We start from the raw sequence: 72,089 nt of genomic DNA, 5'->3' as shown, positions 1-72,089 counted from the left end.
ATGAACTACAATTTATATATGAACACATACGTTTTGCGTTTTCTAATGAACTACCTTTGTTTTAGTCATGTTTATGACATCTTTACACTAAATCCATTGGATGTTGGATGTGTACGGATTGATAATTTAGTCTTAGATGCATGATTTTTTTATTAGTTGTTAGTGGCTTTGAACTAGCTGTCAGATAACTGCGAGTACTCTCAGATCTGTTCCTAGTGTCTTTTTGTTGTTGGGATGTACAAGTACCCAGCCACGTCCACTTTTTTATTGCTGACTGTGCGGTTTGGACTTTGCTCATTGTTGAAGACTGTACGCTGACTTATAGTTGTTTATTTCTGTGTCATTTTGGTCTCATGTGGACAGTTGTCTAATTGGCAATCATACCACATCTTCTTTTTAATATATACCTTTAACTATTATACTTGAAATATATGCAACTGGTACTTTGTAGTTTAAAAAATATGTCCTAGGTCAGGAAGAAACTTGTCCTTTCGGTACAATTATGTACCTACAAGTTAATACCTTTGTCCAATACGCTACAACTTGTGTCGTGGTACAAATATATACCCTGAAAGTATACACACTTGTCCAATACGGCACAACTTGTCATCTCTAACTTGTACAAGTTAGTGTTCCCAACAGGCAGCAATCTGTTCTTTATTTCACTTACTGAAATAGTGTCTTAGTTGTTAGAGACAACGATCTCAAATATCGACGTACCTAAATTTCAGGTCTTCGTCTTCTTAAACTAATGACTATCGACATTGAGCAAGGAATCGCTCCTGTTTATTTATTCCAACCGTAGTAGTATTATTTTTGAAGGAGGGGAGTTCTTCCAAAGTGCCTTATAACTTGAATTATAGTTTCCTTTGGGACACTTTTTTGGGGCTTCTGCCGAACTGTCACTAAGGTAAACTATTGAATCTCTGATACAAAATTATCCCATAAAATTACATGCATCCCGCATGACTAAAATAAAATTAACTAGATATTTAAGCACTATACAACTACTTTAATACATACACATAAAATCGAAAAGACCTCCTTTAACTCAGTTATCTTTATTTGTTTTGAGCCTTCACGGTTAATTGTCTTGGTGTAGAATAAAGGGTCTGTTTATACACCAAACGAAACAGAAGACTTTCGCTTTAAGCAAGAAGGACGTGTTGCCTTTGGAATTCCAAAACTTCCACAATTTTATTGATTTCCAAAGACTCAATTTTATTGGTACAAGAATCTGCTCTTCCTTCTAGAACCAAAGTTATTATATCCACAGTTTCATTGGAAACTTTTATAAAAATAGGTTTAATCTTTCATTTCGCAGCCTCGGTACGTTTTCCAGGTAGCCTTGTTACGGTAAAGTCTTTTGTCGTATGGTTCTGCCTATTTGAACTGTTGTACCAGCTGAAGTGCAATCATTACGGCAAATAACTTTCCCGATGTTATCATTTCCTCTTTTTTTATGTTGCTTTGGTCGAGTCATAAGAAATAGTTTTCTTACTTTCTGAGCTTTCTTTCCATGGAGTAACTTTGGTGTCATCTTTTTCAGTCTTTCTTTGTTCATATTCTTTTGAATCTGTCCCCGAAGCTGTTTTGATAACGTCACCTGGGTCCTGTCTTTCCCATTCTTCCGACTCATTATTATCAGAAGTGTCGACTAACTCTTTACTTTTGTCTTCTTTCTGTTTTGTATCTACATGTTTGTTTTTTGCATGTCTCTGGAGATTTGTTTCCTTTATCAGTATTGTAGAAACAACCTTCATATTTATAAAATAGCCTTGACCCTGCACACATAGCTAAATGGTTATCTCTATGTTCTTTTTTAATGAATGAAGATCTACAGAAAACCCATTGCTATGACATCAGCGGTGTTGGTTTGGTATCTCCTAGTTTCTACACCTATTGTCTTATCGTTTGTAGTTGGAAATCTTATTTTTTTTTTCTGTTGTATTCGTGTGTTACGGTAAAGATAATTAAAATCACACAGTTCAATTATTAGATTTTAGTTTGGGTCAACTAAATTTATACAATGCATTTGGTTTACAGTTTCATTTAAAAGAAATACCGATAAAGCTAGATAATACAAATAATTATCTAATTAGTATCACAATTTTATATTAATAAGTAGGTCTATTGTAATTTTCATTGTTATTAATAAATGTTATACCTAATCCTGAATTCTGTCCTAATTTTGGAAATTTTTAGAAATTCTAATGTGACGTCACTTTGTGCGTTGATCTCTTCGGCTAACTCGGCTGTGATTTTTTATGTGCTGGTTTAAATTGTTTTATGTATACATTTATATTCTGTAGTTAGTCACCACTTCGGTGTTATCATGTATATCTACTAGTATTACATATTCATTTTTATAAATTTACTGTTTGCAAAAGTATGAATTATTCTAAATACTAAGGATGTTTTTATCCCAGGCAGATAACCATAGCCGTAGAAGGCACAATTTTGGAACTTTTGGCCTCAATGCTCTTCAACTTTAAACTTGTTTTGGCTTTCGAACTTTTTTTATCTGAGCAGCGCGTCTGGCGTATTAAATTATAAACCTAGTACCATCTTAAAACCTATTATTTATGTGTTTCTCTGTCCTTTATGTTCTCCCATTTATTTACATTGTAGTCCTGTCATGTTAATGTTGTCATTTCAATTATATTTAACATAACCATAAAAGCGGGAGATTTGGCTAGCCACAAAACCAGGTTCAACCCACCATTTTTTTCTTAAAATGTCCTGTACCAAGTCAGGAAAATGTCCATTGTTATATCATAGTTCGTTTCTGTGTGTGTTACCTTTTAGTGTTGTGTTTCTGTTGTGTCGTAGTTCTCTTATATTTGATGTGTTTCCCTCAGTTTTTGTTTGAAACCCGGATTTGTATTTTTCTCAATCGATTTATGAATTTCGAATAGCGTTATACTACTGTTGCCTTTATATATCTACAAAACAATAGAAATATTGTCATTTATAAAATGTACAATACCTTTTCAACAACATAATCATCCATCCAAACTGGTTTTTGCCTTGTTCGGCACCATTCAGGACTCCTTTTTTGTGTTTCTTCATCAGACAACTTTGACTACTTTTAAAATAGTTATGTCTTACAAATAAGGAGTCTTTATAGGGCCATTTTAAACACTATTGTTTCAGTGTGCAAGGGACTAAATTATTATTTGATTCTGTATTTAATGCCCGTTGGTTCTTTTTCTGAAGTCTATCGACAGGTACAACTTGTGGTTTCCCTCTTTGTCCACAGCAGTCAACTTAATATGTGAGGTCACCATATATGGCAAGGATTTTTATAGGACATTTTCAGAAATTAATCAGTTTTGAAGACACTCCAGGTTTCTTTACTGGGAACTAAACGTACACCTCGTCATCTTTTTGAAATTTTGGTATGATCATTTGACGTCGTGATAGTGTTTTTGTCTCTATATCTTCCCTTTAATTTGACCTCTGACAAAACTGTGAGAGTTTTCTCCGTAAGCTCCCAAGCCCACTTTTTTATGCAGGAATGTTCTTTAACGGATGGTGGCATTTCATACATGATATCTAAAATAGTTGATAGTTCTCTACCTAACATAAGACTATTCGGCGGTTGTCCAGTTGTTTCGTGTTCTGATGTCCTATATGCCATCATGACAAAAGGAATGTAGTCATCCAAGTTCCTTTGCTTCTGTTCCACAAATGAACTTAACATTATTGCAAGAGTCTTATTAAACTTTCCAACATACCCCAAGATTTCGAATGATTTGGAGTTTTACGTATTTTCTTAGTATTCAGAATACGCAAAATCTCTTGAAATAACAAAATTTCAAATTGTCTGCCTTGATCTGAGTGTATCCAATGAGAAACACTAAATCTTACAATGACTTATGTAACTATAAGCTTAGCCACAGTTCTAGCTTCTATATTTGAAATGGCAAAAGATTCTGTATACTTCGATAAAAGTCAGAAACTACCAATAAATATTTGTTGCCTACTTCTGTTTTTGGCAAATAACCAGGATACCTGCTTTCCTTTCCATTTGCCTATTAGCTTCTCCTAAAGCCATTGTAGCCTTTTGGGGCTTTTGTAGACTTTTACCCTTTGCACAGTCCATATTTGACACATCCGCTTATATAAGTCCTGACGTCGTTTTGTAACTCAGGCCAATAATAAGATTGTTTAATTTTTGCCAAAGTTTGAAAATAGGGCTTCGGCCGAACTGTCACTAAGGTGAACTGTTGAACCTATGATACAAAATCACCACAGCAGTATTTCGAAAGACCTTTTTTTTGCTATGGCCAGAATTTATGTCAATCTGAAAGAGGGACGAAAGATACCAGAGGGACAGTCAAACTCATAAATCGAAAATAAACTGACAACTCCATGGTTAAAAATGAAAAAGACAAACAGACAAACAATAGTACACATGACAAAACATAGAAATCTAAAGAATAAGCAACACGAACCCCACCAAAAACTCGGGGTAATCTCAGGTGCTACGGAAGGGTAAGCAGATCCTGCTCCACATGGGTCACCCGTCATGTTGCTTAGTAATAACAAATCCGGTAAATAGTCTAATTCGGTAGGTCACATTCATGAAAGGGAAGGGGATTGTAGTTACGACGAATAGAACATATCCGATATCATTTGTGAAACGGTTATTCCATAACGGTCAACCAACTCGTAATGGCGTCCGTAAAATTTACGAAGGGATGATTTCAACTTCACCAATTGGAACTCTTGGTTTAATAGCTTCCTTGTAAGCAGCAACCCCCTATCAAGAAAATCATGATAGGAAATGAAAGCACGGGAATATCGTATCAATTGGGAGATATAAACCCCGTATGCAGGTGCTGCTGGAATGTTGCTACTTAGAAAGGGAAAGTTCACAATTGGAAAGCTGAAATCATCTCTTTTGTCGTAAAGTTTTGTTTTCAACCGACCCTCATTGTCAATTTCTAGATGTAAGTCAAGATATGAGGCCGACTTAATTGCATCTGTATCTAATGGACAATTCCTTTAGACATGTAGATGAGCTGGCAACGTACCGATCTTTGCGTGGAATTTTGTGAAGCTTAAATATCCAATACAAACAAGGTTAGTCCTTACATTTGCAGTAATGAAATGTTCATTAAAGCCACGAAGAACTATGATGAGCCAAAATCTCATCTTTGTCAAATAATATGATTTTGTAAGGGATTACATGAGTGCTCCGTTATTCGTTTACAAGACACTCATGGTAGTACAATTTGTATACAAACACAGTATTATTTGAAGCTTTGTCCGCAGGAACAACAGCATATTTTTGTGGACCTGATTGTTTTGACCCATTCTGTCAATGTTTCCATTTCAAATTGTTCTCGATTAGCCCATGATTTGACCAATTCCTCAAAAGAATCCATAATGATATTGAAGTAATGATTCTAAATGAAGTGTTGATGTTCCCTTAACTTATGACCATAAGATACCTTTCGTGAATAAATACTTTAGGTGCAATGGTTTGGTGTTACTGTATATTACAATTGGAACATACTGATTTTGAAAATATATTGTAATTTAAGGTGTTACTGTATATTACAATTGGAACATACTGATTTTGAAAATATATTGTAATTTAAGATGTTACTTCATTATGACGAAGAATGTCCTGATGTTGAAGGCATCAATTTCTTTATCAGTAAACGCAGTAGGAAGGATTTCCCCTTTTTCATCATGTAAAGGTTCCGATCTTATTGGTTTAAAATGACGAAAAAGAGTTACATCACAAATGGTACTAATCAGTCTGTATTTTGCAGAAAATGCATTTATGCATTCCTTGTGAAGTGTATAATCTCCACAACATTTTAGAAAATTTGCAGGCAGGAAAAAAATCGGTCTCAAGTAAAAGCGAATTTGTGAAAGAAGATCATAATGCTCCCAGAGGGCGATCAAGATTTTGATGACTTTTTTAAGGTGCAGATGGTAATGTTTTTGCATACGTTTACGCTGGTATCGTGTTGTACGGTACTATCAAATAAACTCCTTTTATACATCACTGCATGCTGAACTTGCAGTACCTAGTTCCCTTATTCAGAGATTTTTCTTTATCTTTTCGAAAAGGAGTACTTAGTATAGGGCTACTTGTGAGGTGATAAATTTTCTCGATGATGCGTACTTTCATAGATATAGAACCCGTAATTGTGGAACCATTTTATCAGAACGGTGTCATCAATATATCTGAATGTGAAATTATATGATTTCGCTTCTTAAAGTCATATGAAACCTCAAATTAAAAAAAAATATGCATCTGTTTTTTATACCTGAATGGATAGTTTTCATTATAAAACTTTTGTACATATACTTTTTCTGAGGAAAATTCTTTAATTTGTCCACATTTAGAAGAAGTTTACTTATTTTTAATTGCTTGCTTCCAGGAAGCAATTCGCCGACATATTTTCCGTATGCATAGTGACCTGAGCGTAACCCTCCTCGTAAAAATCCGGTGATCGCAATACGCATGAATCTGTCATTAAAATAAACAATTATCTGATTGTACATGTTAAGCACGTGCTCAATACCCATGCTTTTTGTTATTTATTTACTATAAGGTGACAATCGGTAAACTTCGGCTTCAAAACACGGCATTTAATGAGCAACCATATGTGTTAAATCATAACAGACAGAGAGAAAATATATATATATATGACTTTAAATAATGTTGTCTTTGACAAGTGTCTGAATGAACACCAACTGATGAAAAAAAAAAGAACACGACAAGGATGTGCGCACAGTTAAGTTTGAATGTATGTCTGCTATCGGTTTGGTTCGGTTCGGCAAGTGTCTGCCTTTTCTAACGCATGTTTCCCGAGTAATCGAGTTTAACACAATCTTCAACAAAAGACGGATATTTTTTCAATATGTAAAGCAATAAACTGTACGGAATGTAAAGCCATCAACCCCAACTCTTTAACAGTAAGTTGAAGGAACTCTTCAGGATCGAAAAGATAAAAAAAATAACAGTGTAGCGTGTGTCTGTTTTCCTGAAATCAGAATGATACATTGTAGAGCTTTGCAATGCGATTTTTTTACAGGTAATACTTTTTGATACACATTACTTTCTCATTAAATAAGTCACGCTTTACGTCAATGCATTATTCTTTCATTTTTCACCTTAACAATTACATAAAAGAAAATTTTTATTGATGGCAACTTCCTGTAAATTCTATGATAATAACAGCATTAAACAGTGCCAATTTTAAATAAAACCTCTAAATATGAACCTACTAATTGATATAAAAATCCAATCACAATTTGTAACAGTTACGTGATGAATATTAAGCATAGTAAGAATTTAACAACCATTGTCGCATAGAATTAACCGCGAAGAATTAATAGCCCATTTCCAATTCCATGATTCACGTAAAGCAGAATACAGTCAATAGATTCAGTCTGATAATAGGAAGATGTGGCATGATTTCATATGAGAAAAATTCTAAAACTCAAACACAGAACAAGGACACAAAAAAATACAGACAGGCATATGGTATTCAACAATGAGCAAATATCGTATGCCATCAAAAGTCTGGCAACAAAATGATTAAGATAAAACAGAAAATAATATAACGACCAGATAAACGCTGGGAATTTAAGCACGTACTTTTCTTTTTTGGTATTATAGATAACAAAAACTTAAAATAGTCAATAAATTATACCGTGATGAAGGTACAAAAAATGCCATCAGTTACTGGAAGTAAGCTCAAAACCTTACTGATATGAAACCTCACTCCTAAAGTTGTACGTGTTTGAATATTTAAATTGCCTCATTATAAAATAGATTGTCACAAAATATCGTTTGTACACTTCTAAAAAAGACTTTCAAGCATTTGTGTAAATAATGTGTCAACCTAAACTTTCCCTAAAAATAATTTCAATAAATAAAAAAAATGACAACAAATGAAAAAGAGAAAGAAATAGAAGCAGAAAAAAAAACAAAAATGCTAAATAGACAATAAAACACACCCGTAAATATATATATTAGATACTTATACCACTATGTAAGTATGGAAAATTAAATAAAGATACAGACAAGAATAAAGTTCCTATTCGTTTGCACATGCATAAATTCTGTAGTTACTTGTGTAAAATACCTAAGTAGTAGTTGAAATACTAACAAAAAAAAACAATATTGCTATATATAAAGATTTTTGTGTTGATGGCATATCTCTGGTAGTCTATTAATTTGTTCACAACTTGTCAAGACATGAAGGTTACTAGCTTGTCTTTTGTTGAGAACTTTATTTTATCATCTTGCTGTGTTTCAATACTTTGTTGTGTGAAATCTTTAGTTGCAATCAAATTGATATATATCTCAGGTACCCCTTCATACATATATAAATGAGAATCTTAAACAAATGTTCTACACCAGTACGAGATAAAACCAATATTTAAATTAACCATTCGAGAAGTAGTAATATCACCAATGTCAAACCAATTATAAGGGTACAGGGATGGGAAAACAGGTATTTTCAAATGTAGAACATGGTGGATTGAACCTTATTTTTATAGCGCTAAACCTCTCACTTGTATGAACTTACAGGATATGCTAAGGAGGAATGAATAAACTCTTGATTTATAGATTGACGTATTGTATCGACATTTATATAAATTGTTGAAGGCCATAAGAAAACCACAAGATATCAATGGTTTTGTTTGTTTGTATGTTTTTTTTTCTTCTTCTGTTTTGTCATCAAAAATCGTCACTGGGCTTTATTTATTCCAAAAAAAAACACTGTTGTGTTTTTGATTCAGCATAAATGGCTTGAGATAACTTGCATTACCGCTTGGATTACTACCCGGCATCAATAATGGGTTCATGTGATTCTTATTGATTGTTTTTTTTTACAATGATTTATACTTATCTTTTGTTATAGATAAAGCACCTTTGCCTCTAATTTTAAGTTTCACAAGTTTTTTGTAGACTACTGATGTTACTATATTTTGTATTTATTTCCCACTTATATTAATCATATATAGGAATTAAACCAGACATACATACATGCAGGTCATTTAGAAAATACTTACTTATAAACGATGTAGGTATCAAATTACAAATACATGCTCACAGAGTCATTTGTTATACTGATCAATCATGAAGACTGTATCAAATTTCAGATAATGTTTGTTTAATAAGACCTTGTCTAGAATATTGAAACAGTTGCACAATAAAACAATGTACATATTTTGTGACTGAGGGTTTTAATATATCTCAGATGGGTCTTAATAAAAAGGAATAGTTTGCAGTATTATTCTTTTATGTAGAAACAAAAACAAAACAATTGAAAACGTCATGACAAAAAACTTCTATTAGTGGTAAACTAGATTTTGATGAGCTCAAAGTGGTAATAAGAATTCTTAAATGCATACTAATTTGTATATTAGGTTATTGTGCTGTTCAGACAAGGTAATTGTGAAAATTTAATAATACAATAGAAGTAAAACATATATAACCCAAACAGTATTATTTTTATTTTGCAAAAAAAAAAAAGAAAACAAAAAGAAAACTAGTTTCACTTAATATATTAAGTTTAACTACATACTACTTTTGCTAAGCGTAATATTTTTTTCCATTATTTTTTTGTTTTTGCAAACATTGACAATTTTGTTTTAAATTTGTTGATGACACCACACAAAACTCCGAAATAAACAAATAAAATTCAAAAAAAACACACACACAAACACACACACACTCACAAAACTAACAAAGATTATAGGTTTCTGACTTGGAAATGGTACAAAATGCTGCGGGGATAAACACGGTTAGGTTCAACCTTCCCACTTATAATCAAATCTGGAATAATAAAAAAACCCATTAAAACCCAGTTTGAAAAAGTCAGACTCCGATGTTAAATCAGGTTACAGAACAACAACAAAAAAATGGCAATGATGAACATCAATTAAAAAAGGACATCTATAGCAGTTACTGTCATACCAGCTCAAGGACTCGATTAGAACAAAACTTTTCTAAAGATGATGTCTTCATCATATGAAAATCATTCATAATCCAATTAGTTGTCAGATATAAATAAAGGCAATAGTAGTATACCGCTATTCAATAGTCAAAAATCGATTAAGCGAAAACAAATCCGGATTACAAACTAAAACTGAGGTAAACACATCAACTACAAGAGGAAAACAACGAAACAGCAGAAACACTTAAGTGCAACAAAAAACCAAACGACAATGCAACATACATAGAAACGAACTATTAGATAACAACGGCCATATTCCTGACTTGTACAGGACATTTTAAGAAAAAAAAATGGTGGGTTGAAACTAGTTTTGTGGCTAGCCAAACCTCGCGCTTAATGACAACGTTAAATATACCGCCAAAATTACAACATAACATGGTCGACAGCAATACAGTACAACTAAATACAAAAACACTTAAGAGAGAGAAATGGATAACAACAAAAATTAAAAAAAATAATATAATAGTACATTTCGACATGATAACCACAGAATAACAACAAATTTCTAAAATGATTTAGGACAGTACACACAAACAGCATTATAGAATTACGAAATATGTGTCACACAAAAGTATCAACGCCAAAAAAAGTGACGTCACATGTAATTTTTAAAATTTGGATATGAATCGAGATTAGGTTTGTAATTATGTTATCAGATGTGTTTTATGACAATTACTAGAATATTAGACTTATGTTAGTAATTTTGTAATTAATAGTATTATCTAAATATGTCGGTATTTCTACTAAATCATTATTGGAGTTGCAGTGTTTAGATTCACGTGGATACTACAGTATTCAAAAGATCTTTTAGAGTATATAACATCTAAGACTCTTTTATCTTGCAATAGTATAAAACATTTTACTTTTCTACACTTTCACGAGTAAACTAAAACTGAAAGACAAATTGAAGGAGTTGGTATTGCATTGTTATATATAAAAGATTGGCCAACGAAGATACAAGTATCTTGTCTTCTTGAGGGATGAATCCTTCTTTGTAAAACATCACTCCCATTCAAGCAAAAGAATCTCTGAAACTGACATTATCAAGATACTTGACTTCTTAATTGACAACGTTTTTGTTACGTTTGGAGGTCATGTTTCTCAACAAACTATCGCCATTCCCATGGGAAACAATTTTACCCCTTTTCTTGCCGACTTGTTCCTATATTTTTATGAGGCTGACTTCATACAGGAACTTCTAAGGAAGAAAGAAAAGAAGTAGGCATGCAATATCCTTTAACTTTACCTTCCTCTATATAGATGATGTTCTCTCACGAAATCATTTCAGCTCCTTAGTCATTCACAAATGTTTTTGACAAGGTAGCACCAATTTCCGTGTATTTATTTCCTCAGAAAAGTCTTTTTCAAAATTCTCTTGATTTTTGCATGTGATGTCGTCTACATGTGTTTCCGGTATGAGGTTGTAACAATTATATCATTTTTAGATTTGAATACAAATTTATTAAAAACATACAAACTCCAAATCAAAACCAAAATTCATCAAAATAAAGTTTTTAAAGTGTGTCATTAGTAAATTTAAGGAAAACTGTTTTAATGTATGATTGCCATTTTACTTTCTCCGAATGTTTTACTTTTTGGTATTACTTTTGTAATAACAATATACTTTTGTTTGATTTTTCACACGGTTAACATTTTACAAAAAAGAAAAACAAACATATTTAAAATCGGGCAAACATATTTTTAGCATACTTGACTGTTGATTTTCACATATATTCAATAATGTTTGTGCCTATGAATTCTTCGTTGACCTTATTGTCAATGTCATACTCTTTTTTTCGATTTTGAACCAAATGATAAAGTCAGTGTCAATATATAATCGTGGTAAAATTTAAAGAAAAAGTGGACCTTTAAACCATGCTGTCATCGTGGAATTACGTGAATCATTGAAAAATTACTATTCAAACAAAATAAGGATCAACATATCAAATCATCATATCAATTATATATATTTTGGCTATGTTCCTATCTCAAAATTTCGTTTTTAAGACGGTGTATTTCCTGATCAATATCACGACTCTTTAACTCCAATACTTATCACATAACAGGTGAAAGGATTTCTATGGTTCACACAGCAAACTATCAATCTTAGATAGATTGTATAGTGATACGGCTTTCAAGAAAATTACTTAATTGCCGAATTTTAATTGTAAAGGAATTCATTGTCATTTAGAGCAAGTAATTAGCTTAAAATTGTTTTTAACCGTGTCTGGTAGTGTTTAGATTAAGAGTTTAAATACAAAAAATCAAGTGCATGGTATTGAGAACATATTATGACCCGTTATGTCATCATTACATAATATCTTTCAATTTTAACGCCTTTATTTTATTTTAATATAAAAATAAGGAGGTGTTGTACGCTTGCCATTGAAACAACTACCCACTACAGTTGTAATAACGTCGATCTTAGCAACTGAATACGAATAAGGAGGAGGGATTTGGATTTCCAACGAAACAAAACACGATAAAAAAAAAAACCCTCACAACATACATACACACGTCACCAAAAATTGAAACACGCCTTAAACACATATCCAGGGTTAACTTTCTTTTCAAAGTTTGAGCATTCTCTTGATATCAAGTATCCATTAATTAAAAACAAAATGTTTTCTTTTTCGTTAGAGTCATAAATTGCATGCGTCCAAAGCGCATTTCTGAAAAAACCTTGATCAGCAACGATAAAAGCCGAATATTTGAAAGCTAAGTATAGCAATAGGACCTAGAGATATAACCTAATGTATCAAAGGTCTGCATCGCCTGAGATTTTTGAAACTATATTTTCTTTATAAATTCAAAATTTATGAACGGACAATTTCAAAAGGTTTATTATAAATCATGGCAGTACTGAAAGACGGACTTTCTGGGACTGATACTCCATTATCAGAGGTATCGATCCAGTGCTGTAAAAAATGAATATAACACTTAAAAATGTCATACGTCCAAAGCGTTTGTTTTTATATGGGAACACTCAAGTAAGAACCGAAGCAGAAAGTAAAGTAACAAAAATACCGAGAAAATTTAAAATGGAAAGTTCGAAATCAAATGGTAAAATCAAATACCCAATCACAATAAACGAATAAATAACAACTGTCATATTCTTGCGCAAGTTTACGTCGACATCCTTATATTGTTAAAGACGTATTTGTATCATTTGGGCCGCTGTCTTGTTGAAATTTATCCCCATCATTATTTTCATACAAATGAAACAGTCTGCTACTTATTTTAGAACAACAAAAAGAGACGTACAAGATCGTGTAAATACTGTTGTATTTCTAACTTATTTGTTTTTTTGAAGATATAATTACAGTATCTGACGTACATTTGAGAGATCACTCAACATGAACTATTTAGAAATTTTGTAAACAGTAATTCCTAATTACGTTATGAAGAATAATCAACAAATGGTATTCGATATATGTATATTAAACTTAAAGAATGTGCTGTTGCCAACCCCTTAAACCTGAAGACATATTCTAGAAATCCTTTTCGAACGAAGACTATATAACTGCAATATCGAGAGAAAAATAAACCTACTTCCATTTACCTAACCGGAAAATCCCAAAACAACTAATATACTATTCAAAGCGGAATAACTTAAACTTTTATCGATATTTTTTGGTCAATAAATTAAAGAAACCGTGAGAGACATGAGAAGATTTGTTTCATCACTTAGTACACTTAGTGTTGATATAACAATATATAAGATATATAAGGGTTAATGCGGGGTTCACACATTGCCGATTATTACTCCCGTTTGAGATCAGACAGCTATAAGACACGAAAAGTGAAAAAAGTCGGATTACTATCCTCAATTATCTGGAATGTCATAACATTGTCTGAACGCAGTCGTTTAAGTTCGTAACAGATTCCTACGGGTCGGGAATAGTCCAGATAGTTCGGCGAAGCCCCTGATAGTTAGGTGCGTCCCGTAACATTCGGGGAAATTCAGTCGATTTTGTCTAGTCTTTTTCGTGACAGATTTTGCTGTATCGAATCAAAATCCTAACGATGTTCTGTGTTTTCTGGACGGTGTCCTGTGGAACGGGAATGATCTTGAGAAATTTTTCATTGCTGTTTTTCTGCCGTTTGAGTCCAGATTGCATCCAGATCTTGTCGATTGCGAACCGTCTTTGCCGAAACCGTTCCTGAACAGTCCCGTTATTAATACGAAATTCGTAATTGATACCCACGTCAGAGTCCCGACAATTACAGAATACAATACGACTGAGACCAGACAAAGCCGTTTGCAATGCGATAGAGCGGACCGTGATAGGATGACGTTCCGACATTACCTGCTCATTCCGATTATGCCGACAGTTTTCGAACGGATAACTTCCGTCAGCGTCGGTTCACTGTCTGGTCACTGTCTGATCTCTGTCGAATTACATTCGGTAGAATCGGGACGCAGTCGTGACAGACTCGGTCGAATTTTACCATGCAAAAGATACAAATCGGATCAAAGGCGGATAGAGAACGAGATTATCGGGACAAATTCGATTGGAAACAGTTGAATATCGACGCTTCCTGAAAATATCTAATTGTTGTCGTGATTAGATTATTTTTTTTACAAATTTTAATTAAAGTTTCAATTTCCATCCACGATTCACAGGATCTTGATCAGATTTTTGACAAATTTTAATCGGGAATGGTCCTTTCAAGAACGGCAGTAAAAATCGTGAATGTGTGACCCCAGCTTAACATGTTGTCTTCGTTGATAAAAAATCGTTGATACCATTCTGTCTGTTATATGTTAATAAGCTTCGAAAAATACAATCACAAAAAAATGCATTTCATATAGAATAAAATCGGTAAAAACACCAACAACAAATAAGTACGTTAACATGATTCCAAGATTAAGTAAATACTCTTTTGTTTACTGGTAACTCGATCATTTGAATAAAACAAACGTACAGATAAACGCCAATACAAGTTCGATCCTATCTCGTCTAATTTTAGGAACATCACCATGGCCAGTAGGTGTTTAATGTTCACAATGTCTTAATACTTTTGTCAATTTTATCTTCGTTGATTTTCTTTGGTGGCATATCTCTACTACTTGTCAAGAATGTGGCGAGTTATTATAGCTTGACTTGCAGTGATGACGTCTATAATAATTGTCGAACATATGTGTATAATTCATAACTTCAGACCTTCTGGTTGGTTTGTATACTTTTAGTTGTTCTACCTCTCCTTCCGTTTATATGCAAAATGAAAACCACGACGTAAGTTTTTGTCAATAATATCGACATTACAGACAACAAAAAGCCACTGTTACAAGTAAAACAATACAATACAATACCAAAGAAAGTACAATGCATTACAAAGGGTACAAGTACTTGATTTGGTGATAGTCAGCTAGTTCCCATACACTTGTCATATTGACTGCATACTTCAAGTAAAGTTCATTCAGCTATTAAATGAAATATGCATTAAACACGATATTGTAAAATGCATAAAGTAAATTATTGTATCGAATTGCAAAAGATCAAATAGAAACAAGGCAGACAAAGCGAACTGTCAATAAGGTAATCAATAATAACCCCATTAACATTATATTATTCATCTCCAAAAACATTTATTCAAATAAATATTTACTTTAAACAAAAGTAAATTGACCTAAGTACAATCGAAACACTACGACATGCGTCATAAAGAACATAAATCTTTGTTCTTTCTTTTCCAATTCGGGGTCCTTTTCACCAACAACTGTTTAACTTAGTAATATTTTGTCTGGAGTTGTGGTAGGACTATATCGTTGGCTGATCTATAATGGTAAATGGTTAGCGACATAAGACATTATAAGAATAAATGTAACTCATTGTATGGTATACGATGTTTTAAAAATAGTGTAAGATACCAAAAAGACAATACAAACTCGCAAGTTTAGTAAAACAACATGATGGTAAAAAAAACCTACAAATTAAAACATTGCACTAATAAGATGTACAATAAAAATTCATATTGCAGAATTACACAATGATATTCATAAGCTAGTTTTATCCGAATTGAGGACCCTCCATGCCTTTTCAATGTTCATTAAATTATCAACTTAGGATTTTATATTACAAAATGGTCAAAAAGATTTGAGTTGAAATCAAAGGGCATATATTTCAGGAAATGAATCGTTTTTGGACTGAGCTTGACCCTTGCATATACAAATAAAACGTTGAAAACCTGTATTTGTAATAGTAAACTTATCTTTCCTAACCATGAACTATTGTTGCATGGTCGATCGATAAAGACAGAAAGTATCCAGCAATCTCTTCATTTGTGAAATCTAATATTTGTTTAAAACATTTCACTAAATAACAATGAATAAACGATCTTAGCTGCACCTAGGGGACATTAAACAAAGTAAAATTAACCTGTCAATTTAGTGATATTAAATAAGGTACAGATTGAAATTTGCTTTTATAAAATTAAGGAAAACGTTTGAAATTAAGGAATGTGTCTCTATTCTTTTGCTACCTAATTGTTGGATGCAACTGCTGGTATAATGTTAGCCAGTAAGTATCAATAGCACGATAGCTTAGTATTTCGTTGCTATTGTAAATAAACTCATCATAGGTATCAGGGTTAAATTATTGTTTGCCAGACGAGTATTTCTTATTCAAAAGACTAATCAGTGACGCGCGTTTTGATGTGATAAAACTTAGGAACTGTTTGAAAATGAGAAGTATATATCCATTATATGTCTACAATGCATTTGCAGGCGGGTGTCCTGTATCCAAAGACATCAACAGCATGACAGCTCAGTACTTCAGTGCTGGAATGAATATACGGATATTTTATTATTTGTATTTGCTATTATAAAATAATGCATAGTTTTCCGATGTTGAATTTTATGAATTTCGAACAGCGGTATACTACTGTTGTCTTTATTTACCTCATATTTCGAAGATAATACATGGTAACAAAAACAAAACAGGGTCATTGTATGTTCTCCAAAAAAGCAAGAGTGTTGGTGCATCAAAACGATACCCTATTTCTCCTATTCGTGCATTACCCACACTGTAAAAATAATCGGGGAAAAATACAGATTTAACGACTATTTTCGTAATTAAAAATCTAGGCTGATAAAACATGTCGCTACTGAGATACAGTCGTATATTTTCGTTTAACCAATGCGTCTTGGTGACAGTAAATGTTTGCAGTGTTGATTTCAACCATTCTTTCTGATAACTATGCTATATTTTTTTGTATAATGAGCACTCCCCTACTTGTGATCATGTACAAGCGTGACGTAGCATTTAAAATATATAAAGTCTTATCACGTGTGTCATAGAAGCTGGTGTCTATCTGTGGAAATATCGTAATCACTAAAATATGGCATATTGGGTTATAGTGCATCACCATATCTTATTGATAAATTAGAGAACTTTGCAACATGTGTCTTTTCTATACTATACAAAGTTCTGAATGAATTTTACTTCGCAAAAGTACAAAAAGAAATCGACAAGTCGAAGTGCACAACTGGTACACATTTTAATACTGGTTATCTGTTGGAATATCAACCCAACAAACTCAATAAACATGTTATCGAAAAAAAAAATCAAGCATATTGACAATATATTCCTCGGTGTATTGGTTTTAAGATCAGTATGGCTCCTTATATATACAAATGTAAATTTTAAGGAATAAGAATAAGGAATAGAAGTATAAAGCTTAAGAAGCTCAAAAATTTTGATATATTGCTGCAAAACACAAAGATTGTGATTCATGATTTTTACCGTATATCGTGTAAACTGAGTTACTCTTTTTGAATTAATGAATATACCTCCCTCAATGCATAGCTCTGATTCATTTCTTGGCTTTCGTTTTAGTCCTTGTGGTTTATATTTTCTCCTCATCGTTTGCATTATGTCTTGGGCTTCAAAACATTTTGGCCACGATCATTCCTTAATATACATTTTGAGTTGTCAAATTGCAAATACATTTCAGTTAATGCGGTACAGGGTTTACATTTTATAATGATTTGATTTAAACTCAGACTCTAGAATTCTTACAGACCTAGCAGGTGTTTTTGCTCATATATTTTCAGAAAAATGTATTCATGAAACTTTTTTTATAGAGTAAAGATTTGATTATGTACCTGTTTTGAGACGAGCAATAGCATGAACATGAAACCAAAGGAAATTAAAGACATTTAATGAATTTCAAACAATAAGATAATACTACGTCATCAGTATTGTTTACGATATTAGTTAATCAATTATAATAATATTACTATTCTATTAAAAAGCCAGATGTCCTATTATTTGTCTTCATTTTAGTCATGATTGTCTCGCTTTAACCTGACAAGGAACATGTTCAAAGCAAACTTAACTCTAAATTATTTATAAGATAGGCATATTGGTTTTTTTTTTACTTTCATAATTTTTTTTTAAAACGAAATCGTATCCATTCGAGAGAAAAATAACCTGTATGCACCAAAAAGCACTAAAATATATATGTGTGCTGTTCGATTTGCAAATGTTAAGGTATATGGATGGTCTGTCATTATTTGAGAAATGTTGTAAAAATGTTATTCTGCTTTAAACTTGTTCCCAGCCGATTCTGATGACGAGAAACATTTACTAAAAATTACTGTATACAGGTAATAGGATATCATAGATTAGAATGTCAGTGTTTAAGTCGTTACAAATGGAATTTGTTATCCTTTCCCCATAATTGGCATGGTGACCTATAGTTGTTAATGTCTGTGTCATGTTGGTCTCTTGTGGACAGTTGTCTCATTGGCAATCATACCACATCTTCTTTTTTTTATATGAAATTGTTTTTCCTTTACATGTCATTTTAATGTTTGAATGTCAAGTTTCCATGCTAGACGTTTCTGCGCTTACATGAAGCTTTTTAAAATAGGATTCTACCTAATCAAGTTAAAGTCATGTCTTTGGTATCTTTATGGGCGCCATAATGATTTGGTAGACCATTGTTGAAAATATGTTTAGTGTTTAGTAAATTCTGAAATTATTGTGTGCATTTATTATTGCGCTTTTGTCATTTTAGACTAAAATGTGTATTCTATTTTTACGATATTTATAAAAAAAATCCCGATTAATTCTTATAAAAAAAGTTCAAAATGCGATTTTAAATTATTGCGATTATAACCCTGTCGCATTTTTCGCAGTTATAAAAACATCGCAACATTTTCTGAATTGAAAGTATGACCACGTTTATGTTCGAATTTGATTGTCCATTTCTCCCTCTAGGCAATATCATCAATTACAATTTGTCATTACTAGATTTTAATTTTCCATAAACAACACGCTGGGCTACACTTATTGAGCAAGCACTAATTTGCCTGCCTTAGCATAAACTCATAGTTTGCTTTATATATAAAACTTTATTCCAAAAGCAAGTACAGCTTATAGGATAATCATTCAATTTTGACAAATTAATTATACATGCACCATATTAAATAAACAGAAATGTAATAATAAAATGTTAACTACATTGAAATATATTAAATCACTCTATGCTTTTTCCAGAAAAGAGTTGTTACTATTTCAAAATATATGTTCTATATATTAGAGGGTAGAAGAATTTATTTACAAAATTGATTGATGAATTTGTAATCGTGGATAGGTTAGGGATGAGATATTTACCAATCTTCTATTGTGTGACGGCGTTTTAGGTTACAAGGAAGTAATTATTTACATAGGCGACAATGGTAGCCTTATTTGGTCCTGCCTTTTCACTATCAAAGATCCATTAAAAAAAAATTCGAATTCTGAATTATCAACACCTTTGGGTGTAATTGCAATGGTCAAACACATATGGTGCCGCAGCTTTTTTGATAGGAAAATGGCATTTTTTAAGGGTACTCAACGGTTCCGGAATTTTCGAAATAGTATGAATGAAGAACACCCCTTGCTTAATTTGGCACAGAAAATCTTGCTAGTCTTAGAGAGTTTTCTCTAAATTTCTCGCTATTTCTACACCAATGGCCAACACTCATTTCTCACTATTTCAATTTTAATTTCTAATTACCAAGGCAGCAGAAAATAAATTTACTTCTACCTATTATCTTGGATGTAAAATCTAGGTGGCGCCAGCGATCTATATTTACTTCCTTTTAACCTATACTGACACATATTGAAATAAAATCGGACAACCTTTACGTTAGTCTATTACTATATACTACTGCTGCTTAAGTTCAAAATTTTGGATTAAAGAGACAATTATTCACCATTTAAAATGACTTTCTTTACAGGTACCCCCTTTACAGAAAACGTTACTGTTTACAGACTTGGGGCCATTGACCAGCTTATTTTGACTGTTTGGTTATATTTAAAACGCGGTTTTTGATTAATGAAGTTCGATTGGGGTCTATTAAAGACTTTAGGCTGATGATTTAATAACTGTGTCCAAATTATATGTCTTTATCGCGAATATATGGACACCGTTGCATAAGAGTCAAAATATTTTATGAAATAGACTATAAAAATGCTGAAACTAAGAATTCATCATTGCTGTTATGTGTTTTATATGAATTGTGTTCAGAATATTCAATTCGACGATACTAAGGAGAAACATGTATAGCCTTTGATTTTTGACCTAATTTTTAATATTTTACGGTCATTTTGGCACATTTTAGCCATTAAAAATACAAAAAATTCGCTAATATGAGGAAAAATAAGCCCCCCTTTTTTTAGATATGCATAAATACGTTCAGTGTTATCGAGGATGAGGAGAAATTATTAAAGACAGAGTTCTTGACAGAATTCTCGTTTTTACTGTAGATCGATGAACCCTACCCCTGAGACAGAAGAACAAAAAAACAGTAAAAATTTGATATAGACTATAGTTTCACGGCGATCAGCAATTTTCTTCTGATATAGTTAATCACTTAGTACCTTATTAATTTACCGATCCAATTTCTAAAATATCTCGAAAAATACAGTGATGCGCCAGAAATCGTCATTTTGCTTTAGGTTACAAGGAAGTAATTATTTACATAGGCGACAATGGTAGCATTATTTGGTCCTGCCTTTTCACTATCAAAGATCCATTAAAAAAAATTTCGAATTCTGAATTATCAACACCTTTGGGTGTAATTGCAATGGTCAAACACATATGGTGCCGCAGCTTTTTTGATAGGAAAATGGCATTTTTTAAGGGTACTCAACGGTTCCGGAATTTTCGAAATAGTATGAATGAAGAACACCCCTTGCTTAATTTGGCACAGAAAATCTTGCTAGTCTTAGAGAGTTTTCTCTAAATTTCTCGCTATTTCTACACCAATGGCCAACACTCATTTCTCACTATTTCAATTTTAATTTCTAATTACCAAGGCAGTAGAAAATAAATTTACTTCTACCTATTATCTTGGATGTAAAATCTAGGTGGCGCCAGCGATCTATATTTACTTCCTTTTAACCATCACCAGATATATTTCATTGACAAATTTAGACAGGAGAAACACAATTGGTGTCATTTCAAGCTTCATTTGATACTTATGAGTTAACTCCCGCTTTCAGTGGGTTGCATTTTGCTCAATGTTTGTTTTTCAGTTATCTGTCTTGCTGACTGTTGTTTTTCCTGTTGTTTCTTTTTATTGTGGTAATTTGTTTAATTGTTTTTGACTTTTTCGGATTTTCTTTTCTTTTTTGTTGATGATTTATTTATTTTGTATTTTCCTCGAAAAGAAGCAACGTATTAATATGATAATAAAGATCTGCATAATAAAGTTGAATTTTAACATGCTTGTTTCAACAAAGAGAATAATCAAAGACAATACAACGAACGAACTACTGATCAAGACTCAAATTATGTCCCTGCAATGGCTTTTGAACAGCGGTATACTACGATTGCCTTTATTTACGGTCACAATTTCGGGTTATTTTTCGCAGACACAGTTCCCTTGAAGCAATTTATGCTTATGTTAATCTGACCAAAACATGGGCGTTGAGAAGACTATGGTTACCATTCAAGGTGTTCACAATATATTTTTCGATTCATGTGTCGTTGCTATTCTCTCTAAGTTCTATTTGTTACTGTTTATCATATCTTCTATCATACGGCTGACTGTTGATTATTACAAAAGGCATAGTTTACACTGTAACATATTTGATATAGTTTACACTGTAACATATTTGAACATCGGTAAACTGTAACCTATATTTTACAATTATTCTAACCCAAAGTATTTCGAACAGTTTGAAGGTTTCCATATGAAAATATGTTTACAAAGCAAAGTAAATAAGAATGTAACCGACTTTTGAATGATAGGCTCAAGAAAACATTATAGTATAGTCGTAGTTCACAGTTTAAATTTAAAGCATGATTTGTCACAATTTATTGACATGTCAGGTTAGAAGCCTAGTCAAAACTATCTTGTTTTTAGAACCCCATTGATTTAAGATTGATTATTAATTGATTATCTATATGTCTATCAATTCAATCACATACACACCCATGTTCACCTACAAAAACAAAAGATATTGATCTTAGATCAATTATTAATTGATTATCCATCTGTCCATCAATTCAATCGCATAAACAGCCATGTTCAATTACAAAAACAAAAGAACAGAAGGTCGGGATGCAATTTAAAATTGGAAGAAAATTCAAAGGGCATATGAGGAGGTTTGATAAAATTGTAAGAACAAAAAGACGAACATACAAACTACTGTTTCTGAAATGGTCGTTAGGAAAACAGTATGACATAATACTCGACAATTCTGTATGATGTGTGGGTAATAGCATGACAGTTTTTAATGGATATACCAATCATATTATTGTTCTCATTAATCAAATATGCAGAGCTCCTACCCATATCTGGTAATTTCTGTTTGAATAAACAAAAAGGGGATATGAAACACAATATAAAAAAACCACAAGACGAAAACCTGTCATATTTATAATTATTTGACTTATACGGATTACTAATTTTAAAATAACCTTATTAGGATACATGTCTCGAATGGATTTAATTACATCATTTTTTCAATGTAAAGGGAGACGTTTTAACAGTTTGAATTACATACATGATAAATATTATTCTACATTCTTTGACTCAGAACTCTAATCGTGAAATCAGGGAAAACGTCATGTATGACTTTTTGGATGTTGAAACTAAAAGGGTTTTAACATCGATTATAGGTCAAACATTCATTAAAAAATAGCTGTTTATAATTTTCCCGTCTTATGACCATGCAACATACAGAAACGTAAAAGGGACACAGAAAAATGATTTGAGCATTGAACAAAAATCCTTTGAAAATTTCATACAATATTGACATTGATGAATAAATATTTATGAATGGATATGTTAAAATAGGGACGGCTACACCTTTTTTGAAGGTTATTTAATTTTATCCTTGTTTATGGACAGAGTAGACTTAATTTATTAAATGAAGCGTTGTGAAATATCTAACTCCAACATATCTATAATCTTCAAATGGAATGAGACAGTCATTTTAAGGATTCGTTTTATCAATGGATCAATGTTTACTAATTTAGAGGGATTTATTTTAATTCGAAGGACAACATTATCTGATCTTTCTTTGGTTTTTTGTATATTCTCTCAGCTATATTTGTTATGTTTCCATGGTTCTATGGTATATTTATATCTGATAAGCTTTGACTGCTGATTTGTTTCCTAATATAGAAACTGAGTTGGTTAATATAAGCCTGTAACATGGGTTGAAGATTTGTGTTTTATCTTTATTTTTATTTTTTTTAAATAATAAGATTACTGGTTACAATGTACTTCTGATGAGAAATACAATTCAGCAGAATATATTTGAATTTATCATTCAAACGACGACACTTTAATTTTGTATTTTGACAAACTCATGGTGTTTTTAGAAATCTACTCTAACTTATTACAATACACTTCATCTTATAAAATATTTAGAAATGCATTACTCATTTAAACTTCTGAACTGCCAAAGAACAGAATTGATTGCAAAAAATATATTTTGGTGTCTGTTCTTGTGGATTTCTATTGCCTTCCCGTGTAAGATATGTGCTTAGTTCACCACAGTTATTGCCTTACAAAAGTGCTATGTACGATCTAGGTGTAAACGTCAGATTTCTTTACTAATTGATACGAACCTGTGTATGTAATTGATGATATGGGTAGATATCGATGATGTTTTTTTTTCTTAAATCCAGTGAGTTATTCATTTGTTGCATTAATGAAATAAAAATCCTTAACAAGATATGGTTAAGAAGTTAAAGTAGTGTGTAGAATTACCATTGAACCTGTTGGTATCTTAAGCGAGGTCAAAGATGGTCATACCGATAGTGTCAATTTTCTATGTAATTTCATTTGTTAATCATTAAAATTAACTTTAATTTCTCTTAATTTGCTTCATTTTGGTGATCCCTATATAGATATACTATTACTTATACAATATTTAACAACCACACTCTGACAACTCAATACAGACGAATAATATATGAAAATATTAATACGGATAATGACTATGAGCAGCATATCATTTCTGTGGATATTTTAGACGTGCGATTATTTTGTCACGTTCGCACCAACAATATGTTTCAACATAGGCAATTATGTCTACCTATATTAGTAACATTATTTTATTTTATTTCTGCACTATGGGTTCTATCAGTACATATTTTGCTGTTCAGTTAGGAAATAATTGCTTTTGTTCTATGATCCAAATAGCTAAGTTTAAAAGTTTTAAAAGTAAATAAAAAATGTCAATAGCCTTTAAAACTAGTATATTATGTGTGGCATCGTGGTTTGGTAAAAGATGAAAACTTGATGTTATGGTTTCTCTGTTTACAATTGAAACAGAGACGGTGCATTATTGAAATTTGATCAAATAAAAAGCGGGAGAAATGAATAAAAGTGAAACACTTTAAACAATATCTAAAGTATGATGCTTTTCAATCTTTCATAAAAAGAGAGAATAGAAGTGACGTAACTAAAAACTAAAAGTTGAAAAAAGTCGGCCAACACAATGAACAAAGAAAAAAGATGCAAATATGACTAGCCGTAAACACAGGTTCAATCGACCATTTTTTCCTAAAATTACCTGTACCAAGACAGGAATATGGTATTTGTTATCAAATAGTCTGTTTCTATGTATATTGGCGTCCGTTCTTGTTGCAGTTCAGTGTTTCTTTTGTTCCGTTGTATCCCTCTTATAGTTGATACGTTTCAATCGTTTCTAGTTTGTAACTAAAATTTGTTTTCTCTCAATCGATTAATGACTTTTTCTGAAGAGCGGTATACTACTGACGCCTTTATCTAACCAATAATTATAGCCCACTAAATACTTAACTATAAACTATAAATTAACGGAAGTCACTAGTGTAGAAGGATATGCTTATCCTGCCAGAGCACCTGATATCACCCCCAGTTTTGGGTACGGATAATTTCAACTAGTATTGAGTTTTCTGTGTATTGTTGTAGGAACTTGCTTTTTTTATTGATGTTTTTGTTTGTTTTTGCCATGTCTTCGCCAATCTTTTTCGACGTATGAGATTGGATGTAAATTATGTATCTTCTTTATCTTTTGTGAGCAACATGAACACTCCGGTTGAAGTCTTGTCCCCGGGATTTACTGGTCCACTTTTAGTCCCTTGATTATTTATGGCAAGAAAACTGTTGTGTTCAATCGCATTTTATGAAGTTATAAAGTGTCTCATTTCAATATTATTACTCGTAGACTTGATACTGATGGAATTGAATATAGCAAGGAGGTAATAGAAACCCGTAACACTATTAACCAGACTCAAGCCAGCGAACAATAAGATGAATCAAGCTAGCGAACAATAAGCCAGCGAACAATAAGGAAACGCGCCAAAATGATCATGCCTAAAAACCGAAGACTTGCAATAGCACCAAACGTTAAAGATTACACTAGGTCAAGAGTAAAACAAACTACACTATGGCAGCAGTAAAAATACCACCACGTGTCAATAGCAATAAGACTTCAACATGCCTACAGTAAAAAGACTACAACATGCCTACAGTAAAAAGGCTACAACATTCCAACAGTAAAAAGATCTACCAACACCAAGAGTAAAAATAGAACTCTATGACAGTACTATTATTACTACAATATGCCAATAGAAAATGGACTACACTTTTCCAAGAGCAAAACAAATCACCATACGAGACGTCTCATGTTAACTGCCCCGGAGAGATACACTTTTACTGTTGCACGTGTCACACTCGTCGGTTCCGCATGGTTATTCAAGAGGGGCAAACTATAGCAAATGGGCTCGAAAATAAATTGACAATGACATGGCCAAAAAATGAACAAAAAACAAACAATAGTATACAAAACACAACATAGAAAAATGAATAGTGAGCAACAAGAACACCACCAAAAACCGGGGGTGATTGCATGTGCTCAAGAATGGTTAACACAGATCATGCTCTACACGTGGCACATATTGTGTTGGTCATGTTAGTACACATCTGGTGATAAATCACAAACTAGGAAAGACGCATCACCATACTTTAATTCATTATATTCTATTTATCAAATAAATTTTGTCATGGCATTCATTGATGGTTCTATAAATGTTCGTGCTGTTCGTGTATTACCAAGTTTTATATTGGTGAAATCATCTAATGTTCGCCCCTATTTAATTTTTCTCGACTTACTCACCAAGAAGTTTGTAATGCGCTATCACCATGCCTCAGTGCTGGTCATGATTTCTTACTTCGGTTTCTTTCTGTTATGTGTTGTATTTCATTGTTTGAATTTGTTTTGATGTATTCTTTTTTATCGAAACACCTTATAAAATAATAAAATTCCAAAACAAAAATTGGGATAGCATAGAAATTACCCAATATATAGAACGATGGCAAAACAAGATCAAGTCAGATTGCAGATTGAACAACAAGGATATCAAATATATCAAGTATATAACAGAACAGTTGCCTGGATAGTCATATTCTAAAGTAAAATCACCAAAATACCGCACGAGGAAAATTCAAAACTGAAAGTCACTAATCAAATGGCAAAGTCAGTCGCACAAACTCATCAAACGAATGAATTACAACTGTCATATTCCTGACTTGATACATATATTCTCTTATATAGAAAATGGTGGATTAAACCAGGTTGAATAGCTAGCTATACCTTTTTCTTGTATGACAATCGCATAGAATTAAAATGACAGCGATGTGTGAATAAAAACAATAGATAAAATTTTAAACAATTGGGGAACAGCAGTCCACATTGTGATATAATCTTAATCACTATAAAACAAATAAATGTATAGAATACCACAATTTTAAGAAAGTAATAAAGTGATGTCATGATATGCGTCATGTTCTTCTCGTATTATTTGTAATATCATGACACTAATCCCATAAGAGGAAAGATTGTTGTTAATTTTCATATGCTGAATACATGTTTAACCCCTTGCCTGTTTTGTGTCTGTCAGAAGTCAGGAACCTACAGCCGTTGTTAGTCTTGTGTGTTTTTATTTTAAATTGCCATGACTCTAAGCTCAGTGTGGCGTCCATTTCACTGAATTAGTGTTCATTATTGTTAAGAAGTCAACTAAAGCCCGTAGTATTTTCTCGATGCTTTGTAGATTGGGGATCATCGTTTCAATACTCTCTTGCAGTTATTAGAAACATTTGGAGGACGAGGTTTTCAACACATAATCGACATCTATGGGAACAAACTGTCGACTTGTTCGTGTATTCATATGATGCTGACTCAAAACAGAAGCTCAATTGGAAGAGTGAAAAGAAGCTAGCTTTATCATTTGAATACCGTTATGAAAGATCTGCTTCACAGATGAAGACAGATATGTTCTATTTGTTTTAACCACAATCCCGTCCTGTTTTTTTTTTGCCTTTGACCTACAGATTAGACCTATCATCTGGTTCGTACTTACATGAGCAGCAAGACCAGTGCAACATGTAGAGCAGGATCTTCATACCCTTCCGGAACATCCCTGGTTTTTGATTAAGTGTGTGTTCCTCAGGCTTAGTTTAAATATTGTGTTTAGTGAACTGTTGTCTGTTTTTCCGTCGTTTTTAGGTTTTTTTTTATCTTGGCATTGATATTTTTATTAGACATATGAGTTTGAATATCCCAAAGGTATCTTCTGTCTCCTTGTAAGCATACAATGGGACAAAGGTACTTGCAAAACATTTAAAGTTATTAAACACTGCAAAATAAATGAATAACGACGCTTCCATAAACATGAATGTTGCCTTTTGGTACCATAAAGACATACGACAAGATATGCAATTATATATGTACTAATTATGAATTATCATACTAAAGCATGCTAAAAACTAAATAAAATAAAAAGGTCTATCGGGGAAAACATTTGAGTCGCGGGTCAGCATCAGGTAAAGGTTTCTTAGAACAAACAGACATGAGAGTTTGAATGCAATCAATATGGCATGGAGTCCGAATGGAGTGAGACAAAGAAAAGTAGGAATAAAGTGAGTCCAAGAGACATCCGTTCAAAGAAAGACGTGGAGAAATTCGAATGAAATACGACCAAGAGAAGTGGACATGGAGAATAACAAAAAGTGATGGTGCGTCATGTGCCACAACTTTCTCTCAAAATTGTTGAGACAAAAAGAAAGAAGCAAATATGTAATTGTATACTTTATATTTATTGACAATTATGAGATTCAATACATAATCATATATCACAGTTAAACTATCCTTTGGAAGACATAGCAGCCTTGAGTTTTCGCCGCCTATTTTGTTTCTTTTTCTGAAATTAAATGTTAGTGAATTGAAGATAGAGTTTTTAATCTAAATAATTGATTTCAAATACAAATCGTTTAAAAAGTAAATTGTGTACAATGTAGACTATCATATTTATTTGCAAATTAAGTTAAATATAGATTGGTCAAAGGTGATACAGTAATAAAATTTAATAAGAAACGGTTTTAAAAGTTAAAAAGTATCAAGTGAAATTGAATTTCCTTTTTCATGCCATTAAAGTTAACTGTTATTTTAAATTTATTTCAATTTCCTTAATTTTATTTACACACCATATCAAAGTGACTGATAAAATTTCAACTAATTTACGGTTGTGAAATAAAACATAAAACACATACATATAAATGGGGTATATATAATTGAAAATGACCTTGGTTCAATCACAACTAGCATTTGAATAATTCTATCAAAGAAAAAAGCCACTTATATTATATTAATTACGCCTTGTGATCAAATATATGGAAATAAATTTACATCTTCTCAAACAATATTTATAAGGCATTAACCCGTGCTTGACGAATTATTTCTTATTTAAGCTGGGGTCACACATTCACGATTTTTACTGCCGTCCTTGACAGAACCATTCCCGATTAAAATTTGTCAAAAGTCTGATCAAGATCCTGTGAATCGTGGATGGAAATTCGATTTGTATCTTTCGCCAGGTAAATTCGACCGAGTCTGTCACGACTGCGTCCCGATTCTACCGAATGTAATCCGACAGAGATCAGATAGTGACAAGACAGTGAACCGACGGTGACGGAAGTTATCCGTTCGAAAACTGTCGGCATAATCGGGATGATCAGGTACTGTCGGAACGTATCCTATCACGGTCCGCTCTATCGTATTGCAAACGGCTTTGTCTGGTCTCAGTCGTATTGTATTCTGTTATTGTCGGGACTTCTCCGGATCATTCCCGTTCCACAGGACACCGTCCCGAATACACAGAACATTGTTAGGAATTCGATCCGATACAGCAGAATCTGTCACGACATAGGCACGATTGTAATCCGACTAGACAAAATCGGCTGAGTTCCCCCGTATGTTACGGGACGCACCTAACTGTCGGGGTGCTTTGTCGAACTATTCGGACCCTTCCCGACCAGTAGGAATCTGTTACGAACTAAAACGACTGCGTTCAGACAATAATAGGACATTCCAGATAATTGAGAATACTAATCCGACTTTTTCACTTTTGTTGTCGTATCGCTGTCTGATCTCAAACGGGAGCAATAATCGGCAATGTGTGAACCCTGCATTAATCAAAACAATATTTCAAATTTCATCCAAAAACACAAGCAACGAAACTGCAATAAATAGCAAGGCGATATTATTATTTTTTTAATAAATCACTTTAATTAATTCACATCTTTCCACAAAAAAATAATTTATCTTTTCTTTCGAATCGAAACCAAAAAAGAAGAAAAGACATTGTGTGACCAACGTAAAATTTGTCGGATGGTCAAATTGAAATCTTTCATGTTCTTCTTCGAAATTAACTAAAAGATTTAAATATAAGACAACTGAAAACGGTATCTGTGTGAAAATAAACATATGAATGGTACATATAACTTTAAAATAAGGTTAGTTAAATCAATATTTCTGTCAAATAGACTACAATCCTATTTCTAGTAAACACACACCTTGTAGTAAAATATAACGAAAAGACAAAACATATACATAACCATCTCTGTCAACGAAATTTACAAGGCAAACACTAAAATTGTACAATTTCATTCTTTTACAATCGCAAAATTTTACTCATTTCAGTCGAAAAAAGGAAATGAATAACAAATTGAGATACAAATCGTAATAAAAGTATAATCACAGCTATTGGCATATTTGCATATAATATCTTTTTATTCGAATCGAAACCAAAAAGGAAAAAGATATTGTGTGCTATAATCAACGTAAAGTTTGTCTGGTAGTCTTCTGAACTAAGACATTGAATTATCCGACAACTGAGAAACTGATATTTGTGAAAATTAACGTAAAAATATTACATGTAACCTTTGTTCAATCATTGCTCGCATATGAATACTTCTGTCAAAACGAACAGACTACAATTATATAGCTATTACCCACCTTGTAGTGAAATACAACAAAAAGACTTAAAATGTAAATACAAATCTCGGTCAACGAGATCTACAAGGCAGTAAGTTTAATTGTGCGATTATATAATCTTAAAATATAACTCATTTCAGTCGAAAATGAAATGAATAACAAAGCGAGATACAAATCATCATTATAAAAAAAAATTACATTTATTGACATTTTTACATTCAATATCTTTTCATTCGAATCGAAACCAAAAAGGTAGAAAAGATAATTAAAGTTATATGTTTTGTAATCTCCGTTTAAAGTTTCTGATGGCTCAATTCTTTTTCGAAATGTACTAAAAGATTAAAATATCAGCCCCTTGAAAACCAAACTTTTTGGGAAAATAAACAAGGACCCTAACAGTTAAAATACCAGTATATATTTTCCATATTTAAATTTTGAATAACATGAACTGAAATATTTTGTTCTTAATTTTGTTTAAATATAAACTATCAGATGTAACCCGTATACAAACACAAGTACAATTGGTTTATAGGAATTTTGTAAAGTTGAATTGCAGAATTATAACTATTCAAGCAATACTTTAACCAGCACCAATACTAAGTTTAAATGTTAGTATATCCCTGAATTCTTCAAAACTATCAACTCCACCAAATATATCATTGAGGTTAGATGCATGTCAAACAGTGTCCTTATGTGAACTGCTATAAGTGTGAAAAAGTGACCCAATATTTTGTGCTTCACGTATTCCAACATTTTTAAAGCATATAATGGCAAGTTAATTTTTTGGAACCGACAACGTTTTGTAACCGAACCATCTCTCGATACGTAATTATCTTGAAAAAAGGAGATCTAGATTACATAGCAATTAGACAGCAATACAATGCTTGTTTTGCGTAGTTCAGAGCATGCATTACTGTTTTGCACGTATCTAACCTCATTACATTTGGAAAACCAACCAACAAATTACATTACAGATAAAACACCATCAACCATTTAACTTACTGATATGGTTGACTGAGTATCTAGTCTATGAATATGGAGATTTTCATGCTCCCGCGTGGTCTCGCGTGAAAAATTATATTTTTGTCCTCCAACTGTTATTGGTGGAAGAAAACTATCGCCAGACTGTTCATTTTCTTCTATATTATGTGATCGGTATTTTGCAGACCATTTTATTCTCATTCCCTGATAGTTTTTTAATTCATCAACACCAATGATTGTCAACACAGCAGGACCGAGTGTTTGTTTAATTGTACCATTTTTGTCAACTTCTACTTTAGATATGAAGTCTTTTTCTGAAGCAATGTATGCCAATGGATCAGACTTTTTCATAAGTTCTTCCATTGCAAAAGAGTAACAGAAAGAATTACACACATCTTTCTTATTTTTGACTGCTTCTTGTCTTGCTTTCTCTAAAAGCAGTGCAGCACGTTTATTTTCCGCCTGCTGACGTAAAATATCTTTCCTGTGGTCAAAAGGATCACTTTCAGGTAATTGTTTTTTCTTCATAAGTATGCGTTGACGTTCAAGCTCTTTTTCATCTTGAAATTGTCTGTAGTTAATTCTTTTTCTGTGTAGCCGATCCCTTTGTGAAATAGTAGGTTTTTCATCAGTACCATATTTCAAGTTACCGTAATCAAAAGATTCAAATGGAAACGGACTTATTTCGATATGGTTATCTTCACAATCTTCTGTTTTATTCTTCGGTTTATCAGATTCTTTATTTTCACTAAAGGTTAACGACCGTGATGAGGTTTCTTGCAATAATCGTGATCTGTTTTGACTTAATGAATTAGGCAATGCTTCACTGTCGGAAACACTTGACAGTCTTCTCTTATTAATGTTTCTTGGTGTACTAAGTCCAATTTTTGGAAGAGACACTCTGCGACTCTTAACCGGAGACACATTCTGTGTTCTAGGTGAATATTTATCACTTCCAGGAGAACTGCCAGGTGAGGCAAGAGTCGATGTCGAATGACTACTATTGGAATCTGATTGTTCGGGGGATTTAGCAATTTGTCGCTTAGAAGCATTTATTTGTTTCATTTTTTCAGTGTATACTAACATAGAATTCTCTATGTCACGTTTAGATTTTTCAATCTTTCGTATATCCTTCCTTTCCATGTCTTTTAGCACAGATATGACTTTATTCAAACGTTTATCTATACTAAGTGTTCGAGCACGTGCAGCTGAGCTATTTTCACTGTGTAGGCCGACTGCACCAACATAATTTGTATTATGAGACCACACGTGTGGCCGTGACAAAATGAGTGGAATCTTCGGTTGCATGTTTCCACTTGGAGGTAATGACGTTAACTGAAAGTATATCATATTAATAGATTAAATTATTTTACTATGAAAATGTGAAATAAATTGTATGTACTCATCTGCTTTGTATTTCTATCATAATGAAATTTACCTTCATGATATATCCCTTTCTCTTTAACTCACATAAGATAACTTTAAGACGTTATTGGAAAATGTTATCCCTTTATACCGACATAATCAGTTTGTCATCAAATAAAATTCTATGACCATAAGGGTCGTGTTTACATTATCAGCATTTTACTCCTAAGACATGTTCGTTCTCTTTCCAGCTGTGTCCTATATTGGAAAATATTCTTGTCATCGTAACGATTTTTATCCTATCTGAAAGTTAAATACCGCACACAGAGTTTTGTACTAATTTAAGGTTTCCAAATCTTCAAGATTATCATATACTCTTAATTAAATAAAATTTCCACTGTATCATCAATACATGTGATGTTTGCATGACGTGCAAAAACGTAAGCAAATGGATAAATCTGCTTGTTTAATTTTACCTGTTTTATATTACCTTCTTGACAAAACAGCCTACTATTATATAAAAGATTAAAAATACCGATTTTTTTCATTATTTCTATTTCAATATTAAATATAACTTTCTAACTTACCTTTTAAATAATTTTTGAACAGCAAAGTTAATAACTCTGTGTAGAAATGCAATCTGCAATGAAATGAAATCAACAGTTCAATAAAAAGTATATTTACATTTTACAATGATGTATGAAAAAAATTGCAAGAATTCTTTGATGCTGACTGTGATAAAAACAAATCTTTGTACAAAATATAGAAGAAATCGCAAGAACAATTATTACCCTATAGTTAGATAACTGTCCATAAAAAGGCACCTTTTTATATACTCTTACTTACATTAAGTTTACTTTAAATATATGAAATAAGTATTCCTCTGCAATACAATAAATGTAAACTGATTATGACAAAATTGCTTTATATTTATATATATATACATGATCGGAAGCGGTATACCAATTGGAATCGGATGTTTATATGTTTATTTAAGTAACGCGGAAACTGAATGGGTGTCGAACACGCAACTTTTAAATCCCACCTTCAATCGAAAGAATTTAAATTTTCAAATGACTTTAATGACGTCAAAAGATCATTAGTAAAAATAACAAAAGTCTTTTTGTATGTCGGCATGCTTTAAGATTTCTCTTAAGTTGAATCATATATGAAGGCCGTGGATCACTGAGACCTCAAACAAACACTTCAGAGAATCATTAATGGCCTGTCATACTTAGATATAGATAAATTAATTGAAAGTAGAGATATGGCATGAAGTAATGTCCATTTTAAAAGATTTGTAATGGACAACGAATTAAAATAAACCTCTTAGTTTGATTTAAGATTGACCAATCCATATGATATCAATCATCTATTATTATATTTAATTTGTGTGTCTGGGACTAGTGAATGGTAAGACGAATTGTACGGTATGGGTAAAAGGTTACACATTAGTAACTATACTTTATGTATAATTCATGATAACATGATATATAAAGACCAATCTTAAAGATTTATAGAAATTTTACCGCCTCTATACAGTTTGTTTCTTTAAAATTTAATGGAACATTTCAACGTAACTTTAAGGCCAAAATAAAACTATCTTCGATTAAAAATGCAAGTTGAAGATCATATGCTATCGAAGCACCGACTTTTAATATAATAAAATCCTCTGATAAAAATTCCACAACCAGACGTATCCACAGAATAATGTCCTTAGACTATAAAGTCCACCATCAGCGGCTTTATGGCAGAGTATATAATTACGCAGCATTGAAAACATCATGGTCATACATATATTGATGCTAATATTTGTATTCTTTGCCTGACAGAAAGAAAAGTTACGTTTAAAAAGAAGCCGTCTGTTGAACGCCTCCGTTTGTTTGCAAACTTGAATAGTGCCTAACCTAATATTTAAGTCAAGTGAATAGCATACATGATATTGTGATGAAACATCTTACCTCAAATATAGATTATCTAGAATGATAGGTTTAAATGTTTATCAAGGAATCCTTATATAGCTTTACACCTACGTCCATTTTAAGGAGATAAACACCTAATTTAATATAAAAATGGCTTTCTGCCTATCTGCTGTCTATTTAAAGACCATCCTTACCTTAAAATATAAAGAGAGAAAGGACACCCTGTCCGCGGTCAATATTTTCCTTATCTACCAATATTGAATTGTTTTGATGTCGTTATTAAATATATTAAACCTTTATTTGTTCATTAAAGACTTTATAGATCATGTTAAGTTGTAAATATTTATGTAGAGAGAGAAAGTAATCACTTCGTGTAGTAAACATATTAAGTCGGTAATCTGTTCAGTGTTGAAGACAATGGATATCATGCGCTGCCAAACTGACTGACCAATATAATCATCACCCAAAGATGAACGACAAAAAACTACTACAGATATTATACATGTATATGGGAAGAAAGGATATGATAGTCATAACCAAAAGATGAACAACAGAAAACGATTACTGTAGATATTATACATGTATATATGTATGATTACTTTTACAGATAATGACTTGGATAGAAAGTTGTCTTATTGACACTCATAGCACATCTTTTTATATCTATATAGGAAGAAAGGGTATGAAATCCAGCACTTGACATTAAATTTTAAAGGAAATCAATGTATATTTTTTTATGGCCATTTTATTTCATGTTGTTTTTTTTCAAAAGAATTATGATAAATCATTTTCTTAAAGAAGGCAGGATGGAAACTGACCTTTCGCGTTTATGAAACATCAACCTAACGACAAAACAAAGACAAATACAGGCGATAAAAGGTCTGGAATAGAGTTTAACTGTCAGAGAACGATAAAACGAATAACTACACATAAAAACAAATAAGAACAAGAACAATCAAATAGGTTCCGGAGTTGCAGAATAGAGAATAAAACAATTCACTTTCAAGAATGAGCATGAACATTTTAACATAGATGTGATCATTGCCAAAACATCGCTATGCGTAATTGGAATTTATCATCTTCATCAATTGTTCTGATTTATACGATGCAGCAGAAATTTTACATATTTTCCACTTTTATTTTAGATCATGTGTACCAGCAAAACATTATAATAACAATTTTTTAAAGAAAAATCCAAATTCAATCAAATATAACGACCCCGACATTGCGACTGCAACATATAATTATGTTTTAATCCATTATTGCTTATTCAACAACATATACTGGGTATATATGAAATTCAGAAAATAAAACAATATTTTTTTATAATATAAGAACAAGGCATCTGACTCGATGAATCTTTATTTAATGTCATTGTCAACTGACCAAATCAGATATAAAAACGAATAAATAGTTTATAAAGCAGTAGATTATGTCTCGCCTAATCCCCACTTATACAATAGAAATGATATTTAATTTCTATAAGGAATTTAATACTTTGAGTGTATGAGAGTTAATTTATAGTATCAACATGTTTTCATTTGTTGATTTTATAATTATTGATCAGGTCAAAAAATGGAATGGTCTTTTAATGTACCGGAAATAATGACAAATGGGTACACTATCCTTCATCTATTACATAACGTCATGTTGACTCTTAATCAGCTTGGAATGTATTACCAAAAACTATATGTATAACTACTAGTATACTGTTTGTTTGTAATGACAAAAGATCGAAGGTCTTAACATACTTAAAAATGGAATTTATTTTACTGTAAAAGATTTCAAATACACAAGAAATTCCTCAGTGTATTCCAATGTATACATATATTTGTACAATATTGTTTTATACACATGTATGTCTGCTCTTTGGTCGGGTTGTTGTCTCTTTGACACATTCCTGATTTCCATTTTCAATTTTATTTTAATTTGATAATAATAGAAGCAATCTATAAAGTGTTTTCATATCCAGAATATCAAGACGTCTGCAGTGATATCATTCTGCTCTTTTTGATTTTTCTAGATTCTCAAAGAATCCCATTTTTTTTAACTGATTGATTCAATTCAAGAAAAAAGTTTGCCTCTTAATAATATTTAGACATGTCTTATTTCTTGTTAATGTACCGCATCAGAAATTATCATCAACAATCGTTGGTAGGAGGATGGTAAACAGTGAGTGATTTTCTGCAGACACATTTCAAAAGTATTACAATACAATGATATAACAGAAATCCAAGTTCACTTTGTAAGGAATGGTCAAAGTTTACCGACTACAAACATAACAGACAGTGCAGTTAGTACAGTCACATAAAATGTGACTTTTATTTGTCCAGTTTTATAATGTAAACAGTATGAATAGTGCAGATCAATGGTGTCAAAGAGTTTATAACTATATAGGTTGCCAGGAAATATACACTTTCTTTGTTTGGAAAATATTAACTTGATGTGTTGTTATTATAGGTTACTAGGAAATATATTAGTATGTGTACTTCTCCATTAAAGTAAATGATATCTATAAACATGAACTTCTAGTGTACCTCAGAGAAGACTTTATATATTTGTCAAACAAAAAGAACGAAGAAACTAAAATAAACAGCAAAATACTACTGAGCTGCAGTGAGTCGAAAGTAAAAGTTATAAAAACGGTTTTTCTCTATCGATTTATGAGTTTCGAACAGCGGTATACTACTGTTGCCTTTATTTAAGTATCGCGTAGAATATATGCAGGCATAGATATGAAATGCTCGGATGTAAGGACAACAGATTATCTTATGTGGACATAAGAAAATTATCATTTTAAGAAAATGACAACCTATAGTGAATTCTATATAAATATGATGTGGTATACATGATTCCATGAACACGTTAAATACAAAAATACACAAAAGGTCTAGGTTTCAAAAACTCATACCTAGAATAAAATTGCTGGTTCTGTGTCGTATAAAACTTCAAATTCATATATATATGGTGCAAGAGACATCTAACTGTAGACAGAAAATATCTGTCGCTTGAAACTTGCATAACTAAAAATTCTGAGTACAATTTGTTCTTTAAGTAACCTGAGAGATTGTGATAAAACCTTCCAAGGAATAATTAAAAAGGACTCTGAGTGGCGTTACAGCAACCCCAAGACAAAAATAACCTGAAGCATGTAGAATTTTACATGCAGTCTTCAATATGTTTAAATATTATAATTGATAGTAGAATTTATTGTTAATTACATAAACTAATAGATAGTGAAAGAGAAGAGCATATTTGTGTATTATGCGTAAAACACATTTTGATTTACAGAAATTGTTCAACTATACCGTTGTTAACAGAAAGATATGTTTTCATTACCAAAATATCAATTTTAGTGTATTCAATTTATTTAATTTTTGACATCTATAATTATTTTCTATTCCCCATTTTAACAATTTAGTTGATTCGTTATGAATGCCTTTCTATATAAAAATTCACAAAGTATCACAATACAATACTTCTAGTTGTTTACATCTGCAACAAAGAACTCCCGTGAACTTCGGACGATTTTTTTTTTAATTATGATTTCAAAAAGCTAACTATACAATACATTTCGATATGGCAAATAAATCTCTCTCTTATACATTATGATGGTTTCTTTATTTTTGTCGTACGAAACGATTAATATAAGTTCGAACCGATTTCAATCGGTTAACTTTGAATTCACATAGAAACACGAAGTCCATAAATCATTACATGAAAGTGAATTAAGTCAAAGGTCTTTTATATTAAGGTGGATTTTCCAACCCATGCGAAGGCACCCTTTAACTTTGTGAGATCATATATTTTATTTACTTGCTATAAACCTGTCAAATAGTATGCACGGTTGTCAAGAATTCTTCAAGACAGCCAACAAGTCTTGTGCTTCAGGGGAGCGCAGTGCACAAGTGCTACATAATAATGTAAAAAAAAGTATTTTGTTTAATTTACGATCGTCTGTTAAAATATTCTATGACGTGCTAGGGTCATGTTTGTCTCTTTTAACAGCTCAGTTACAACTACAAATAATAAATATAATTACTTTTCGAAAGAATAGTATACCTATGTTTTATTCTCTGCTTGACGGGAGATAACTCTTCCAGACAAACTGATACATGTATATATGAGATGTCTTACAATCCACATTAGTAGTTTTATTCGCTGTCACTTTTCGTCATAACATATTATGTCTGTCTTGGTGTCCTCGTTGGAGTCCTTGTCTTAAATTTACTTTAAGTCCAATAGTTTTGAGCTTAAACAAAATGTGAGCTCAGTCAGTTTTATTACTATTCGTTTCTCTTCTGGTTTTTTTTCTGTCCCCCCCTTTGTCCCCTGTATATGCGATGTTGCAGGCTCTGTTATGGCATATGATGATCCGTTTATCTGTCTCTTCATACATTCGTTAAGTGGTAAACATTAGATTTTAACAATTTTACGATGTATATGTGTTTTTTTTCAACTTCGAACTCACTATGAAAATAACATACCGTACGTACACTGATTTCTGTTCTTTTGTCGACTTAACTTTCAATACCAAAATATTTTCCAAAACAAAACATTCATTTGAACAAAAGTGAAGATGTCACTGAAATTGGATGTATTTTAATTTGTTATACGTTATGGTAAATATGGCACTTTATCTGGCCACACAGCGGTCAAATTATTTACATTTTTATTGCCTAGGGTGAAATATTCAACTAAAGATTAACACTTGCGCAAGATTTCTTTTTGTCGACTTAACTTTCAATACCAAAATATTTTCCAAAACAAAACGTTCATTTGAACAATAGTGAAGATGGCATTGAAATTGGATGTATTTTAATTCGTTATACGTTATGGTAAATATGGCACTTTATCTGGCCACACAGCGGACAAATTATTTACATTTTTATTGCCTAGGGTGAAATATTCAATTAAAGATTAACACTTGCGCAAGATTTCTTTTTGTGTCAATTAAATTCATTTGGTTGAAAAGTAGTATTATTTAAACAACTTTTAACAAGTACTTTGAATTATTTAAGAAACCCCCGTTATTATACTTACACTACATAATCCAGTTTCATAATCAGTTATCAAATAAAAAGGGTTTACTATTATTTGAATTAGTAAGAAACACTTGTACACTATAAATAAATGAAAGCATGTACTTTTAAAGTACATAAGTTTGCATTTACTGTAAAGTTTAATTCATAATTTGTAAACGAAAGAACATGTCATCATGTTCATAGTTTACAGGTGCAAATAAAAACATGTCATTTAATTTACTGATTGAGCTGAGCCTTGAAAGATTTAGGACTCGGGGCAGAAACCTGACAATTGGGTATTCTGAATGCTTTTTTCGTTGTTATTTCTTGAATGGCGTTCGTTTGATAGTAGCATATATGATGTATCGATTTTCATTTAGTTGTTATTATATATAAGAAGATGTGGTATGAGGGCCAATATTAGACATATACGTCATTAACAATCGGTTTTTCATTTTCATAAAAAGTAACAAGAAAACAATACCGAACTCCGAGGAAAACTCAAAACGGAAGGTACATAATCCAATGGCAAAATCTAAAGCTCAACAAACGAATGGATTACAACTTTTATAATCCTGACTCGATACAGGCTTTACTGATGTAGAAATTTGTTTTATAGCTAGTAAACATCTCACTTGTTTGACAAATATGTCGACAAAGAAAAACAGAAAAAAATATAAACAAAGTACGAAACATTATAAAAGAACACAAAAATGTTCCATAGCACAATATGACAATGACGTGATGTAGTAGTACCGAGCCACGTCATATGGACATCACCCAAAATGACCCAACAGTTAATGTTAATAATATACACAGACAAATAAAAGACCCCTATTACACGTAATAAAGATGATAAACAACGTCAGTAACTAGAACCTAGACCATCGAGTATCATTTGTGAAGTTAATAAGGATTATGTATCAACAATGTCTTGATATCTTCCGATGTACCGGGTAAATTTTTTTAAAGAAAAGGGACGAGGCAGTCTTCGACATAACCCTGGTTCATCAACTTTCTGCTATTAAAATATTGTCTTCCCGTACTTCGCTAACGTTATATATTCGGCGATAGCAAACGAGAAACAACGACGAATGAAGTCAACTTCGGCAACAATACCCGAAAGTTTTAACAGCCAAAGTTCTCGATCATCATTCACCGAATGACTTAATTGTTGTCGATAATACATTATGGATTCGTAATAAATGTCAAAAAGCCGTTCATGGAGGATATTTCAACTACCAGCAACTTTAAACTAGCTACACAATATGATGATGGTCATTGTTTCTCTTTACACCATCTCAACGCTGTAATTCAGTAGCATACATGCAGCAATAAAGGACACCATAGCATAATGTATAGAGGAATTCATTGTACTTTCCTATACCGAAACTCGGTTAAGAATTAGAATCAAGATAAACACTAGCTTCACATGTAAATAAAGCTAAATGAAAAGTTCAACTTGTAAACATCAACAATTTTATAGTGACAGTGCAGGTATGAAGATACATAGACAAAGATTGAAAAGATAAAACATGAAGGAATTTAAGCATGAGCAGAATATTAAACTCCGAAGAAAAACAAAGACATCATATAGCTGTCAATTTCATTGATTCCGCGATACAATTTGTGATAACCGTATAGGGATAATCACGTTCAAATCACTTAAAGTTAACCTGGCCTAAATGATTATTAAAATATTTATCATAAAGTGAATACAGATTTAATACTTATGGAACTTTTGTTAAATTGAGAAAGAAACATTTACGGATTTAAATTGCTTGATCTTTGATCACCGACAGATGTATTGGTTCAATGTTGTCTTAAAGTCTCAATTCTTTCAAAGGTCAACTTTAAATTAAGGAGTTGAAACCTTACATTCCCCATGTTTTTCGAAGAGAATTCAGAAAGGTACAGATATGTCAAAAAATCAGACGTACCGAAGCACTGACTTTTGAGCTGATGATACTATCGGTGATATACAGTATATCAGCAGCGGTATCTATCCAGTGCAAGTTATAAAGAAGATGTCTATTTGCATCTAAACTCTTAAACATTACAAATAAATAAAAGCAAAACATTTTCTCATGTACTTTTAAAATACACAAGTTTTCATTTGCTCCAAAGATGCATTCATAAAATTTGCAAACGAATGAACATGTCATCGTGGTCATATGATCCTTCAAATCTAACAGTAAAATGGATATGTTTTATATAACTCAATGGATAATTTTCATCATAAGATATGTTGCATAATTATACTTTCTATTAACGATAAACCTTTATTTTATGAAAATCTTCGGGAAATGTACAGCTATTGAAATATTGTCATCCCGTACTTCGCCGATATCTTTTCCGTGAGCAACGGTATTTTAAAACACGACATCTAACGTTAGATATTCGGCGATCGCAAACGAAAAATAACAGCGAATGAAAAAGTTAACTTCGGCATCTATACCCGAAAGTTTTAATAGTCAAAGCTTTCGATCATCAATCACTAAATTGCTAAATTGTTGTCGATCATACACTATGGATTACGGTTATAAATGTCATAAATGTACTCATCATGGATACCAGTATTGATTTTTTTATTTACACAAGCCGCATGTTTCGTCTACAAAAGACTCGTCATTGACGCTCGAATTAAAAAAAAAAATTAAAAAGGCACAATAAAATAAGAAGTTGGAGAGCATTGAGCACCAAAAATTCATAAAGGCCTTGCCTAGTACAGTTAATGTAATCTATTCCTGAGGTAGAAAAGCTTTTATTAGAATTTCAAAAATTAAAATTTTTGGAAAACAGTTAATTCATAAATATGACCATATCAATGATAATTCATGTCAACACAGAAGTGCTGACTACTGGACTTGTGATAACCTCGGGGGAGGTGGGATAAAAACTCCACCAGCAGTGGCATCGACCCAGAGGTTGTAAATATACTCATCATAGATACCAGGATTGAAATTTTGTTTTTGCGTTAGACTCGCGTTCCGTCTACAAAAGAATAAAACCGTTCACCGAGGACAGTACAATTACCAGCAACTTGTTTCATATGGCTTTAAACTAGCTACACAATATGATGATGGTCGGTCATTTTTTCTCTTTACGCCATATCAATGCTGTTATCCAGTAACAAACATGAAGCGGTAAAAGTACACCACCGCATAATGTATGATAGACGAATTAATAGTACTTTTCTTGCAGACCGAAACTCGGTTAGGAATTAGAATGGAGATAAACACTATTTTCACATATAAATAAATTTAAATGAAAAGTTCAGTTTGTAAACAACAACAGTTCTATAGTGACAGGTATTAAGATATATAAATAGACAAAGATTGAAAAGATTACATGTAAATGGATTTTTGGTAGCATAATGAGAATATTGAACTCCGCTTAAAAATAACTAGAGGCTCTAAAGAGCCTGTGTCGCTCACCTTGGTCTATGTGAATACTAAACAAAGGACACAGATGGATTCAAGACAAAATTGTGGTTTGGTGATGGTGATGTGTTTGTAGATCTTACTTTACGGAACATTCTTGCTGCTTACAATTATCTCTATCTATAATGAACTTGACCCAGTAGTTACAGTGGAAAATGTTAGTAAAATTTTACAAATTTTGTGAAAATTGTTAAAAAAATATGACTATATAAAGGGCAATAACTCCTTAGGGGTCAATTGACCATTTTGGTCATGTTGACTTCTTTTTAGGTCTTACTTTGCTGAACATTATTGCTGTTTACAGTTTATCTTTATCTATAATAATATTCAAGATAATAACCAAAAACAGCAAAATTTCCTTAAAATTACATATTCAGGGGCAGCAACCCAACAACGGATTGTCTGATTCATCTGAAAATTTCAGGGCAGATAGATCTTAACCTGATAAACAATTTTACCCCCATGTCAGATTTGCTCAAAATGCTTTGGTTTTTGAGTTATAAGCCAAAAACTGCATTTTACCCCTATGTTCTATTTTTAGCCATGGCGGCCATCTTGGTTGGTAGGCTGGGTCACGCCACATATTTTTTAAACAAGTTACCCCAATGATGATTGTGGCCAAGTTTGGTTTAATTTGGCCCAGCAGTTTCAGAGAAGATTTTTGTAAAAGTTAACGACGACGGAAGACGGAGGACGACGGACGACGACGACGACGGACGACGGACGACGACGGACGCCGGACGCAAAGTGATGGGAATAGCTCACTTGGCCCTTCGGGCCAGGTGAGCTAAAAACATCATAAAGATGTCAATTTCATTGTTTCTGCGATATAATTTTCATGGTAACCGTAAAGGTGTAATTTCGTTCAAATCACTTAAAGTTAACCTGGCCTAAATGGCTATCAAAATATTAATCATAAAGTGAATATGGATCTTAATACTTATGGAACTTTTGTTTAATTGAGAGAGAAATGTTTGCGGATTTAAATTGATTGATCTTACATCACAGACAAATGTATTGTCTCAATGTTGTCTTAAAGTCTCAAATCCATAAACGGTCAACTTAAAATGAGGGCCAGGAGATGGAAGCAATCCCGCCACAATACCATCGTAGACATGCAGTCCTTCAGCAGCGGTATCTATTTAGTTCAAGCAAAAAAAAATGTCTAAATTTTGTGCCGGTTCAAAGTGCTTTTCTGGATTTACACCCATGCGAAGTCGTAACATTTGCCAAATTTCCAATTTTTAACAAACTATTCTTCATATTAAGATTTTTTATGTCGTTGATTTTGGAAAGATTAAAATCAATGGGTAATATCAATACATGTACTTACAAAGTTAACTTCACTAACATTTATAAAGCATTTAACTGTTATAAAAAAATATCAGAGTCCACTTTATGAAAACAATTTTGCTTATGTTTCTGTTAAATATAAAATATTTGAACGATATAGGAAAATGGTAAAATTTTCTATTTACAAAAACACAACAGCTTTAGTATAAATACGCTGACTGTATCTAGTAATAACAACAAAATTTATATTGATGAGATAAGATAAATCGATGACCCTTTTCAAGCATTAAATGGATACTGAACTCCCGAAATGACATCGACCTTTTTGATATTTCTGTGAAAATCGATGCCGTCTAGATATGTGATTTGTTCTATGTTTTAGTTTTTTATCTACGAATAAAGAGAAATGCAAGTAGAGAAAGAAGACATTAACCGAGACTAAAACATACGAACATCATTTTTAGACCAATATTTCAATATTAAGTCCGAATGTTCATACGTTTGGATTTAAATAAATTCTGTTAGTCAGTCAGCATTTTCATTTTGTAAACATTCATAGTGAAGAAAGACACTGATACGAAGATATGATGAACGACCTGGGACAACACATTAACACATAAATAGGTAATAAACTATTGTAAAAATACTGAACTCTGAGGAAAATTTAAAACAGAAAGTTAGTAATTAAAAGGCTAAATCAAACGTTCAAGCACATTAAACGAAAGGATAACAACTGTAATATTACAGACTTGGTAAAGGCATTTTCTAAACCTCTCACTTGTATGCCAGACGGATAAAATTCCGCTATATTTACAACGATGTGTGAACAAATAAAAAAAGACATTATAGGTACAAATAATAAAAATAGGGTACATCAGTACATTGTGTTATAATCTGAATCACTAGTGTTTAAAGAAAAATACTACAACTTCTGAGCATGGTAGCTACCAAGGATCAATAAAGCACATGTTGAAAAAAACCTGAGGCCAGTTTCATAAAAATGTCTTAGAGCTAAGACATGCCTTGGGATGGTCTTACGACATATCTTATTCTTAAGTGGGTTTCACAAAGTGGTTACAAATTAGGACATTAGTTGCTCGTAAAGTTAGGTCTGTACGACAGGTGTCTTACGATGGTCTAAGGATAGTCATAGGTTTGTTTTTATAAATTACACTCATTTTTTATATATCAATTTTGCAAATTAACTTATTATTACCTATTCTAATATGACGTGCTTCTTTCGCTTTGTAAACAACACCGTGATAAAATTCTCGATATATCTATACTTAGCGCAGACTCCAAGATGTACAAAAATGGCTGTTTAAATATGCCTCCCACGTAAATCCACATGTATCGTAACCTATGTGTAAACGGTTGTGGATTTCGCTGTGTTAACAATTACAATTGAATAAAACCCTACAGAACATTTATTCTGATTCTGATGCATAACAAAAAGAATTTACACATTAGAGAACGGAAAAATGGACAAAAACAAAATAAATTAAAATTCCGCGAAATTCCAGTAATGATTTTTGCGCATTAACGTCATTTCAAAACATGACGTCATACGAATGAAAACGTCAAAGCTGAAGGTTTTTCTATTACGTTTACCTTCTAAACTCGGATACAATTGCATTAAAATAAAGTATTGAGGTAGGTGTTGCTTGTTTTCTGTTCTATTGCATTATTCGCACATTTACTGATTTCAGCAAGTCAACATGGCGGCTCCTTGGTTACAACATGTCAACAGTGAATTTGACGGTAGCTTACGATAAAAAATGCAAATTTAAAATTGCAAATGTTGGGTTTACTGAGAAGTAAAAAAAAAGTAATCACATTTTTTTTCTAGCGGTTAGTTAAGAAATCATTCATTCAGGTTTATTAGATTTGTTTTACATTTATCGAACAGTGGGTAAAATAGAACAGCCACACACACGGTATACCCATCATCGCTTCAGTTTTTTAATGATCGTATCTGTCCTATTAGAATCGAAATAATTCATGGAAGCCATAGATTTGTTGGAAATTTACACATGGCCTGGGCCATGATATTCGTTAATTTTATCCCTCGCTAACGCTCAGGATAAAATTCGAATATCACGGCCCAGGTCATGTGTAAATTTCCAACAAATCTATGGCTTCCATGAATTATTTCTTAATTATCTCAAGTGGTCTAGTAAGTATTTCTACTACTGTAATCACTAGCCAGTCAATACTTAGATTGTGAGTTTGAACCCCGCTTGTGCGGGTACACTCGACTACAATCTTAAATGACAAGGATTGTCAGTTTTCCTATCGAAGTTCGGTGGTTTTCTCCGGGCACTCCGTCTTCCTCCAGCGATAAAAACTGACCGCCACGACATAGCCCAAAGGTGACGCTTCAAACTGGCGTTCAAAGTGGCGTTAGATGTCAAATTGATGTTCACCGATTTGACTCAAGTTCTAATATTAGATTTATAACAATGCAAAACATTTATCAAAATTATATAAAAAAAAGTCTAAAATAAACAATATACCGGACATGGGATCGAAAATATGAAGCTTTTTTTGTGCATTTTAGTCTAGACCCCATCTAATTAACTGTCGAGTTGACCTCCAAATACCTTCGATTGCCATATAAGCGATATAAATGAAAATATAGATATAAATAGATAAAAAGTAAAATCACAAAAATACTGAACTCAGAGGAAAATCAATTCGGAAAGTCCATAATCACATGGCAAAATCAAATAACAAAACGCATCAAAAATGAATGGACAAGAACTGTCATATTCCTGACTTGGTACAGGTATTTTCAAATGTAGAGATATCAGACTCGTTCATTTGGTTTTTTCCATGTCTGTTTAACTTCTTATTTAAGATTAGAAATATATGTAAAATCGTTTTTACCTGTATAACAATGATTCTGTTTGTGGATCAAAACAGTCAATCAAAGGATTTACCTTTGTTTCACTTTCAATGTTGACATTCTTATCCTTAATTGAACACGCACAACGCATGCGCTATCCATCTCTAGCTAAGCGGTTAAATTGAAGTTCCCATGAATACGGATTCAATGAGGTCTAATTATTCAGTTGCAAGTTAATATTTCATCATCAATGTTTCTTAGCTTATTTTGACCAAACTAAACCATACTGGCTGCTAAATGCAACATATTATTTCACTTTTTCACTTTCATTACTGATTGAACCAAAAAAATCATATTTTATATTTTTTTATATATCTCGTAGCTAGTGCCCCTTTAAAACAATCATATTTTATAATTGAATCCTCGTTTGGTTGTTTAAAAGTTTACCGCGAAATGGTTATTTGCATTTTCATAAAGCAAAAATTGCATGCCTTAGTTATATAACCAGCGTACTAGAAAAAATGTCATCGCCGATATAAGGTTTTTTTGTTGATCTATATCTCAAACTAATATCAGTTGAAATCTTTTTAATATGTAATAACAAATATGGATTCTAACCACTATTTTTTAACACATATCACACGTCTTATGGACAAAGGTTATAAAGATGCTTTCAAACATAGAAACATCTAAATCGGAAACAATGTTCGTGCCACGTGTCACTTCATACCACAAAGCCTTGAGTAAGTTATATATGATGTATATGAAAGTTTTCTGTCCTAAAACAGGGGTGTAAATAACAATGATGAAAAAGACTTGTTATATTATTAACAAAATTTCTATTTGCAGCTCATTTTAAATTTAATTTAGGCTAATTTTTATGACAAGTAGATTAACGACAAAAAAAAATGAAAAAGACCAACAACAGCCATAGGTTACTGACTTGATGAAATTTATGGTCATCGGTGATACGGATAATCCCTACCCATAAACCAATAAGATGTTGGTGGTGAAGGTAACAGTTTTGGAAAAAATGACTGCAATACAGTTCAATGGTTCCTTGGAATACTGTTTACTGAATAAATATAAGTCAATATGCAGGATTCTATATGAATGTTCTGTTAACGAAGAGTAAAAAGTTCCAAAGGGGGGAAATTTAGTTGTCGATTTACCCGTACTGTCAATTTCTTGTTGGAAGTTAAAAAAAATGTAGCAGATCAACACTTTATCTTTAACATTGAATTATTAAATGAGAAGATATTGTCTTTATGGCGAATCGTTACGTTCAAGAATTTTGCTATTTTCTTGCTCTTCTTATTCATGAGCTCTTGTTTAAGACATCCTCGAACAAAAAAACGCACACAGTGGCTATAAGACTGATACGATTGGTTTTCATAAAGATGTTGACAGTTGGTTTAAAAACACTTCCACCAAACGTTTTATGTTACTAACCTGTTATGTAATTTGCGAACGAATGAACTGGTATACTTTGTCATTGGCTCTACATTTCAATTGTTAATAGTTGTGGACGAAATGCGGGTTCGGAGTACTAAAATATTATCCCTGCAGTCATTTTCTGTGAACCTTCTCTTCAGAAATAGTAAAAAAATCTATCAAATTTGAAATCTTTTTTTCTGCCTTAGGTTCAGATTTAAATTTATATACAAAAAAGTAGGGTATACGCTAATGAGATATCAACTTAACAAAATGTATGATCAAAGTATTTTTTATTATCTAACAGTCTTGACACATCAAAGATTATCCCAGTTGATTAGATCTCCAAGAATATATTAATGATGGCATTTAATTAACGTTAATGCACGTTTCTTTTTCAAATTGTAACACGTTTATAGAAGTTTAAATAATAAAGAGGTTAGTAATTACAAGAATTGGACCTAAATGTTAATGATTATGCGCTAGCAACCACAAATATTTTTTTGCATTATGAAATGTAAAGCAATTATTGAATTTTATATATATTTCAAATACTTCTTTTGCATGCTATCATGGTCTCTTTTATTTCTTTTACATTTTTCAAATAATTGAACTTGAAAGACTCGATTCTGTCACTTTATTATACATTAAAACAATCAGGAAATATGCCTTTTGTATTAAATGATATAAAACACAACCAAATTCAAACATACTAGCTATAAACAACTGGCGCTTGAACTGCATTTCAGGATGAGACATACTGTTGAGGAGATTTCATATAATAATATACTGTGGCAATCAACACACATTGTATAAAAAACTATTTGAAAGGAACGGCTTCATGAGGCATTCATAGTTAATTAAAACATCTATTTTATTTGGGTTTTTATTTTCCTGTAATTATTGGGACATGGGGTGAGGGGAGGGGTATCTTGCTTTGCCTCAATTTAAGTATTTAGGTATTTAAGTGTTCGGTCTAGGAGATCTTTAAAATATTAAAACAATTTTGAGACTGATATGAAATGATTGCTGAAAAGGATAACAGGAGGTGCCAAAAATACTGGACAGTTCGACAGACTGCATCTTCACATAAAGAAATACAAATGACAATGTCATTAAACTCATCATAGATACAAGGATAGAAATTATGTATTCGTGCAAGACGCGCAATAAAGTTTAGACATGTATATATACTATGTATATAATATAAATGAAAATGTAAGGATAAAGCTTTGAAAATTTCAAAATATTATTAATATTTATGAAAGCCTGAAAACACGTCTTTTGATTTGGAAAAAAAAACTGGGATTTCCGACCACCTCCATTATCAAAACTATTCAAATAATATTTTATGATGTAAACCAGTGCACTAGTCGTCCCTTGATATTATTGCTAGTGATTGCTTTGGAATCGCATGACGGGAGATGCATTATACACTGTCGACACACCTAGTTTTATCATATTTGACGTTTGTCTGGTAAAGTATTACCACCAAAAGTCACAAAGGTATTTTCGTAAGGCAGTGAGAGGACCCTATCGCTTACTTTGTTTGTGGGTAGCAAAGAATCTTTTTGGTCTAATGACACAAATTTTGTTACTTTTGTTGTCAATCATCTCAGCGCAAGAAGTTATTGTAATATATATCCATCATCAAGATGTTCATTGGACTATAACATTGATTATAGTCAAATAAACAGGCTGTCTTCATATAATTCTGATTTGAATACAATTGTACCAGCTATTCTATAATTTCTTTATTCCTCAAGTTAAAGTTCACATCCTACGTTAATACTAGTATTCAGAAACTTATAAAGAAAGCTAATATCGTTGTGAGTCTCTTATAACAAAATTCATAATAGTAAGTGTCTCAACAGATACTTTGCTGATGTGAGCACAAAAAGTAGAGTTGTCCACATGTATTTGCGTATGCCTTACAAGATAGAGTCGTGAAAGTTATTGAACCACTCCTGCCAACCATTTTTTCACAGACCCTTTCTAAATCCCAGTAGTGTTAATTTGATGATATAAAATCTTTTCGAGCATAACCTGTTAACATAGAATTATAATTTTCAACATAAGTTCCCCATGTGTCAACATTTGGCCCTCGAACTTATTGAAAAATAGTAATGTTATCCAAACCCAGTTGCTTTCATTTCAAAGTTTTTGTGCAGCAAGAATTTTTGCGATGTCACTTTTGTGTAATAGATATATTGAAATATGAGAATTTGACATAAAATAACCATTTTGCGCATGTTCCAAATTTCATCCTTATTGTTTAAAGAGATTTTAAGCTCTTATACCATTATGAAAGATAAACTTCAAACTGTAGATTAGTACTGTTCATATATATTGATGTTCGACAGACTAATGTCTTGTAATCATCTGAAGGATGTTATATGGCAGATTAATAATACTTTTCAATTGTTGAATTCAAGGGTCCAAAAGGGCTTCTCAGTTATTGCCATATAGATGCACTGAACGCCTACTACCCACTCTGTTAAAATGTGTATCGACAGTTAAAATGATAAAAACATCTGGGCGATAATGTATGTTGTATGTAGTATAAAAACTTCAAAAGAATGAAAGGATGATTTTAGAACAAAAATTCCGAAAATAATTGCCAAATACAATAAAGGTTATCTATGCTTTGGGTTATAACTCTAAAAAGATGATCCATAAATTAAGACACATTTAAAAAATATGTACAAGTAGAAAAAAAAAACTGACTACGCCATGGCTTAAAAAAGACAATCCGACAAACAATAGTGCACACAACACAACAAAGAATAAGAAAGATGAAGCAACAGGAACCCCAACAAAAAACAAAAACTGTGGTGATCTCAGGAGCTCCGGAGAGTTCGCAGATTTTTCTCCACATGTGACACATGTCGTGTTTCTCATGATAGCACACACCCGGTAATACGTCTAATTCGGTAAATTATATTTGTGAAAATGGGAAATGTTTATTAATAGATACTGTGAATTAATTTATTTTCGTCGGTATCAATTTTCATGGATTGACGAATACATGAATATTTGTTGATATTTGATTTCGTGGTTTGACAATCTATGCATAGAAATAAAATTGGGAATGGAAATGGGGAATGTGTCAAAGAGACAACAGCCCGACTATAGAAAAGACAACAGCAGAAGGTCACCAACAGGTCTTCAATGTAGCGAGAAATTCCAAAGCCTATTGAAAATATGTTATTCATTGAACATTTGAATTCGTGGTTCACCTGTACCCACAAAACCCACGAAAATTGGTATTCAACGAATAATAATGTATCCACATGGTATACTACTTTTAAATACATAAATAAAGTGATATGTATGCATTTAATGACTATTTTGATACCGTTTAGCATATACAAGTGCTTTAGTCCTTATATACTTTAATAGTATATACAAAAGGTTTCTTTATTTTAAAAAATCTATGGTATTTCCGACCACCTACACATAAAAACTGTGTCATTCAACTCAATATGTATAAAGATATGTCTACTTTACTTATTGTATACAAGTGGAACAGTTCTAATGATTTGATTCATATTATATAATCAGCGATTAAAGTATTTTAGATATATAGAGAACTTTTGACAACATAGTTAAAAAACTGAAGGTTGATAGACACTTAAATAAAAACCTATATATGATACAATTTTGTACATTTTCGCGAAGAAACGTTAAACGTAGAGACAATCAATAACACGTTATCATATAGGAATATGAAGTAAATTAATTTAACAGTTAAATGTTATTTCAATGAGGTATAAATTGAAAAAAGGTAAACAACAAAAATACCAAACTTTAAGGAAGATTTCCAACGGAAAGTCTATTATCAATAAGTTCTTGCAACGTAACCTTCTTTGCAGAATCTCAGATTCTATGATTACAAATGAGTCAGGCTTCTAAGTGTAATTATTAAGTATATCTGTTGCAATAAGGTTACAAATTTTAATGGTGCATTGGATATATGCTTTTTAGAGCTATCACTTGTTTGCTACTTAAGGTATTCGTATCTAAATATCTAAGATAACTGATTGTTTACTTCATTGACAAGTAAACTGTCGTTATTTGGTTTCATTTTGTGATTGTTTTCGGACTGATTTTATTAGGTTCATGCAGGGCATTTAAGAGATAGAAAGAAACAAAATGTGAATTGTGTCATTAGTGGCTTTGTGACATTGTTAGTAAGCTTGATGGGCACATGCTTTTTAGTGGAATACAGTAGTGTCATGAAATTAAAAGTTTCTTGATCACAATTGTCAGAAACATATAATATTTGATTAATTTATACTTAAATGACAAAACACATATCAATAACGAATGGACGAGAACTGTCATATTCCGGACTTGGTACAGGCATTTCCAAATGTAGAAAATGGTGGATTAAACCTGGTTTTATAGCGCTAAACCTTTCACTTTGTTGACAGTCTCATAAAATTCCGTTATATTTACAATGATGCGTGAACTAAACAGACATAATAAATAAAATAGTCAAAATATGGGTACAACAGTCATCATCGTGTAACAATTTTAAAAGGAACAGTTTAACAGAACACAAAAACATCATTCTACAAACACATTCATTGATTCGCGTGTCTGACGTCAGAAGTTTTTTTTACGTCACATATATATATTTGTCGTTCAATGTTTATACAAATAATTTTAAAAAATTAGCATCAGTTAGAAAAATAGCATAAAAGAAGCAGTTTGTCTAAAGCTGTATTATCGACTTCAGTTCATTATAAAGGTATGTCATGGCCTATGCTTTTAGATAATCACTAACTTGAGGCTAATTATATTTCAATTAAAAGAAGTTCCACCAACTGATATCTGTAATTACATATCATTTAGAAAAGTTTTGTAAGTTTTACATAATTCGAGCATATGATCGGTCATGCGAATAACTCTTCCAAATATATTGTAATATCAAGGCAAATATCATATTTGATGTCATCACAAAACAGAATTAGATTCCCACGATTACAGGTATTCTTGTTGTGTACTCTCAAATTTCTATACGAAAGAAAAATTAAATAATATTATCTTCTTTGTATCTAAATAAATCTGCACAGTTCGTAACAAAATTGCTTATCACAACATTGTGACGTCAAATATACTTTACCGGAGTTATCACCGACGTCATAATGCTTGACCTGACGTTGTCAAGTTTGACCCTTACTTTTCAATTGATGTCAGGTTTGATGGTTCAATAAAGAAAACAGTTTTTATGTGATGAAAATTACATGAATATAATCAAATTAATCTAATATCAGATTTTCATCATATTGTACAATGTTAGCTGTATAATTCATAATGATGCATTTATGAACTCGCTCGCTGTCCACTCCCAAAAATCTTCCTATTGTTGTCTGTATCTGATATCTTACAATATCAATATGCATATGATCTGTTAAAATTTTGAAAAGAACACGTTTATTAATTTCTTGCGTCCGAAGCGCTTTTCTGGATTTACCTTCATCAGGAACGCTCAAAACCAAACATTTGAAAACCGTTGAAGAGCTATATGTCCAAAATACCTAAAATAAATAGCCAAATTCTTCTCAAGTCAACTTTGCCTGAGGGGGTTGAAACCTTAGTTTCTTAATAATTTCAAAATTTATAAACGGACAATTTTAGTAGGGTCTTAAATCATGTCAGTACAGAAATACTGACTACTGACCTGATGATATCGGTACTAATCTTATACAAGTCGAAAAGTTTTTCTCGATCAGTAAAGGTTGCAAACTGTTTATGTGCCATAATCACTGGGGTAAAGTTGATGACCGTAACTGTATTCACGGTCATCCCAAGATGAAAAATTAGGTCAGTATCTGTATTGTCTGTTAAAGTGTTTCTATATCATTTTCTTTACAAAACATACATTGGAACGATGTAAATTTATAAAAGATTCACACGGAAATCACAAATTATTACCGAGAAATGTCTATGAAACAGGAAATTGGATTTGAAAAAGACTTATTCATGAAATATGCAAACGAATGAACATGTAATCATGGTCATATGATCCTTCAAATCTAACAATAAAGATAGATATGTTTTATATAACTCAATGAATATTTTCATCATAAGAATGTGTACATAATATATTTTCTTTTAACGATAAACATGCCTTTCTTTTATCAAAATCTTCAAAAAATGTACTGCTATTGAAATATTGTCTTCCCGTACTTCGCCGATAACGTTTCTGTGTGCAGCAGTATTTTAAAATACGACATATATCGTTAAATATTCGGCGAAAAACAACGACAAAAGAAAAAGTAAACTTCAATACCCAAAAGTTTTTTAACAGTCAAAGTATTCGACCATAAATCAACGAATGACTGAATTGTTCTCGATAATACACTATGGATTTGTATTAAATGTCATAAAACCGTGCACAGAGGACATTACAATTACCAGTAACTTGTTTCATATGACTTGAAACAAACTACACACTATGATTATGGTCGGTCTTTTTTGTTTTGTTTACACCATTTTAAAGCTGTAGTCACATAAATGCAGCTATAAAAGTGAAGACCAAAAAGTACACCACCGCATAATGTATAGGCGAATTCACTGTACTATTCAATATTTGTTGAAGACCGAAACTCGGTTAAGAATTAGAATCGAGATAAACACTATTTTCACATGTAAATAAATCAGAATGAAAAGTTCAACTTGTAAACAACAACAACTATTTCATAGTGACTGGTATTTAGATATAATAAAGACAAAGATTGAAAAGATAAAATGTGGATAAATTTTAAGCGTAAGGAGAATATTGAACTCCGAAGAAAAACAAAGACATCACAAAGTTGTCAATTTCATTGTTTCCAAGATATAATTTTCATAGTAACCGTATAGGGATAATCTCGTTCAAATCACTCAAATGTAACCTGGCCTAAATGACTATTGAAATGTTGATCATAAAGTGAATACAGATTTAATACTTATGGAACTTTTGTTTAATTGAGAAAGAAATGTTTACAGATTTAAATTGCTTGATCTTAGATCACCGACTAAAGTTTTGGTTCAATTTTGTTTTAAAAGTTTCAAATCCATCCAAAGTTCAACTTAACATGAGGGCTGGGAGTTTTTGCATTCTTTATAATTTTTTAAAGTTTTAAACGGATAATTTAGAACAAGCAAGTTTGATAGTTAAAGATAATGTCAATACCGAAGCACTGACTGTTCAGTTGATGGAACTGTAACCGGAGATAGATATAGGAAGATGTGGTATGAGTGCCAATGAGACAACTCTCCATCCAAATAACAAAAAAGTAAACTATTATAGGTCAATGTATGGCCTTCAATGAATTTCATTACAATATGGCTTGTCTACACCGAGACTCGAATCCGGAACCTCTGTGTTACAAGGCAGCACGTTAACCGACTGAGCTAAAGAAGTACTTCTTTAGCTCAACCGCTAACGGCTGACAAGGATCTACCATATTTTCTAGGGAATTAATCCCGTCATACTACCATCGTTGACACACAGTCTTTAAGCAGCGGTATCTTTCTAGTGCAAACAAATAAAGATGTCTAAATTTGGTGCCGGTCTAAAGTGCTTTTCTGGATTTACACTCATACAAAGTCATCCATGTTTGCCAAATATCTTTTTTTATCTATTGTTCATATGAAGATTTTTAATGTCGTTGATTTTGGAACGATTTAAATCAATCGGTAATATCGAGTTAACTTCATTCACTGTTAAAACACATTTAACAGTTATAAAAAATATCAAAGTCCATTTTATGGAAATAATTGTGTTTATTTCGCTGTTCAATATAAAATATTTGAAAGATATAGGAAAAATAAAACCACACTGTGTCAATTGATTCGAGGTAAAAAGTTTTATTTACAAAAAAAACCAACAGCTTTAGTATAATTACACTGATCAAATAAATCAGTATCTAGTAATAACAACAAATCTTCTATTGATGAGATAAGATACATGAATGACTCCTTTTTAAAGCATTAAATGGATACTGAACCCCAGAAAAGACAACGACCTATTTGATATATCTGTGTAAATCAATGCTGTCTAGATACGTGATTTATTCGATGTTTCAGTTTTTATCTACGAATAAAGAGAAATGCAAGTAGGATTGCCAAAAAGAAGACATTAACCGAGACTAAAACATACGGTCATCATTTATAATGACAAGTTTTGTAGACGAAACGCGCGTCTGGCGTATTAAATTATAATCATGGTACCTTTGATAACTATTTCAACCTCTGGGTCGATGCCACTGCTGGTAGACGTTTCGTCCCCGAGGGTATCACCAGCCCAGTAGTCAGCATTTCAGTGTTGACATGAATTTCAATTATATGGTCATTTTTATAAATTTCCTGTTTACCAAACTTTGAATTTTTCGAAAAACTAAGGATTTTCTTATCACAGGAATATATTACCTTAGCCGTATTTGGCACAACTATTTGGAATTTTAGGTCCTCAATGCTCTTCAACTTTGTACCTGTTTGTTTTTATAACTATTTTTGTTCAACATTATCCCCGATCTTGATACGTTTGGAATAAAATAAGTTCTATATATCAGTCAGCATTTTCATTTTGTAAACATTCATGAAGAAGAAAAACATTGATGTGAATAACGACCTGGGACAACTCCTTAACATATAGAGGTATTAAACTAGTTTTGTTAGAAAAAAGTAAAATCACAAATATACTGAACTTCGAGGAAAACTCAAAACAGAAAGTCCCTGATCAAATGTCAAATTCAAAAGCTCAAACTCATCAAACGAATGGATAACAAATGTCATATTCCTAACTTGAAACCGACATTTTCTTATGTAGAAAATAGTAGATTTAACCTGGTCTTATAGCTAGCTAAACCCGCATTTGTATGACAGTTTCACCAAATTCCATTATATTGACAACGATGTGTGAATAAAACAAACAGACATAATAGGTAAAAATGTCAAAAATAGCAGTACAGCAGTCAGCATTGTGTTATAATTTTAAACTTTCTTACTTACTACTTTCTCGATCAATTAGTTGATTTATTCCCTCCTAGCAAATGCATGCAACATTCGCCTCCGGACGTTAAGTTATTAACAATAAACTATTATATTCTGCAAATTCCATCTAGATAAATGGATTCAACCCCTGCCCCAAAACAAAAGATTTCTTAAATACCTTTACATCGAAGGTAAATACAGGAGAGCCAATTGAGACAGGGCTTGAGTAAAAAATATTTTCGAATAAAGAATGAATGAAAATTAGCATATATAATTTTTTTATATAAAAATAGACGGCAGGTTTATCTGTGATCTTATTTAATTTTTACTAGTATACATGTGATGTTTGGCATGAAAATTGTATAGTTTTATATATGTATCCATAGGGATAATATAGTCGTTGGTGTTTGTTTTATTATTGATTTTTTTTGGAGTACTGGACTAACTTAACAGATCAATAATAAAAAGGTGATTGAGTAATCTGGTTGTCGAACTACCATTAAAACAATCACATTTTATAATTGAACCCTGGTTTGATTGTCTAAAAGTTACCGTGAACTGATCATTTGTTTTTCGTAAAGCATAAATCGCATGCCTCAGTCATATTACTATATCAGCGTACTAGAAAAAAATGTCATCGCCGATATAAGTTTATTTTGTAAATCTATATCTCCAACTAATATCAGTTTAAATCTTTTTAATATGTAATGACAATTACGGATTTTAACCACTAATTTTTTTACAAACATCACACGTATTATAGGCAAAGGTTATAAAGGTGCTTTTAAACATAGAAACAACTAAATCGGAAACAATTTATCTGCCACGTGTCACTTTATACCACAAAGCCTTGAGTAAGTTATATATGATTTGTATGAAAGTTCTTAGAGTTTTCTGTCCTCAATAGGAATTAACAATATGGAACAGGGGTGCGTAAAACAATGATGAAAAACAAAACTCTATTTATTATCAACAAAAACATATTTCTCGCTCATTTCAATTTAAGCTACTTTTATGACCAATATATTAACAATATACAATACAAACGGACTACTTATTAATTTAAAAAAAACCATACAAGACCAAAAAAGGCCACAGGTTGCCGACTTTAGTTCTCAACCGACCCTCGCTGTCAATTTCTTGATGGAAGTAAAAATTAAGGCAAGCACTTTATCTGAAACATTTCAGTGAGAAGACACTGTCTTTATGGCGAATCGTTATGTTGAAGTCTTTTGCTAGTTATTGCCTTTGTAATTCAGGAGCTCTTGTTTAATAAGACTCATCGAACAAACAATCGCACACATTGGCTAGACGAGGGATACGATTGGTTTGCATACGGATGTCGACAGTTGGTTTAAAAAACAATTCCCCCATTTTTTTATGTTTATAAACCTGTTATGTAATTTGCGAACGAATGAACTGGTATACTTTGTCATTGCTTTGACGGTTCAACTGTTTTAATTTGAGCGACACAAATGATTCTTAAAATATTTGTAGATGAAATGCGGATTTGGATACTAAAATAGTATCTCTGTAGTCGTTTCCTGTAGACCTTCTCTATAGAAATTGTTAAAAATAAATCGAATCTCAACTTTTTTTTCTGCCTTATTTTCAGATTATGTAGACGAAACGCGTGTCTGACGTTATAAGTTATAAGCCTTTGATGCTGTTTTTTTTTTACATTGGTCAGATTTTGCAAAACTTCGTTGTTAAACATTAATGGGATTGGGGATGATATACATTTTGATAGTGTTTATGCATAAAAGTATATGAAAACTGATAAAGTCTAAACAGATTGAAGATATCATTTGTAGAAATAAACTCTTTAATCAAATGTAGAATTTCAGCTTGTGAGCGGCACATATTTATGAAAACATTCAATTGATAAATGTAGGACAAATATGAAGGGAAAGAAATGTTTGATATAATTTTGAAGGTCCTTTAACTATTATTTAGATAAAAAAAAAAAACTAGATAGTTGCATGTTTCCTTTGATAGTATTAATGAAAATTACTAAATATTTAATGATTGAGTACATTCAAATCATTAGATATTATGCATTTTGTTATAATAGATCTAAATTGGTATACAGAAATGTAGGGTATACGCTAATGAGACAGGAACATATACTGTGGATTCATTTATTCTCGTGGGTATTTATTTTCGTGGATTGCTGAAAACTTGCATATTCGTGGATACTTAATTTCGTGGTTTTGCCAATCTATGTATACGAAGCCTATTGAAAATATGTTATTCGTTGAACATTTGAATTCGTGGTTCACTTGTACCCACGAAACCAACGAAAATTGGTATTCAACGAATAATAATGAATCCACAGTAAACTCATCATTTTGTATTTACGCCAGACGCGCGTTTCGTCTACAAAAGACTCATCAGTGACGCTCAAATCCAAAAAGTTAAAAAGGCCAAATAATGAACGAAGTTGAAGAACATGTATGATCAAAGTATTTTTGTTATCTAGAACAGTCTTGACACTTCAAAGATTATCACAATTGATTAGATCTCAAAGAATATATAATTTAATGATTACATTTAGTTAACGTAAATGCACGTTTCGTTTTCAAATTGTAACACGTTTACAGAAGTTTAAATAGTATAGAAGTTAATAATTAGCAGCATAAGACCTAATTATAAATGTTAAAGATTATACGGTAGCAACCAGAAATATTTTTCTGCATTATGACATTTAAAGCAATTATTGAATTATTTATATTTCAAATTCTTCTTTTGCATGCTATCGTGCTCTCTTTAATTTCTTTTATATTTTTCAAATAATTTAACTTGCAAGACTCGATTCTGTCACTTCATTATACATTAAAATAATCAGGAAATATGTCTTTTGTATTAAATGATATAAAACACAACAAAATTTAAACATGGCTATAGACAACTGCATTTCAGTTTGAGACATACTCCATTTTAAAAACTATTCAAATCTAGTTTTATAATGTAAACCAGTGCACGTGTCGTGTCTTGGTAGACTTGCTAGTGATTGCTTCAGAATTCGCATGACGGAAGATGCATTATACACTATCGACACACCTAGTTGTGTGCCATTTGAAGTTTGTTTTGTATAGCATTATCATCCAAAGATACACAGTGGTCTTTAACTATATGAAAATGTCTATCGTAAGACAGTGAGTGGGACCTATCCTTTACGTTTTATGGACCGTAAAGAATTTAATTGGGCCCATTATACAAGTTTTGTTACTTGTCAATCCTCGCAGTGCAAAACGTTATAATACATCTCCATCATTAAGTGTGCATTAGACTATTACATTACAAATGCACCTTCAATCTTCCTATTACGAACCAGCTGTCATTCAATATTTCTTTCAACGTAAATTTTAGATTTAACTGTAGGTTAATAGAAAAGACCGTCTTCCCAAAAATCTGAAATGAATACAATTGTTACAAATTATTTTTAAATTTCTTTATTCCTCAAGTTGAAGTTTACATCCTACGATAATTGTTTTAAATATTCATGAATATTTAAAGAAAGCTAATTTCGCTGTTAGTCTCTTATTACAAAATCATAATAGTAAGTGGCTCAACAACAAACAATATTTTACACGTTGCTGCAAAAAGTAGAATTGTGAACACGTATTGGCGTATGACTTACAAAATAGAGTCATAAAAGTTATTGAACCACTCCTTTCAAACACTTTGGCACATACGTCCTCTAAACCCAAGCTACATATTGAGTACTGTGAAATGGTTGATACAAAATCAATTCGAGATCGGTAAATTAAAGTGTTTTCAAGGTGTAACATTGTACTGTTAAATGGTAGATTAATAATACTTTTTGATTTTGCAATTCAACGAGCCAAAAGGTATCTTAGCAAGCCTTCACATTTATTGCCATATATACAATAACAGATTATAAAAACATGCGGGCGATAATGTTTATAGGAGCTTACGCGAAATGTGCACACCATTTGTATGTTGAAATAACATCGACAGGATGACTAAAGACCTAAAATTCCGAAAGGTATTGTTAAATACAATAAAGGCAATATTTTCATGTGTATAAAAATGATGATATATAAAAGAAGAATCATTTGAAAAAGAGAGGCGAAAGATACCAGAGGAACAAGTCGAAAACTAAAAAGGAAAACAAACAAACAGACAGACAGACAGACAGAAAAACAAGCAAAATACACAAAGCACAACATAGAATATTAAAGACGTAGCAACAGGAAAATTCCCCCACCAAAACTTGGATGATCTCAGGTGCTCCGGAGGGTAAGCAGATTCTGCTCCACATGTGACATCCGTCGTGTTCCTTATGTTAGCACAAACCCGGTAATAGTCTCATTCGGTAGGTAACATTTGGGAGAAGGGGAAATGTATAATGTATAGATACACTTCTTTTAAGTATATAAATTAAGTGCTATGTATGCATTTACTTACTATTATGATTTCATTTACCATATGCAAGTGTTTTTGTCCTTTAGTATTACTTTGATAGTATATACAAAAGGATTCTTTATTTTAAAAATTCTATGTTATTTCCGACCACCTACACGTAAAACTATGTTATTCAACTCGATATGCATATAGTTATATCTATTTTATTTAATGTATACAAGTGCAACAGTTCTTACGATTTGATTCATGATCGGAGTATTTTAAATGTATACAGAACTTTTGTCAACTCAGTTCATAAAACTGAAGGTTGATAGACACTTAAATAAAAACCTATATATATAATTCAATATTGAACATTTTCCCAAAGAAACGTTAAACGTAGAGATATTAAAAAAAATATAAAGGAATATGAAGTAAACTAGTTTAACAAATAAATTTTATTTCAATAAAATATAAATTGAAAAAAAAGAAAACAACAAAAATACCGAACTTAAAGGAAGATTCCCAACGGAAAGTCCGTTATCAATAAGTCCTTGCAACGTTTCCTCCCTCTGCTGAATCTTAGATTCTATGATTACACATAAATCAGGCATCTTAGAGTAATTGTTCAATATATTGCAATAAGGTTACAAATTTTAATTGTGCATCGAATATATGCTTTTTGAATCTATCACTTGTTTACTACTTAAGGTACTCATATTTAAATGTCGAAGATAACTTATTGTTTACTGCATTGATAGGTATACTGTCGGAACCTGGTTCTAATTTGTGATTTTCTGGACTGATTGTATTCGGTACATGCAGGGCAATTTAAAGTTGGAAAGAAACAAAATGTGAATGGGAAAAGGAAAAGGAGAGCAGAACTCAAAAGTTGTTTTAACCGAGCACCAAACTTTCCAACGGTATAAAGATAAAAAGATATGGGCATCAGAGACAAAGGATGAGGATGTACCTAGCCATCATAAGTCATCGTACAGCCTTTTCAACAATATTAGTCTGTCGCTATTACAAATTAATGGTTAAAACTGTTCATGTCCTTTTGAATTCATTTTGAAGATCTTGTTTTCTACAACAAAATATCAGGTTGCAATTAATGTTTAAACGGAGAGCCGTGGTGTAGTGGTTAGCGCATTAGACTACTAACACAAAGGATCATGGTTCGATCGCCGCTCTGGGGAGAAAATTTCATGGACTGAATTTTCAACTCTCCCTTGACACCATTTGCGAGTATGGTTTGGAAAAACGATGAAAGTCCGTCGGAAGGGGACGATACATGACTGACTCGTGTTAAAAGAGAGCAGTATCTCTTGCACGTAAATGACACCGTTGTAGATTTCGAAAAAGAGCAGGCTAATGCCGCTACAAAGCAGCACTTCGTCAGCAAAGTGGAAAGGGTTTAATATAAGTTGCAATTACTTGTTTCTCAATCATCTATAAATAAATATATTTAAACTAAATGATATCATATCCAGTGTGATATTTTACTTGTGTAATTATCGGCGGCTTTTTGACATTGTCGGTAAGCTGATGGGCACATGATTTTTACTGCAATGCAGTAGTGTCATAAAACTAAAAGTGAATTGATCAGAATTTGTCAGAAACATACTTTGTATATTATTTTATTAATCAAAACTCAAGAAAATGGCATAAAGCAAGCAATTTGTCAAAAACTGTATTACCGACGTAAGTTCAATATGAAGGTATGTAATTGGCTTTGATTTTAATAGTTACAAACTTTAGGCTGAATCTAAATCTGTATTCCAATTAAAAGAAGTCCCACCAACTGATATCTAATTACATATCATTTAGAAAAGTTTTTTTTAATTTTTATGTAATTTGTGCATATGATCAGCCATGCGAATAATTCTTCGTAAGATATTGAAAGATCAAGGCAAATTACATATTTGATGTCATCACAAAACAAAATTAAATTCCCACGATTATCGATATTCTTGTATTATACACTCAAATTTCTATGCGAAAGAAAAGTCAAATAATATAATTATCTTCCTTGTACCTGAACAAATCTGCTTCGTTCTTCATAAAGTTTCGAAATTAAGATAATGTGACGACAAATATACTTAACCCGGAGTCATCACCGACGTCATAATGTTTGACCTGACGTTGTCAAGTTTGATCCTTACCTTTCAATTGCTTTTGGGTTTGCTGGTTCAGTAAAGGAAAATAGTTTTCATGTGATGAAAATTACATGAATATAATCAGATAAATCTATTATCAGATTTGTATTTTATTGTACAATGTTAGCTGTATAATACATAATGATGCCTTTATGATCTCGTTCTCTGCTCACTCCCCAAAAAGCTTCCTACTGTTACTTGCATCTGATATCTTACAATCTCGCTTACAATACTAATACGTAAACTGTTAATCGGTACTAATCTCCTAGAACTCGAAAAAGTATATTTCAGTTAAGATTGCGAAATGATATGTGCCATAACAACGCAGGAAGATTTGCGTTTTATCTTCAATGATGAACAATTAACAAATTATAAATAAAGAACTTGTGAATAGCCGAAACTTTTAAGTTTAATTTGAAAAGATGTAACATTTATTTAAAATTATATGCTTATATGTCGGAAAGTGTTCTTTGTCTCTTATTAAGGATAATCTCACTCTGATATTTAACTTTCCAATTTCCATTTCTTACCACTTTGTTTCAAATTAATTTTAGAAATTTTTAATTAAATTGAATTGGATGTGTTTTAATTGCAAATTTGGAGGAGATTTTGCCTCTTATATACTATCATTCGCATATGCCAAATCAAATTACAATAATGCTTTGCTTTTACTTACATTTACCACGGTATGCATTAAATTTCTATAAAAGGAAATGTTAAACTTATATTTTTTCCTAAAAATTTGTTTTTAATACTTTGGTCTTGTTTTCCTTTTTTTTTCTATATAAATTAAAAGATTTCAAATTCGTTTCCGAACAGTATATATACAATATTATGTTTACTTGGATATATTATAACTAATATTTACATTTGTTTATTATTAATCTACTGTATAACTAACTGTCAACGAATGAAAGATATTTGTGCATGCTGTTCATTGTATGAATGACAGTTAATAAAAATAGTTTAAATTGGTAAATACCTTCAATACTGTCTATAAATGCTTTAAAGATTTGAAAATAATAAAATAACATAAGTCTTACAAAAATAAAGTATGGCTATTGAAGTCCCCACAATAAAGCCTTTAAATCTAAATTGAATTCCTTAAAGACATTTCAAAATGTGTTGAAATGTACAGATTTTCTTTCTATATCCTAACCATCTAAATACTAAATTCGTAAGAATTAGATAAAACCAAATAATTGTTTCAAATATTCAAATAGAAATTAAAAAAAAAACCGAAACTAATGTTCGATGAACATATAAATTTAAGACCCCAATCATTTCCAATATGATGAAATTTTATGCAACCGTCATACGAGTTAGAGATTTAGTTAGCTATAAAACTAGATTAAATATTTCATTTTGTACATAATGAAATGCCTGTACCCAGTCAGGAATAATACAGTTGTTTTCTATTCGTTTAATGTGTTCTAGCTTTTAATTTTGTCATTCGATAAAAGACTTTCAGTTTTGAATTTTTCTCAGGAGTTTGGTATTTTCGTTATTTTACATTTTACTATCGTAATTCTTCAATGGATTCTTGCGAATAATCAGTATCAGCAACAGGTTTTAGTTGATTCCATAGCGAGCAGCGAACTGTTTGCCGAATGGTTTGATTTAGTGGGTTTACCTGACAAATGACCATAGTATATCATCGCGTCTATAGTCTATCCTCGCTTAAGCATTCAATTTTCAATTGATTGTGTCAGGACTTTTATTTTCCCTGTCTTAAATTTTGAAGGGGTATTGATTTGCATGGTTGGTGATGCATGCATAGCAAAATATGGCATACCGATGGTTCTTACTCATTTGGAGTTCATGAAATTCCCTCTGTTCCTGTTATTCGATGTGTATATTCAAGAAAGGATCTACGGGGTTTTAATATTGGTAAATTCCTATTTATAAATAACTGCATTTTTATATTTCGCTCCTTGCATTCCACCGTCCTTCCGCGAATTAAAACGGAGCTTCATGATATTTTACTGACGTAGAAAGCGGCTTTTAAAACTTACAAAAGACACATGCCTATAATTTGGTACACCAGACGCGCGTTTCAGTTTTGGCTATACAAGACTCATCAATGATGCTCGAATCAAAATACAAAATGTAGTTGGAAGTTTTAACAAACAACGGAGTTGACGATCATTTAAACCTGAAAATTTCGATAACTTGTAGCCAAATGCGGCACGTTTATCTCTGTTTGCAGGTAAAATAAATTGTGTTTTGTATTACCGGGTATTCAAACACCTGTTCATTATCTAAACTCTCCATCAATCAATGACCAAATATCTATCAGATTGTTAAGTTTACAATAACAAATCAGGTCTATCTGGTAATTTTTACATGCAATGAGGGACATTGGTCAAGTATTCCCCTTTAATGATAACCCAGGTGGCAGTGCTGTAGTTCAGGTCCTACACACACAGCATCTCTTATCTATATCCTGTATAGAATTACAGTGTTCATATTTCTTTACATATAAATAGTGTTAAGTTTTGTTAATTGAAATGCCATTTACTTGTTGTTGTGTACCTGAATGTTTTAAGAGAGGTGGGCATCTTTTCCCAAAAGATGGGGAATTAAAAAAGAAATGGTTAAATGCAATCAAAAGAAACTCTTATGAAGAAAAACATAAAGAATGGACACCAAGCAAAAGCAGTGTTGTTTGCCATGATCATTTTTTGCAAAGTGACTATACATCAATTACAAGTTTTGGTAAGTGTATATTGAAATTAAATTCCAAAGATGTAATACTTAAAAATTTCATTAAAAAAAAAGTCTAAAATACGCTCATGATATTTTTCTTTAATTCTTATTTAATCTCATAAAGGGAAGAATAAGATGAGAACATTTGTTGCAATAGAAATGTAAATTGAATATTTTCTTTTTTTTTTATTTTGTTAACTCATGATACCAAGATTTATTTGTAATTACATGTAGCATAATTTGTTAATTATCAATGTTTATACAAATAATGTACTTTCACATGTCATACCCTGCTGTGATGATTTCTAATGTGTTTGTTTAATCTGTTAAGTAAGCTGGATTAATGAAAATAGGGTATGATAAACAGATAAAAAAAATTATCAGGTCATCTTTTTAATATTAATAGTTAATTATTTGTTTATTCTTGTAGGCACAGATGTTAGCAGGAAACAGTTAAAAAAAGGATCAGTTCCAACTGTATTTTGTTGGAAAAGAAAATTATCCTCAAACACCCCAGACAGAAGTGATCGACTTTTTAAAAGAAACAAAACAAAATCTGAAATATTATTTACAGAAGAAAATATTGAAATAAATGATCCATGTACTTCTGAGTTAGGACGGGAAGAATGTGTCGAGTCTACAACAGCACCCATAGTACCTGATGCAGAGTCACACATATTATATACTGCTGTTCCACTGAATAGTGAATTTAGATGTCAAACCCCACCCTTTGGAAATGAACAAATACAAAATTGTAATGGATAAGAGCAGCCATTGTCTTTGAATGAAGTGAAACAGACGATAAAACAGCCCAACAAAAATCAAAGATACAAAATAAACAAAAAAAAAATAAAACAGTAATACGGGTTGGCAATGGGTTGTTGAAAGGTTTGATCAAAATATGTTTTGATCTCTTACATAATGCCTATTTCATATTATTGCATGCATTATATCGCGATATAAACTGGTTGTTTATCTGCACAATTGTCGACAGGAACTAGTTTCCTTACTGAAAAGAACTGATTAAAAAAAACGAGACCCTGTGAGCTATTTTTTATTTGAATTTGTAGACAATAAGCATAAAACTAATTAAAGCCTAATTTGATAGAAGCAACGGCACTGATTTATATGTATATATAGAATATTTTCTATACAATCTGAATGGGTTTATAAAAAACTAACAAAAACCAGAGAGAACTGAAAAGCTGTCTCTATTACATATTGTACGGATGGCAGTTATCAAAAATTACATTAACGTGTGAGAAAGGTCCATTATTGTACATCAAACGCTTGAAGATTTAAAACATATAGATACTGTATTTGCTTTCTTCGTTTTAAAGTGAAGCAGTACAATGTGAATAACGTCTATGTATAACATGAAATCAGCACAATAAAGCTTTACAATTTAAAATTGGTTTCATAAAACAACAGACAACCATTTATGTTTGACATATTCTTATTTACTATTATAACCTTAACATTTAAAAACATTAAGCTAGAAACAACTATCACACATTTGAACAGAAATTGAAAATAAACAATAAACCCAGGCAGGTGTCCCAAGTAAATCAAATAATTACATGCCAACCCGAATACAGTAAATCAATATTAAACAAAACTCAAACTAGTCCCAATTTTATCAGTTCCTTCAGTAGAAAAACTCATGCAACAACTAACATTATCAGCATCTGTGTATCATATATAAACACCGAAAGCTCACTGTGACTTGATTGCTCGCGTATAATGTGTTTCCCAGAGAAAGAGGAAGGCAATCGTTTCGGATTTCCTCGGAGTTTTGGTATTTTGGAATTTTACTTTTTTTTCTAATGTTCAGTTGCTTATTACAAATACACGAAATGTTTATATATTTTTTATCCCATACGTATTTAAAATTATGTTGGTTCGCTTCTTAGAAATACTTTATAGTGTATTTTAGACTGTCTTCTCGTCGTTTTTGTCTTTCATGATGGAATAGTCTAGTCATCCTGGAGGTAAGATTTTGTTATTGTACGCCTGGTGTTTTCTGCTTATTTATTGAAGAATGTTATGAAAATAATTCAACAAATCAGATAAAACGTGAAAAATAGAAAAATCATTACTAGTAATACTTTCTGAAAAATCTTGTTATTCCTAATTTGCTTATCACAAGAAACCTATGTTATAATTATTAAGAATGCCCATTTACTTTTTTTTATTCATTTACTTATAAATTTATTATCAGTAACATCAACTGTTTCATCATATACAACCATTTCTTCTACAGTAAGACACAAACTCTACATTAAATAAGCCTACCTTTCCATCTTGACTGATTTCTTGTTACGTCGAAATAAGTTTACGTTATCTCATCAGAGTTCTACAACATATGGTAAAAAAGTAGTAAAAACATGATGCATCATTATCCATACGTAAATGAAATACACAGTATTACTTATATAATAATGATCTATTGGGTTCTTGTTTGAAATAACTTCTAAAAAGTGTCTTTTAAAGATCCAGCAAACCCAATTCAAGTATGTAATGAAATACTTTTTTTGTCAATCAGGAAACAATAAGTATTTGTGTTACCTCTTCTGAAGTTAGAAGATAGGTATCAATTATTTACTTAAAACTTTTGTTGCACATTTAAAGTCTTTTGTCGTCAATTCGTAATGGTTTATATAGTTCCATGTATGCTTTTACGACCGTTATAAAATATATTCATAATCTGAATGATGATACTATATGATGTATTTGTTTATCTTGATCAGTTGCTACTTCAATGGAGCAGAGCAACGTAACCCTGGGATCATTTATTTTACAAAGTTTCTATACACTTTTTAAGTTGTTAAATTCCAACAACTAGTTGCCGTAGTCATAAGTCACACGAAGAAAATAAATTACAATACCCTGTATAATTACATACCTCCATAAAGGCTCTTAGGTGTCAAAACTGCATTTTCTCACTCAAATTAAGTCTCACTGATTGACTTTCTTGTCAAAATGTACATTAAAATTTATATTCTAATCGCTAATATGTTGGATGCAAGAAAAAGTCGAAATTGCTTCTTTATATATAGGGGTAAGAAAATCGAAAACCTGTAATTCAGGTAATATTGAATTTTAAAATTGATCTCAATTCGGCTTTCAAACTGTGATGACTTTAATTTTCAATCATTTTTGGTAATTGAATTGATTGTGTTGATATAAGTTAAGGATAAATAATTGAAGATTTTCGTGGGTTATCTCAGTGACTTTTCCTTGGTATCTTATATATGCTTTTGAGCGCTAAGTCTGGTTGATTATATATTTTAAAGCGACGAAAGCAATTTCAACAAAATGTCACGCTGAGCACATCGACATACGACTAAAAGTTTATAAATTACATTAAGTGGAAAAGTTTCGCAATTAATACCTGTGTTTGACAGCTCAAATTTGACCTTTAAATGAGATATTTTTGTGAGAAGAAAACATGTATCTAAGAGTCACTGTCGATTCGTGAATACTATTACCCTATTTTCTGTTCGTGTTTTATGCGATCGTAAATAGTTATTATTTTGTTTTTCATTTTGGAAATAAGAATTTGTTTTTTGGACTAGCAAAGGGGTAGATAACATGAACTATGATATATCTTAATTTTTAAAAAAATATGGTGTAGTGATTCCAGTGTGGGTTTTCAAAAATCTAAAGGTTGAATTGAATGTTTTAAATCTCAAAATTATAGTTTCAGTATTTGTACGTTATGCATATATCATTAGGTTTTATGAAGACACAAATTGTATTTCTCAAGAACCTAACTGACTACAAAAAATATACTGAAAAAAAATCCTAATGTCTGTTGAATGACCTATTCATCAATTTCATAATTCCAAAATATCTAACCTTTACAATAAACTCATCATAGATACCAGGACTAAATTTAGTATATACGCCAGACGCGCGTTTCGTCTACAAAAGACTCATCAGTGACGCTCGAATCCAAAAGATGCATATGAGCAAGGGGCCTAGGCATTCCTATTATATTTTAGGGATGTTAAAGTAGTACGGGAATACAATTCAAAAGTTGAGACAGTTCTTTCATACTTGTCAAAATGTATACTTTATATCGTATAATTTCCAAACTTAAAACAAGGATCTTGTCATCCTATTTACTACCATGTGAGTACAGGCATATGAGAATTCAAAAATATTGCTTGAATTATAATAAAGAAACGCCCATTTATAAAATTCCGATTTTTTTTCGAAAAACTTAAGAATTTCTACCCCAGGAAAAGATAACATAATCTTTTTGTTTTTCGGCGAAACCTTGCGGAATTAGGAATAAACTCATCATAGATACCAGGACTAAATTTTGTATATACGCCAGACGCGCGTTTCGTCTACAAAAGACTTATCAGTGACGCTCGAATCCAAAAAGGTAAAAAGGCCAAATAAGGTACGAAGTTGAAGAGCATTGAGGACCAAAATTCCTAAAAGTTTTGCCAAATCCAGCTAAGGTAATCTATGCCTGAGGTAGAAAAGCCTTAGTATTTCAAAAATTGTAAATTTTGTAAATAGTTAATTTATAAATATAAACATATCAATGATAATTCATGTCAGCACAAAAAGGGCTGACTACTGGGCTGGTGATACCCTCGGGGAAATAAATCTCCACCAGCAGTGGCATCGACCCAGTGATTGTAAATAAACTCATCATAGATACCAGGACTAAATTTTGTATATACGCCAGACGCGCGTTTCGTCTACAAAAGACTCATCAGTGACGCTCGAATTCAAAAAGTTAAAAAGGCCAAAT

At 31.8% G+C, this 72,089-nt stretch overlaps 1 protein-coding gene across 8 annotated transcripts; it reads right to left on the bottom strand.

Moving 5' to 3' along the window:
- Positions 1 to 28,581: 28,581 nt before the first annotated feature.
- LOC143071750 (uncharacterized) lies at positions 28,582 to 70,329 on the bottom strand. Of its 8 annotated transcripts, XM_076246291.1 has the most exons (4): positions 70,221 to 70,329; positions 69,611 to 69,671; positions 33,712 to 33,764; positions 28,582 to 33,094 (listed from the first exon to the last, which is right to left on the bottom strand). In XM_076246291.1, exon 4 carries the CDS (start codon positions 33,065 to 33,067, stop codon positions 31,772 to 31,774), a length of 1,296 nt encoding a protein of 431 aa, XP_076102406.1. In that variant the 5' UTR covers positions 33,068 to 33,094; positions 33,712 to 33,764; positions 69,611 to 69,671; positions 70,221 to 70,329; the 3' UTR covers positions 28,582 to 31,771. The 8 variants fall into 8 exon arrangements, with proteins under 8 accessions (XP_076102406.1, XP_076102405.1, XP_076102409.1 ...); XM_076246290.1 differs by lacking the exon at positions 70,221 to 70,329 and having other exon boundaries at positions 69,611 to 69,747; XM_076246294.1 differs by lacking the exons at positions 69,611 to 69,671; positions 70,221 to 70,329 and adding an exon at positions 39,534 to 39,579.
- Between the last annotated feature and the right edge of the window lie 1,760 nt (positions 70,330 to 72,089).

The sequence above is a fragment of the Mytilus galloprovincialis genome, chromosome 4 (genome assembly GCF_965363235.1).
Source record: "Mytilus galloprovincialis chromosome 4, xbMytGall1.hap1.1, whole genome shotgun sequence".
NCBI classification, from domain to species: domain Eukaryota; kingdom Metazoa; phylum Mollusca; class Bivalvia; order Mytilida; family Mytilidae; genus Mytilus; species Mytilus galloprovincialis.
This window is presented reverse-complemented; position numbering and strand designations above follow the sequence as displayed.

What these genes read in the sequence shown, in the direction of transcription:
- LOC143071750 (XM_076246291.1), bottom strand. Translation starts at nt 33,067, where the DNA reads ATGCAACCGAAGATTCCACTCATTTTGTCACGGCCACACGTGTGGTCT.